The sequence below is a fragment of the Camellia sinensis genome, chromosome 2 (assembly GCF_055761805.1).
Source record: "Camellia sinensis isolate YWXY chromosome 2, ASM5576180v1, whole genome shotgun sequence".
Taxonomy (NCBI): Eukaryota; Viridiplantae; Streptophyta; class Magnoliopsida; order Ericales; family Theaceae; genus Camellia; species Camellia sinensis.
Genome location: NC_138962.1, coordinates 167,861,461 through 167,933,549, shown reverse-complemented (window position 1 = coordinate 167,933,549; position 72,089 = coordinate 167,861,461). Strand labels below are relative to the sequence as shown.

Here is a 72,089-nt window from a genome sequence, read left to right as displayed (position 1 = left end):
TGATTCTCACATCACTCGGCCCTCAAGCTCGGTTTTTCTCTCAAAACCCTTTGGCTCGCTTTTTCTCTCAACTTACACCTCTCTATTCTTTATTCTCCCATTTTTATCCCTCCCCGGGGTGTTTAATGGATGAATAGGAAGTTGTGGGTTCACGCCCGGCATGGTTAGCTCACGGCTGTTTCTTCAGGTGGCATTTGGTCGATGCCCCAGGTAAGGGAACGGAGTACCTTGATCCCTTCGGATTTGTGCTTCGCACTTGGTTCGATACCTCATTGCTCGGAGGTTGAGAGAGCTTTCAGCCCTTTAATGACAGCTTGAGTTGTGCCCTTCTTGGCAAGTATGCTGGCGATGGGGGAAAGACAGGAAGCCTGACTCAACCGTGCCCATAGTTCATCATTTTGACCATTTTTTCTGTTTTGGTTTCTACAAAAACAATTTTGACCAATATGAGAGTTAGATTAACATGCTTGTTCAATTTTTTGATTTGAAAACCATGCAAGTCAGGCTATGAGCACTAAAAATTTTCGTTTTTGGGTCCAAGAAAATGGTCCAGTTTTGAAAAATGAAATAATTTTCGAGAAAATGGTCAACCTCAGTAAAAATTCTCAAAAACTATTTTTTTTTGGCAAACGGCCGCCGCCCAACGAGTGCAGAACTCATTCTCGAGATGCACAACCTCGGATCGGAGGCAATGGAAAATTACCCCTTGTTTGAAGGACGCTGCACGGCAACGGAAAGTTGCCCCTGGTTTGAATGGCGACTCATGGCAACGGAAAGTTGCCCCTTGTCTGGATGATGCCGCAACATATTGTAAACAGTCCTTACCAGTGATGATCACGACCGAACTTTCTCGGATACAGAGAAGACGAAGATGGTCAAAACCAATATATGGACACAGTCACTTTGAAGGTGTTGAGGGCTGGACTTCAGGACGAAGTTGCCTATGTATCCGGTTGTCACAACCGAACTATCAGATTCGGGGAGGGCAAGAATAATCAAAACCATTGCATGGACTGAGGCGCTATGAAAGCGTTGAGGGCTGGACTTCAGGATGAAGTTGCCTACGTATCCCAAACATGGGAATCAAGCCTTACGTAGTTCCGGTTAAGGTACACTCGGCTATTTTAACCTTCACTTTTTAGGCTCTAACTTTTGCCGAGGCGCCCGACGCGGGTTTTCGACCTTGCGAGCTTTTCTCTCTTTTTTATATATATATATATATTTTCTTTTTTTTTGTATTTTGCTTATATATATATTTTTTCTTTTTTTTTTTGTATTTTTCTTTTTCTTTTTTTTCTGTATTTTTCTCTATATGTATATTTTTTCTTTTTTTTTGTATTTTTCTTTTTCTTTTTTTTCTGTATTTTTCTCTTGCTCTAACTTTTGCCTGGGTCGCCCTTCCGGATTTTCGGCCCAGCGAGCCTCTCAAAGGGTAAAAGTGTAACAAGTCCATGCCAAATGGTTTTGAGATCCTGAAATCATCTAAATCCAGGAGAATGGCTGTTGCGTTGGTTCGCAGAAGGATCCATCACGGTTGCTTCACACGCTTCTTCCAGTGAGATCTGATCTTCTTGATCTGATTTTGGTGCCTCTTGTTCGAGGGCTGCTTCTAATCTGGCCACACAAACCTTACATGGCGGTTGACCGTTGAACTTTCTGAACGGGTTCAAGGTTCGAAAATGAACGGGTTGAATCTTGAGGCTGAGAGCGATCCTAGGCTGCACAATCTCAAGAGCGATTCCACACAGGTCTTCACAGGGCCGCGCAAAACATTTGTTTTTGAAAGTTTATAAGAAAGCGACAAATCGCTCGCGCTGAAGATAGTGTGGAACCAATCTGGATCAAGCCAGGGTCCTTCTCAGTACTCACCCTAACAAACATGGTTTCATTCATTAAAGGCTTAGCATGCCTCTCATTTTCTTAAATTGATCAAAGTTTTGCAAAACTCGAGGAATTCCTTCCTCTTTGTTTTCACCGCAGTGTTAAAGAGGTTTTGAAAAACATAGGTCAATGCAATGATTTTCAGGGCACAAGAGAACAGGTGGAATGCACGGCCGTTTGATTCAAATCCTTTGGCACATCTAGCTCAAAATTAGCAATAAGTATGGAAACATGGTAGCCGCAGCTGCTCTATTCAAATTCCCTGATTGTAACTGGCTCCATGACAGAGACAGAGTTAAAACAAAAGGGTATTTACAAAACCAAAACGGTGTTCAAGGCAACAACCCTAGAATCACCTGACACCCTATACAACGAGACTGACTCGGTACCACAAGACAGACCCAAAAACAAAAAGACTGACTCAAAGCAAAGGGGCAGACTCAAAAACAAAACAGAGAACTGACTCAAAACCCAAGCCAGAAGCTACAAAACTGCATTTACAAATGCTCAAAAGTGCGTGCCAGACGCCATATCTGAAATACAGCGAGCGCTGCCCGTAGGTCGTCCAACCCCTGATCACACACTCGCAGTATCCTCAAAGTCCAACAGCTCGGTGGTAACAGAGTTCGCCGAGGTAGGTGGATGAATGACCTCATTATCGATCAGATCCTACACTTCATGGCGAAGGCGGAAACAGTTGTCGGTGGCGTGACCGGTCTGTTGGTGCTACGCGCAGTACAAAGCAGCATCATGTGTGAGAGAGAGATTCTTCGGGAGTGGCTGAGGTTCAAGGGGTTTAAGGTGCCCCCTTTTGGCAAGAATCTGAAGTGCCTTAGACAGAGGCATGTAGAGAGCATGAAAGATCCTGCGCCCTCGGGGCAGGTACTTTGAAGTTTGAGTATTCTTACTAGACGCACTAGCAAAAGGGTCGGCATGCATTGCCTTGCTTTTTTGATCTTTCCCAGGTGCAGGGTTGGGAATAGGAGGAACTGTTCTGGCATGACGGGGCCTATCCCGATTTTCTAACTGACTTGAACTACCCTCAGGTGGAGTGGAGAAAGCATCCTCCACAGTTTTTGCCACAACTGCAGATATCTGTTGCTTGTTCATCCCCCCGGCTTTCAAAGCCTTGACTGCCCGCAGCAGTTGTTCAATGGGATCGGCATCTGCCTTCATTTTGCTCTTGCCTCTGGCCTCAGCCTGATCAAGGGTTTGGGTTACTACATCAGAGCGAAGCCCGGTTGTTGCTGACACGTCGTTGCTGTAGCTGGAGGCAACCTCTGGTTGGCTGAGCTCTATCACAATCCGCCCCAGTAGTGGGGCTCATGTGGTATGAAATTCCCGGCATACAGTGCCGCTGGTGGCGAAGCCGGCATTCTGTAGGCGAGATCCGCCACAGACCTCTAGAGGTCACCAATCATTCCCATCAGCTCGAATGTAGTGGGCTCGCGAGCCTGATACAACTGGGGGGTCCAGACCGGGTATGCGACAGGCGACCTGGGTGGATGCGGTTCATCGACATTGGTTTCATCCCGCAGGGTGATCCCTTGATCTAGCGTAGCTGTCATAACCACAATCTCTTCTGAATTCTGCGTCATCATAAGTCCTGCCTTAGCAAGGGGGAACACTAGCTATTCTGTATCAATTCTTTGGACACTCTGACCTGAAAGGAAAAACAAACAGCATTTTAACCCAAACAGATCAAACACAGGTGTAGCTGAACGACTGCACTCTGCTACTGATCACTATTCCCCAGAATTACTGTTCCCAAAACTGAACTTGATACCTGCAGATAACTGATTTCTCAATAACACTGATACTGGTGCCCTCAGACCTGATACCTAAACTTGCAAACTGATATGTACGTTCCTGTAGAGATGCATTCTAAAAGCACATAGCAAGTAAAGAGAGCCAAAACACCCCTAAGTTGGGGTAGGGTTTCCCTGTCCTATTTTTGTCAGGAGCTAGGGTTTCACTATGCACGCAGCAGTTTTCAAACAACCTATAATCGGGTAAGTAACCTGTCCTAGCTTGGAATGGTCACTATGGATTTCGATATGCACTAGGTCGAATGGTCAAAAAGGGTGCCCCGGTAAAACCGGGGTTTGTGTTCCCATACTGTCAGAGCCCACAACCGGCCAGCCTTATGGTCATGCCTTGACAAGACAAGCCTATGACAAACCGTTCAGGAATGGCAGATGGCAAACACGGTGTCTTAGGCGCACCAATGCACATGCAATGCAAAGAAACACATAAATGAAATCAAAACAGGATATCACGAGTTCGAGTCAAGCTCTCTAAATTCCCCAGCAAAGTCACCAGAAACTGTAGACGCGCCTGTGGGCCTCGCTACAGTTCGGACTCAATTTGTGTCACGGTTCTTAATCTGAACCAAAGAGTCCAAATCCGGCAAATCGTTTTGAGAAAACAGATTTTTAGAAAAGAAGTGCCAAACATGGACTGCTTTTCCAGATACAGAGTGGCCACCTAAATATTTTTTATGGGGAATTTAGGAAACCCTGACTCGATGGCAAAGGCCACGTGTCCGTCATCACCAAAGTTGCCTCGGCTCGGGTGCTAGGGTACGATTGGGGAAGGTCAACTATGAGCACCCCCTCTTGCCCGATCCGAAGATCGGCCTCTACTAACCGTGATATCCGTTTTTGAAAACGTTATGTGTTCTTATTCCATTTATTTAGCCTAGAGTTACTATGTTATGCGCGCAGCAAACAAGTATAGACCAAATCGCCTAAATTGGAACAAAACATTGCATGTTCGTTTTGAAGATGGTTTGCTACTCGCAAGTAGGCTAAAATGCAGGTTTTGCCACCCTCAAGTGGGCTTTAGAAAAGATGATTTTTGCCACTATCTAGTGGGCTTAAAACTCACAGTTTAGTGCATTATTCCAATTTAGGCAGTTCAACCTCCATCCACAGGCATTCAAGCAGTTATATCACATAAGCAGCTAGCCTCATGGTAATCATGCTGTTATGGCAACACTCACATGCATGCGGTATGCTAAAGCATAAATACTTACAATGTACTCTGAGCCAAAACAAGGAACTCGTTAGCAAATCAATGTATGATCCAAGTCCATGTTAAGTGCCTAATGCAATGCATACAAAATGTCACTAGAATGGGCTCGGCTAGTCTATGAATGACATGTGAAAATGCACAAGTAGCATGTATTCAAGTAAGATTTGAAATACTAATGCAGTTAGCATGATGCGCCGAGCCCGGTGCATGCAATACTGATGAATGATGCACGCATGCATAGCATAAGGTATGCTAAATTAAACATGACCTATTACTAACCATCAAAGCAGGTAAGTAAAAGGGCGAAAGAAGTCGGGGTTGGAAGACATGCACACACTCACCCACACTTATTACAGATTCGCCCTCGCTCAGAGGGACAAAAAGAATAATACAATTCAAATAATGAATTAACTATCCTAGCTAATTAATTATTACAGACCAACTAAATTAATTAAACAAATTAATTAATTTAAGAAAGCTAGAAAAAGGGCCTCGGGAACAGCGCTCAATGCACGCGTGCTCGGGTCTTGCTCGGAAGTCCACTACCATGCGTAGGCTACCTCTGTTTTCCCTGCTCTGCCCCTCTGAAAACTACCAAAGTCTCAGAATTGTTTCCCTAGACATTGGGAGACACCACCGGCTGAGGAGAATGGCCACCGGCAGTAAGATGTGATCATCGGCTGTTGATGAAGCTATCGACCACGGATTTATGGTCGGTCGGCATTGAACACTGTCGGTCGGCCAAGAATGTCTGCAGAACCTGCAATTGACAGTAGTAGAGGGCAAGGCACAGCATGGCAATGCATTTCAAGTAATGTATGCACCGACCATATCCCTTATCATGTTTATGACTCAAAGGGACATGGTCCTTGGTTCTCGGACCATCAAGCGCGCATTTCAATGTGTGATAGTCCAAGAGACCAGGTTATGATTTTTCATTTGAAATGTAATGCAATGCACATAGTCAAACCAAGGGGCTTCTACCTCTATCATGACTCATTTCAAGAGGTGAGGCAATGCATGCACAATGCAATGCAACCTAGGCATGCGAGCTAAGGATGCAACATGGCAATGCAATGTGTACATGCAAGTATGCAAGCAACCATTCGAGGTGAGCATGCAAACAAGCAAAGAGATGGACTTAAACATGATTAGGCAATTCTCAAACAAGCCTAAATCAGTGGCCAAAGTGCTCAAACATGGAGGCCAACACACGCACACACATGCACATGTTAAAGGGCTAATACTTAAGCACAAAAGGGAAACTCTCAAGCACACTTGAAAGAGGCATAACATGGACAATTAGCATGTAAATTAAGCTTTGAAAATCATGCAAGAACATGGTGCCAAACCAACCCAAACAATGCAATCAAGGTATGCAAGCAAAGTCCAAGATTCAAAGCAAGCTAAAGGGGTATTGAACCACACTTAACAAGACCAAACATGGCATGAATTCAATGACCCAAAATAGAGTTTTAGCACATAAAACAAAGCCCAAAAGATTACTTAGATGGCATCTAAATGACTTGAATTCAAAAGCATGCACAATGACCAAAACTTGGAGCATGCAACAAAAGCCTTTGACACATCAAAGGGACCATGAAATGCAAGCATACAAGCATACTAAGTGGACTGAAATGACATGGAAAATGGTCCCAACCCACTAAATCAAAGCAAGTAATGCATGCTATACACTCACACCCTTAAGGCCAACAAGCCAAAAAAGCAAAGGGGCAATACAATGCATGCCAAAGTCGACCCAAACAACTAAGGACAGACCTTAATTATGGCAAAATAAACATGAAAGCTTCACAAAGCCAAGCCTAAAACATGCTAGAACAATGGTTTACGACCTAAGGCACGTTAAGGCGACAAAATGGCATTACAAGGCATGTATGCTAAGCAAGCATGGTGTACCAAAACCAACTTAAAACAATGCTATTTCATGGAAAAATAAGCATAAATAATAGCTAAGGCATGGTCAACAAGAGCCAAAGCTAGGTGCTCCCTCAAGAGGCAAAAATGGTCATTTTCAAGGACAACAAGGAGAGGGGGTGGCCCTCTCCTTCTTGGGACCTCAAGGCACCATCTTTACCACTGAAATGCCTCAAGATTTCAATGGTGAGGAGGCGCAAACACCAAAGTCCCGGAGCTCACACAAAATAGCACAAAACAAGGGCCAAACAAGGCTTAAGAGGGGTCAAACAACCCCAAAGCTTCAAACACTCTTAACAAACTATTTAGAGGCCTTAAAAACAGAACTTTTATGTATTATACGCAAAGCCAAAAAACAGTTGCAAGATAGGTAAAAGTAATGTGCAAAAATGGGGTAAAAAGGGACTAGTTTCTTACCCTTGAAGTCCTCCTTCACAAATGATGATCTTGTTGCCTCCTTGAGCTCAAATCCAGTCAAGAACACCAAGAACAACCCTCTGGTCCCTCAACAACCAAGAGAAGGTGTTACACTATGTGTTTGTGTGCAATAATATGGACAAACACACTCTAGACACACACAAGAGAGAGATATAGAGATAGGAAATACGTATCAACCCTAACCCTAATCCAGAGCTCCCTCTAAAATTTTTGTAACCCTAATGCCAAGAAAGGAAGCCTCTTCTTATAGGCAACTCCCTCTCGTAAGGCTTCCAAAACAAGCCATCCAAGAGGTAAATCCCTCCATGTGTATGGAGGGGAACAGAGTGGGTGCCAGCTATCACAGCTGGCACAAAATATCTATTAAAAGTAGATGAACAGGGATTGGCCATCCAAAATTGCCACTTTGACAAAATAAATGGCCGATCGGCAACAAAGAATGCCGACCGGCAATATATATTGCCGATGGCATAAAATCACTGGCCGGGGGCCTCGAGCCATGGCCAGTGATGTATGGGGATCCCTCACAAGGCATTCCCTGCCCCTTCAAGGCAAAACACAAGTGTTTGGTGCAAAACTAGACACAAAACAGTCGAGTCGAGAGATCCTGAGGCAAGGCGCGTAGCCGAGACCTCCGGGAACTCAAGACGAACACAAACATGGATGATCACCGAGTGTTCAAGCGGTGACATCCAAGTCTTGAGGACGATCAAAAATGGGGTGTCTATAGCACCCACTCTGTTCCCCTCCATAGACGTGTATGGAGGGATTTCCCTCTTGGATGGCTTGTTTTGGAAGCCTTATAAGAGGGAGTTGCCTATAAGAAGAGGTCTCCTCTCTTGGCATTAGGGTTAGAAAAAATTGTTAGAGGAGCTCTGGTTCTAGGTTTAGGCTTTTATATCTATCCTATATCTATATCTCTCCTTCTCTTGTATTGTGTGTGTTTATGCCTTAGTTTTGTACACAAACACACACTACCACACCTTTCCTTGGAGATGAGGCCCTTGAGGGTTGTTTTTAGATTTTTGAAGTTGATTTCAACCTCAAGAAGCTGCTGGAGCTCCATTGTTGAAGAAGGTCTACAAGGGTAATCACTTTTCCCTTTTATCCCCCCATTTTGCACACTACTTTTACCTATCTTGCAACTATTTTTTGGCTTTGCATATAATACATAAAAGTTCTGTTTTTGAGGCCTCTAAATAGTTTGTTAAGGTTGTGTCAAGCTTTGGGGTTGTTTGACCCCTCTTAAGCCTTGTAAGGCTCCATTTTGTGCCATTTTGTGTGAGCTCCGGGACCATAGTGTTTGGGCCTCCTCACCACTGAAATTTTGAGGGATTTTAGAGGTGAGGATGGTGCCTTGAGGTCCTAAGAAGGAGAGGGCCACCCCCTCTCCTTGTTGTCCTTGAAAAGGGCACTTTTTGCCTCTTGAGGGAGCACCTAGCTTAGGCTCATGTTGACCATGCCTTGGCTATTTTTTTTATGCTTTTATGTCATAATATAGCATTGTTGTATGTTGGTTTTGGTACACCATGCTTGCTTAGCATACATGCCTTGTAATGCCATTTTGTTGCCTTAACATGCATCTAGGTTTTAACCCTTGTTCAAGCGTACTTTAGGCCTAGCTTTGTGAAGCTTTCATGTTTATTTTGCCATGTTTAAGGTCTGTCCTTGGCTGTTTTGGTCGACCATAGCTTGCATTGCATGCCCCCTTTGCATTTTGGGCTTGTTGGCCTTAAGTATATAAGTGTGTATCATGCCTTGTTTGTATCATTTCAATGGTTTGGAACCGCTTAACATGTTATCTCAGTCCTTATGACATGCTTATATGCTTGCATTTAATCCTCCTTCAATGTGTTTAAAGGTTGTTACCTTATGCCCCTTTGTTTAGGCCTCGGAGTATGGTTGCACTTTTAGACCACTTAGATGCCATCTAAGTGCACCCTTGGCTTTGTTTAAGTCTGCATTTGACTTGTTTTAAGTCCCCTTAGCCTTGTGAGGTTTGGTGGACTTGACCTTGGTTTAAGCCTCCTTGGCTTGTCTTAAGCACTTGGGCCATTGTGGCATGTTTTGCTTGCTTTGTTTAGTTGGTTTGGCACCCCCTATAGCATGATTTTCAGAACTTCATTTGCATGTTAATTGTTCATGCTATGCCTCTTTTAAAGTGCGCTTAAAAGTTGCCTTTATGTGCTTAAATGTTGGTCCATGTTGTCATGTATGCTTGCATGTGCATTTGGCCTCATTTCCTTGGTTGATGGCCATTGTTTTGGGCTTCCTTAAGGGCTGCCCAAACGAGCTTAAGTCCATCCTTTGCTTGTTTGCATGCTTACCTTGCATGTTTGCTTGCATACTTGCATAAATGCATTGTATGCCCATGTTGCATGCTAGTTCACATGCCTAGGTTGCACTCCATCTAGCATGCATGCCTTGTTCCTTGATTTAGTGATGGGAGTTGGGCCTTTGTTTGTTGGTTTGCATTGCATTTGAAATCAACATGCATAACTTGGTCTCTTGGACCATCACGCATTGAAATACGCGATTGATGGTCCGAGAACCAAGGACCATGTCCCTTTGAGTCATAAACATGATAAGGGATATGGTTGGTGCATACATTGCTTGAATTACATTGCCATGCAAAGCTCTGTCCTCTGCTGCTGTCAAACAGATTCTGCAGGAACTTTTTGCCGATCGGCTGCACTGAGTGCCGACCGGCAATCCATCTGTGGCTGATGGATTCATTTTTGGCCGATCGACACCAAATCACAGCCGATGATGATTCCCTCCAGCCGGTGGCATTCCCCAACATCCAGTGAGCACATCCTGAGACTTTGGCAGTCTTCAAAGAAGCAGAGCAGGGAAAACAGAGGCGGCTTGTGCATGGCACTGGACTTCCGAGCAAGACCCGAGCATGCGTGCATTGGACCCTCTTCCCGAGGCCCCTTTTTTTATTGCTTTTCTTAGCTTAGTTAATTTGTTAATTAATTAGGTAATTTGTAATAATTAATTAGCTTGCGAGTTAGTTAATTTGTATTATTCTTTCGGTCCCTCCGAGCGAGGGCGAATTTGTAATAAGCGTGGGTGAGTGTGTGCATGTCTTCCAACCCCCACTTCTTTCTGCCTTTTACTTACCTACTTTGATGGTTAGTAATAGGTCATGTTTAATTTAGCATACCTTATGCTATGCATGCGTGCATCATTCATCAGTATTGCATGAACCGGGCTCGGCGCATCATGCTAACAGCATTAGTGTCTCAAATCTAACTTGAATACATGCTACCTGTGCATTTTCACATGTCATTCATAAACTAGCCGACCTGCTCTAGTGACATTCCGTATGCGTTGCATTAGGCATTTAAACATGGACTTGGATCATGCATTGATTGCTAACGAGTTCTTTGTTTTGGCATGGAGTACGATGTAAGTATTTATGCTTTAGCATCTCGCATGAGTGTAAATGTTAACATGACAGTATGCTTGCCATGCGGCTATATGTTTACATGATATTACTGCTTGAATGCCTGTGGGTGAAGCTTGGATTGTTTGAGTTGGAACAACTCATTGAAATCCGTGTTTTTTTAGCCTACTTACGAGTAGCAAATTTCAAATTGTTTTCCGAACAAACGGATATGCAATGTTTCGTTCCAACCTAGGCGATTTGGTCTATACTTGTTTGCTGTGCGCATGACATAGTAATTCTAGGCTAATAACCGGAATAAGAACGCATAACGTTTTCAAAAACGGATATCACGGTTAGTAGAGGCCGATCTTCGGATCGGGCGAGAAGGGGTGCTCATAGCTGACCTTCCCCAATCGTACCCAAGCTCCCGAGCCAAGGCAACTTTGGTGATGACAGACACGTGGCCTTTGGCATCGAGTCAGGGTTTCCTAAATTCCCCCCATACAAAATATTTAGGTGGCGACTCTGTATCTGGCAAAGCAGTCCATGTTTGGCACTTCTTTTTCAAAATCTGTTTTCTCAAAATGATTTGCTGGATTTGGGCTTTTTGGTTCAGATTAAGGACCGTGACAAATCGAGTCCGAACTGTAGCACGAAGGCCTCACGCGGGCGCGTCTACAGTTTCTGGTGACTCCGCTGGGGATTTTAAGAGAGCTTGACTCGAACTCGTGATATCCTGTTTTGATTTCATTTATGTGTTGCTTTGCATTACATGTGCATTGGTGCGCCTAGGACACCGTGTTTGCCATTTGCCATTCCTGAACGGTTTGCCAGAGGCTTGTCTTGTCAAGGCATGACCCTAAGGCTGACCAGTTATGGGCTCTGACAGTATGGGAACACAAACCCTAGTTTTACCGGGGCACCCTTTTCGACCATTTGACCTAGTGCATATCGAAATCCATAGTGACCATTCCAAATTAGGACAGGTTGCTTACCTGATGTTAGGTTGTTTGAAAACTGCTGCGTGCATAGTGAAACCCTAGCTCCTGACAAAATAGGACAGGGAAACCCTACCCCTCTATAGGGGTGTTTTGGCTCTCTTTACTTGCTATATGTTTTAGAGTGTATCTATGCAGGGGAACACACATATCAGTTCGCAAGTTTGAGTTCAGACCTGAGGGCATCAGTGTTAGTTTATGAGAATCAGTTATCTGGGGGTATCAAGTTCAGTTTTGGGAAGAGTGATTCTGGGGAACAGTGATCAGTAGTAGAATGTAGTTGTTCGGCTACACCTGTGTTTGATCTGTTTGGGCTGAAATGCTGTTTGTTTTTCCTTTCAGTTCAAAGTGTCCAGAGAATTGATACAGAATAGCTAGTGTTCCCCCTTGCTGAGGCAGGACTTATGATGACACAAAATCCGGAAGAGATTGTGGTTATGACAGCTACGCTAGATCAAGGGATCACCCTGCGGGATGAAACCAATGTTGATGTATCGCATCCGCCTAGGTCGCCTGTCGCGCACCCGGTCTGGACCCCCCCAGTTGTATCAGGCTCGCGAGCCCACTATATTCGAGCTGATAGGAATGATTGGTGACCTCCAGAGATCCGTGGCCGATCTGGCCAATGGAATGTCGGCTTCGCCGCCAGCGGCACCGTATGCCGGGAATTTCATACCACAGGAGCCCCCGCTACTGGGGCGGATTGTGATAGAGCTCAGCCAACCAGAGGTTGCCTCCAACTACAACAACAACGTGTCAGCAACAACCGGGCTTCGCTCTGATGTAGTAACCCAAACCCCCGATCAGGCTGAGGCCAGAGGCAAGAACAAAATGAAGGTAAATGCCGATCCAATTGAACAACTGCTGCGGGCAGTCGAGGCTTTGAAAGCCAGGGGGATGAACAAGCAACAGATATCCGCAGTTGTGGCAAAAACTATGGAGGATGCTTTCCCCACTCCACCTGAGGGTAGTTCAAGTCAGTCAGAAAATCGGGATAGGCCCCGTCATACCAGAACAGTTCCTCCTATTCCCGACCCTGTACTTGGGAAAGATCAGAAAACCAAGGCAGTGCCTGCCGACCCTTTTGCTAGTACGTCTAGTAAGAATACTCAGATTTCAAAGTACCTGCCCCGAGGGCGCAGGATCTTTCATGCTCTCTACATGCCTCTGTCTAAGGCAATTCAGATTCTTGCCGAAAGAGGGCACCTTAAACCCCTTGAACCTCGGCCTCTCTCGAAGAATCTCCCTCTCACACATGATGCTGCTTTGTACTACATGTACCACCAACAGACCGGTCACGCCACCGACAACTGTTTCCGCCTTCGCCATGAAGTGCAGGATCTGATCGATAATGAGGTCATTCTTCCACCTACCTCAGCGAAGTCTGTTACCACCGAGCTGTTGGATTTTGAGGATACTGCGAGTATGTGATCAGGGGTTGGACCACCTGCGGGCGGTGCTCGGTGTATTTCAGATGTGGCGTCTGGCATGCACTTTTTGAGCATTTGTAAATGCAGTTTTGTAGCTTCTGGCTTGGGTTTTGAGTCAGTTCTCTGTTTTGTTTTTGAGTCTGCCTCTTTGCTTTGAGTCAGTCTTTTTGTTTTTGGGTCTGTCTTGTGGTACCGAGTCAGTCCCGTTGTATAGGATGTCAGGTGATTCTAGGGTTGTTGCCTTGAACACCGTTTTGGTTTTTGTAGATACCCTTTTTTTTTTAGACTGTCTCTGTTGTGGAGCCAGTTACAATCAGGGAATTTGAATGGAGCAGCTGCGGCTATCATGTTTCCATGCTTATTGCTAATTTTGAGCTAGTTGTGCCAAAGGATTTGAACCGAACGGCCGTGCATTCCACCTGCTCTCTTGTGCCCTGAAAATCATTGCATTGACCTATGTTTTTCAAAACCTCTTTAACACTGCGGTGAAAATGAAGAGGAAGGAATTCCTCGAGTTTTGCAAAACTTTGATCAATTTGAGAAAAAGAGAGGCATGCTAAGCCTTTAATGAATGAAACCATGCTTGTTAGCGTGAGTACTGAGAAGGACCCTGGCTTGATCCAGATTGGTTCCACACTATCTTCGGCGTGAGCGATTTGTCGCTTTCTTAAAAACTTTCAAAAACAAATGTTTTGTGCGGCCCTGTGAAGACCTGTGTGGAATCGCTCTTGAGATTGTGCAACCTAGGATCGCTCTCAGCCTCAAGATTCAACCCGTTCGTTTTCGAACCTTGAACCTGTTTAGAAAGTTCAACGATCAACCGCCCTATGAGGTCTGTGTGGCGAGATTAGAAGCAGCCCTCGAACAAGAGGCACCAAAATCAGATCAAGAAGATCAGATCTCACCGGAAGAAGCGTGTGAAGCAACCGTGATGGATCTTTCTGCAAATCAACGCAACAGCCATTCTCCTGGATTCAGATGATTTCGGGATCTCAAAACCATTTGGCATGGACTTGTTACACTTTTACCCTTTAAGAGGCTCGCTGGCCGAAAACCCGGAAGGGCGACCCAGGCAAAAGTTAGAGCAAGAGAAAAATACAAAAAAAAAGAAAATACAAAAAAAAGGGAGAAAAAAAAAAGAAAAAAAATACAAAAAAAGAAAAAATATATATACAAGAAAAAAACAAAAATATATATATATATATATACAGAAAAGCTCACAAGGTCGAAAACCCGCAACGGGCACCTTGTCAAAAGTTAGAGCCTAAAAAGTGAAGGTTAAAATACCCGAGTGTACCTTGACCGGAACTACGTAAGGCTTGATTCCCATGTGTGGGATACGTAGGCAACTTCATTCTGAATTCCAGCCCCTAACGCTTTCATAGCGCCACAGTCTATGTAATGGTTTTGATCATCCTTGCCCTCCCCGAATCCGATAGTTCGGTTGTGACAACCAGATACATAGGCAACTTCGTCCTGAAGTCCAGCCCTCAACACCTTCAAAGTGACTGTGTCCATATATTGGTTTTGACCATCTTCGTCTTCTCTGTATCCGAGGTAGTTCGGTCGTGATCATCACTGGTAAGGACTGTTTACAATATGCTGCGGCATCATCCAGACAAGGGGCAACTTTCCGTTGCCATGAGTCGCCGTTCAAACCAGGGGCAACTTTCCGTTGCCGTGCAGCGTCCTTCAAACAAGGGGCAATTTTCCATTGCCTCCGATCCGAGGTTGTGCATCTCGAGAATGAGTTCTGCGCTCGTTGGGCGGCGGCCGTTTACAAAAATAGTTTTTAAGAATTTTTACTAAGGTTGACCATTTTCTCGAAAATTATTTCATTTTCCAAAACTAGACCATTTTCTTGGACCCAAAAAGGAAAATTTTCAGTGCTCATAGCCTGACTTGCATGATTTTCAAACCAAAAATCACACAAGCATGTTAATCTAACTCTCATATTGGTCAAAATTGTTTTCGTAGAAACCAAAACAAAAAATGGTCAAAATGATGAACTAGGGGCACAGTTGAGTCAGGCGTTCTGTCTTTCCCCCATCGTCAACATACTTGCCAGGAGGGCACTCTACTCGCCAGAAGAAATAGCTGTGAGCTAACGACGTTGGGCATGAACTCGCAACTTCCTATTCTTTCATCAATCACCTTGGGGAGGGACGAAAAATGAGAGAATAAAGAATAGAGAGGTGTAAGTTGAGAGAAAAGTAAGAAAAGGGTTTTGAAAAAAAAAACGAGCCTAAGGGCCGAGTGATGTGAGGATCACAAATAAGAAATGGTGGGAAACACTACCCGGAGAAACTGGCTCCTCACGAACTGAGAGGTCCCTTGTCTTTGTAACACCTCTGTGTGTCGTGTCTTTTGTTTTGTTTACCTCAACTCTTGTTTTGAGTCTTTTTCAAGTGTTACTCGATGTGTTTAGGTCGTGTACCTTTTGTTGAGTCATAGTATGCTGTGTTTAGTTGTAGGCTCAATACCCGGTTAAGAACCCTTTTTTTTTCAATTTCAAAAATTAATCGTTTTGTGCTCAGAATGCTGTGCCATTCTCCACATTTGTGCAAAAACATGATTTGGTTCTTTCATACAAACTGCAGGGTCCACCCCCGATAAGTGTGAACAGGAAAACCTAGGCCTCCTTGAAGCTTCTGGGTTTCAGATCACATCTGAGTGTGCTTCAACTTCAGTGGATTCAACCTTCATAGTCCGTCTTGTTAGATTTGGGCTGTTTGTTCCGGATCCGCTGTGTGCAAAATGAGCCAAGCGCTGTGTTATGGGTTGTATGCAGATTAATCCCCAGTAGAGTATCAGCCGAATGTTCAGAATGTGCAGTGGTTGGTATGGGTTGTTTTGCTATTGGCTGGTTCGTTATCTAATTATTACAATGCAAGTGTTCAATTTTTAGACAACAGATCAATTTCATCTACATTGAGGTGCAACATGATGCAATGCGTTGCAATATATAAAATGTACAAATACAACACTTTTTCAGACAAAAGGTTTGTTTCATTTCATCACCTTTTTCAAGTACATAGTTTTGGAAATAAAAATATGCCTGCGGCAGTACAAGGTACTCTAACTACCAGTAAAAAGTACAAAAAAAAAAAGAAAAACCAACAAAAGTCTGGATCAATGACAAAAGGCCGTGGGTCTAGGGGTCCATCCTCGTCCTCTTCCTGGATGAAGGTCCAGGAACATCATCAACGCTATCATCCGAGTCTGAGTCCGAGCTGTCTCCGGTCTCCTCCTCCGACGACTCCGCCTCCGCCTCCGCCTCCGACTCCTTATCATCATCATCAGGGACGGCTGCCCGTGAGCTACTCCCAACGTGAGCGCGCCCCGCCTTGGTGCGGGGGTATGCTCTGCCATCTCCTCCGGTAGGAATAGAAGGTCCAGCTGGAACACCTCCCACAGTGGGAATCGGGAAAGGAGGCTGAAAAGTATAAGAGGCAAACGAATCAGTATGCCGTGAGCAGTTTATCAGTGCAAAATGCAATGCAACGTGGGAATGTCGTGAGCAGTTTATCAGTACAGAATGCAATGTATGCAGTACAGTGTGCAAATGCTGTGAGCAGTTTATCAGTGCAGAATATAGTGTATGAGTACAGTGTGCAAATGCCGTGAGTAGTTTATCAGTGCAGAATACAGTGTATGAGTACAGTGTGCAAATGCCGTGAGTAGTTTATCAGTGCAGAATGCAGTATATGAGTACTGTGTATGAATGATGTGAGCAGCTTATCAAGTGTTGTGTTGTGCACCAGATTATGTGATGCAGCTTACGAGTATGGTTTGAGGCCGTGATCAGAAGAACATACCGGAATACTATAGAGGGCCAGGAGGTCGAAGGTCCGCTGTAGCATCCCCATCATGGAGGCATTCAACTCTAGGGACTGCCGGGTGTACTCGGAGGACGCCTACAAAAGTATCAAAGGCATCAGTATTCTGCGGAATATCGAAATAAACTGAAATAAAATGACAATGCAAGATGCAAGATGAAGTAGTACATACCGGAGGTAAGTCATAGAACCCGACCAACTCATGGTCAGCCGGAGGAGGAGCAAAGGGAATCTGGTACGTCGCCCTACCCTGCCCTCGGTATGTCAGTATAGTGGGCAGAGCAGGCCAGTCGGTCCCCCGCCCTCTCTGAACTCCGCCCCTGCCGCGGACTCGAGCTCCCCTCGATGCTCCTGCTCTAACCCCCGCTCCCGCTCCCGCTCCCGCTCCAGCTGCCGGCGCCACTGGCCTCTCCCTCTCAGCCCGACGACCACCGCTCAAGGGTCGCATAATGTAGGTTTGGACGTACTCTGCGTAGTCGCCCTCGCCTCTGCGACGCTCTGCACCCCAGCCGACGGTGTAGTCCCTCATGTGCTCAAAAGAGGACCCCTCTGTATGCCTCATATGTGTAGGAGGCAGACCCGGAACTATCTGCTCCGGTAAACCCATGGTCTGACGCAAGAAACGCTCGCCCAGGTACCAAGCCCGACAGATTGTGCCCTCCAACAGAATCCGGTAATGGGCAGTCTCCTCTGCGCCCTCGTAGTGATCTCTCACCACGGCCGGCAACGGAGCCCCGGGCTGCCAGGTGTTCTGCAGGTAAATATGCAGTTTGTTATCTACTGTTATTGAAAACATACAGTGCTAAGCGAAGCCTAAGCAAATTCTAAAGTTGAACATACCTCCGCGGCGGTGATGGTGTCGAAGTAGCGGCGGAAGAAAATAAAAGACTCACGTGGTCTCCGCACGCATCGCACATCAAAGCGATGAGAAAAGGGGACGCCGAGTGGGGTCTCCACATCAGGTACTGGGGTAAGCCTGGGAAAGTAGGCATACACCCACAACTGCAGAACAGATATAAGTATGACTATCAGATAAAGCAAAATACAGAATAAAGTAGAGATGGCAAAGCCGTGTGTTGTGCAATGTATTTTACAGAGTATACAGTGTGTGCAGTATACAGTCAAAGTAAAGCAGAGTATATGTGTGCCGCGTATGCAGTATATAGTTAGTGAAAGGCAGACCATGGTGTGTGCAGTGTACAGAATACAGAAAACGTGAAGCAGAAATGTAAAAGGGGAAGAAGATGTACCTCCCAAGCTTGCCAGTAGCCGCCAAGAAGCTGTCCGCTAAGGTGGGAAGAAGAGCTCATGTAACCATACAATGTGGCCAAGCCTGCGCCACCCCAGTCATAACGGAGGAACCGCCTGACATCCACCCGTGCGCTCAACAGACATAGAGGCACGGTGTTCGTCCGGTCGGCGAAAAGGGTCGTTCCGAACAGAAACATGATGAAACCCTATGCGTACTGATCCACCTCCTCCGGGGTCATCTGCGCCTCCTCCGCCAAGGCTGGCTGAATCCGGAAGTGGCTCTCTAACCACGAGTACCTGACAAACCCTGCCCGGGCAAGGGGTGGCTGAGTGCCGAGCAGGTACAGCTGGGCGGCGTCCCACTCATCCATATCGGTATCGAAGGGATCGGATCACCCCCTACCCTGATGCCGGTGAGCATCGAGAAATTGTAGGGAGTCATCGTCATGTCCCCTGCAGCAGAGAAGTGTAAGGAGTTGGTGGTATCCCACCACCTCTCCACTAAAGTAGCAAGCAAGGGCCTGCAGGTCGTAAGCCGGGAGAGCCCCCTGTAGAAGATGCCAAAACCGGCCTCGTCAATGATATGGTGAACCGCGTCTGGCAGCTCTATGTACCAGTCCCGAGCAACGACGTTTCCATACCCGTGGATGGTATGAGAATCCCCCTGTAATCAAAAACAATAATTGCGAGGCAATATTCAAAATGCAGTTTTTAGAAACATACAGATATACAGCATGTGTGCATGTTTTCAGATTCAAGCAGATACCGAGTACCAGTGTGTATGTCGTGAAATACAGTGTGCGCCGTGCGTTTGGGTGATTCAGGGTCAGTGCAGTGTGTGTGCACGTGTAAGTTTCAAACAGATACCGGTTATAAGTTTGTTTGCGATCAACTACAGTGTACAGTGCATCAGTGTATCAGAATTAAGCAGTTATAGAATATGACCAGCTACGGCAGTTTTATATTTTACATTGCGGAAAGTAAAGCAGAGGAAAGAATGTTACCTCAGAAGCGCCGAAAGACAGATGAGAGGTAGGCTCACGTAGTAATAGCTCGGGTGCCACGCCCCTCTCAAAGCCCCTGAACTGGCGCAGTCCATCAGGGAGCATCACATGAACCACTGGCCTGTATGTCTCCGGATCGAACGGCCGGATGTGAAGTGGCAAGGGCTCAGCCTCGGGATCCATCTCGTGCTCTGGAGGGGTCCCACCCTGTGGAAGATCATCCGCCGTCTCAAAGAGAACGTGAAAATGGCCGGAAGACGAAAAATCTGGCGAGAATGTGAAGAGTCAACAAAAACTCAACCCGAGAGGGCCGGAAAAGGCCGAAAAAGCTGAAGTGCAGAAAAGGCACAGATATCGAGAAAAACTCGAGGGAAACAAGCCTCGAGTGGCGGAAATCAAAAACGAGACACCGAAACGAAGTTTCGTTCGGTTCAAAACGTTCGAAACGCGAAGGTATTCGCGAATCGGACGACGAAATGGAGGCTAGAACGCAAGAAAACGAGGAAATCAAAGGAGGAAAATGATCTAGAGAGAGAGAGGGAGAAATTTCGAGCAAGAGGAAGTGAAGAAAATAGGGCTAGAAGCCCTATTTTAAAAGACCCGTGGCCAAATTACTGAACTGCCCCGATACAGGAACATTTTGCCGGTCGGCCACACTATTGGCCGGCCGGCAAAATATTGTGCCGATGGAATTTTGTGATGGCCGATGGACGGCCGGTGATGCATTTTGATGGCCGGTGGGTATCCGGTGGTCTCTTACAGTGGTTTTGGAGCCTCCTACATCCTTTTTTGGGTTATATGTGTGGTTCAGGGCCTTCATTGCTCAAGACGGTGCAAGAAACATGCATCTCTGACGCATAACCGGCCTCCGTTTTGACCTCGGATCATGTCTTCTGTGCGTGACACTCGAATTCGTGCAAGGTGTATCCTTTTCGTATCCTTTTGGCTTTTACAAAACTCAAAAGTCGCCCCATGTGCATCGCATGTCAATCGCACTGTCTTCTGCATTTCAAATCAATCGCACTGTCTTCTGCATTTCAAATCAATCGCACTGTCTTGTGCATTTCAAATCAATTGCACTGTCTTGTGCACTCGCATTGTTTAACGCATCGCGCTATTTTGCGCATCTCATTGCATTTTTCATGCATTCGATCGCGCTATTTTGCGCATCTTATTGCATTTTGCATGCATTCCATCGCGCTATCTTGCGCACCGCACTGTCTTATGCACTCGCATTGTCTAACGTATCGCGCTATTTTGCGCATCTTATTGCATCTTGCATGCATTCCATCACGCTATCTTGCGCATCGCACTGTCTTGTGCACTTGCATTGTCTTGCGCATCCCCTTGCATTTTGCATGCATTCCATCGCGCTATTTTGCGCATCACACCGTCCTGTGCATACGATGGTCTAGGAGACCCTAAATCCTCTGAAGGTGCAAGTCCTTCGGTGTTTGTCGTGCCTAAACAACTTTTGATAAGTTGCATTATACATGTATTTCAAGCGACTCGCGTCGTCGCATATTCAAGTTCACGTGCATCTCAAAAGCCGCACGTTGTCGCGCACTTCAAAATCATGCATCATCATGCATTTGCATTTCAAAAACAAAAAAAAAAAACAAAAAAACAAAAACATGCATATGTCATGCATCATTGTAAATAGTGCATATGTCATGCATCATTGTAAATAATGCATATGTCATGCATCTTACTGCAAATATTACATTTACGCCCATCCATTGCATATTGTAGATATTGCATTATAGCTTGCATGCATTCATTGCATCACTTCCATCTAGAGCCTGCGCCTTTCCTTGTTAAGCTTGGTCTGGTATGTGCTCATACTTTTCACGTCTATACACTCATAGTTCTGTATGACCGTTCTATGTTAGACGTGATTTGTTCGTGTCCATGCCTTTCCTAGGCAAGATACGGCTTGGCCGTAGGCCTTATTCCACTGTATCCATTCCATTGCATATTTGTAAATAGTGCATTGTAGTTTGCATGCATCGACTGCATCACCTCCATCTAGGGCTTGCGCCTTTCCATGTTGAGCTTGGTCTGGTATATGCCCATACCTTTTACGTCTATACACTCATAGTTCTGTATGACCGTTCTATGTTAGACGTGGTTTGTGTGTGTCCATGCCTTTCCTCGGCAAGATTTGGTTTGGCTGCTTGCCATATCCATTATATATATTACATTGTAGTGTAATTTTTGCATCCAACATTAGGATCATTGGTCTTTCTTCAGCGGGTCATTTCCCCACCTATGTCATTCCACCCGATTACTTGTTCTTGTGTCCGTCTACATCACTCATAGTTCTGCATGTGTACGCGCCTATTCCACGTTGGTATGTTGGTTTGAGGGTTGCGGCACCTTTTCTATGGTAGACGGACTTTGCATCTCCATCAATCTATTTGACATTTGTGTGGTTTTGAACCTCCCATGATTGGATCATGATTCAATTGCATTGCATATCGTTTGCATTGTTTCAATTGCATTGCATTTTCATTTGCATTGTTTGTACATAGTTTTGTATATATTGCATATCATTTTGCATTCATTTTGCATGTTATGCATGTTGCTAACGATATTGTGCCTGTTAAGTTTGCTTTTTTTTTTAGGCATGATATTGTATGTACGGTTCATTTGAGGCTGGTGCAACGAGACGAACCGGACAGGTATTGTATCCTCTGCGTGAGACGTATCAAGAATTACATAATTCTCTTACATCCTTTCTGCATTGTAGTGTAGTTTGGTGTATGCTAGCTTAAAATTGTCGCATGTTATGCTTCGTTACAGCTTTCTTTGCATGATCATAAGTTATGTTCGGCTTTGTGCATTGTCTTGCATTTTGCCCCTGCCTTCGGGCGCATATCTTGTTTGTTTTGCATGTTTGTCTTGTTTGTTTTGCATGTTTGTCTAAGTCTTCGGCCTTGTCAGAAATGGGTCGTCTCTGGGCTTTGACATTCACTCCCGTCATTGTTATGACTTTCGAGTTCTGTCAAAGAGGGGCAACTGTAGACACCCCATTTTTGACCGTCCTCAAGACTTGGACGTCACCGCTCGAACACTCGGTGATCATCCATGTTCGTGTTCGTCTTGAGTTCCCGGAGGTCTCGGCTACGCGCCTTGCCTCAGGACCTCTCGATTCGACTGTTTTGTGTCTAGTTTTGCACCAAACACTTGTGTTTTTCCTTGAAGGGGCAGGGAATGCCATGTGAGGCATCCCCACACATCACCGGCCATGGCTCGAGGCCACCGGCCAGTGATTTTATGCCATCGGCAATATATATTGCCGGTCGGCATTCTTTGTTGCCGATCGGCCATTTATTTTGTGAAAGTGGCAATTTTGGATGGCCGATCACTGTTCATCTACTTTTAGTAGATATTTTGTGCCAGCTATGATAGCTGGCACCCACTCTGTTCCCCTCCATACACGTGTATGGAGGGATTTCCCTCTTGGATGGCTTGTTTTTGAAGCCTTACAAGAGGGAGTTGCCTATAAGAAGAGGTCTCCTCTCTTGGCATTAGGGTTAGAAAAAATTGTTAGAGGAGCTCTGGTTCTAGGTTTAGGGTTTTATATCTATCCTATATCTATATCTCTCCTTCTCTTGTATTGTGGGTGTTTAAGCCTTAGTTTTGTACACAAACACACACTACCACACCTTTCCTTGGAGCTGAGGCCCTTGAGGGTTGTTTTTAGAGTTTTGAAGTTGATTTCAACCTCAAGAAGCTGCTGGAGCTCCATTGTTGAAGAAGGTCTACAAGGGTAATCACTTTTCCCTTTTATCTCCTATTTTTGCACACTACTTTTACCTGTCTTGCAACTATTTTTTGGCTTTCCATATAATACGTAAAAGTTCTGTTTTTGAGGCCTCTAAATAGTTTGTTAAGGTTGCGTCAAGCTTTGGGGTTGTTTGACCCCTCTTAAGCCTTGTAAGGCTCCATTTTGTGCCATTTTGTGTGAGCTCCGGGACCATAGTGTTTGGGCCTCCTCACCACTGAAATCTTGAGGGATTTCAGAGGTAATGATGGTGCCTTGAGGTCCTAAGAAGGAGAGGGCCACCCCCTCTCCTTGTTGTCCTTGAAAAGGGCACTTTTTGCCTTTTGAGGGAGCACCTAGCTTAGGCTCATGTTGACCATGCCTTGGCTATTTTTTTTATGCTTTTATGTCATAATATAGCATTGTTGTATGTTGGTTTTGGTACACCATGCTTGCTTAGCATACATGGCTTGTAATGCCATTTTGTTGCCTTAACATGCATCTAGGTTTTAATCCTTGTTCAAGCTTACTTTAGGCCTAGCTTTGTGAAGCTTTCATGTTTATTTTGCCATGTTTAAGGTCTGTCCTTGGCTGTTTTGGTCGACCATAGCTTGCATTGCATGCCCCCTTTGCATTTTGGGCTTGTTGGCCTTAAGTATATAAGTGTGTATCATGCCTTGTTTGTATCATTTCAATGGTTTGGAACCGCTTAACATGTTATCTCAGTCCTTATGACATGCTTATATGCTTGCATTTAATCCTCCTTCAATGTGTTTAAAGGTTGTTACCTTATGCCCCTTTGTTTAGGCCTCGGAGTATGGTTGCACTTTTAGACCACTTAGATGCCATCTAAGTGCACCCTTGGCTTTGTTTAAGTCTGCATTTGACTTGTTTTAAGTCCCCTTAGCCTTGTGAGGTTTGGTGGACTTGACCTTGGTTTAAGCCTCCTTGGCTTGTCTTAAGCACTTGGGCCATTGTGGCATGTTTTGCTTGCTTTGTTTAGTTGGTTTGGCACCCCCTATAGCATGATTTTCAGAACTTCATTTGCATGTTAATTGTCCATGCTATGCCTCTTTTAAAGTGCGCTTAAAAGTTGCCTTTATGTGCTTAAATGTTGGTCCATGTTGTCATGTATGCTTGCATGTGCATTTGGCCTCATTTCCTTGGTTGATGGCCATTGTTTTGGGCTTCCTTAAGGGCTGCCCAAACGAGCTTAAGTCCATCCTTTGCTTGTTTGCATGCTTACCTTGCATGTTTGCTTGCATACTTGCATAAATGCATTGTATGCCCATGTTGCATGCTAGTTCACATGCCTAGGTTGCACTCCATCTAGCATGCATGCCTTGTTCCTTGATTTAGTGATGGGAGTTGGGCCTTTGTTTGTTGGTTTGCATTTCATTTGAAATCAACATGCATAACTTGGTCTCTTGGGCCGTCACGCATTGAAATACGCGATTGATGGTCCGAGAACCAAGGACCATGTCCCTTTGAGTCATAAACATGGTAAGGGATATGGTTGGTGCATACATTGCTTGAATTGCATTGCCATGCAAAGCTCTGTCCTCTGCTGCTGTCAAACAGATTCTGCAGGAACGTTTTGCCGATCGACTGCACAGAGTGCCGACCGGCAATCCATCTGTGGCCGATGGATTCATTTTTGGCCGATCGACACCAAATCACAGCCGATGATGATTCCCTCCAGCCGGTGGCATTCCCCAACATCCAGTGAGCACATCCTGAGACTTTGGCAGTCTTCAGAGAAGCAGAGCAGGGAAAACAGAGGCGGCTTGTGCATGGCACTGGACTTCCGAGCAAGACCCGAGCATGCGTGCATTGGACCCTCTTCCCGAGGCCCCTTTTTTTATTGCTTTTCTTAGCTTAGTTAATTTGTTAATTAATTAGGTAATTTGTAATAATTAATTAGCTTGCGAGTTAGTTAATTTGTATTATTCTTTCGGTCCCTCCGAGCGAGGGCGAATTTGTAATAAGCGTGGGTGAGTGTGTGCATGTCTTCCAACCCCCACTTCTTTCTCCCTTTTACTTACCTACTTTGATGGTCAGTAATAGGTCATGCTTAATTTAGCATACCTTATGCTATGTATGCGTGCATCATTCATCAATATTGCATGAACCGGGCTCGGCGCATCATGCTAACAGCATTAGTATCTCAAATCTAACTTGAATACATGCTACCTGTGCATTTTCACATGTCATTGATAGACTAGCCGAGCCTGCTCTAGTGACATTCCGTATGCGTTGCATTAGGCATTTAAACATGGACTTGGATCATGCATTGATTGCTAACGAGTTCTTTGTTTTGGCACGGAGTACGATGTAAGTATTTATGCTTTAGCATCTCGCATGAGTGTAAATGTTAACATGACAGTATGCTTGCCATGCGGCTATATGTTTACATGATATTACTGCTTGAATGCCTGTGGGTGAAGGTTGGATTGTTTGAGTTAGAACAACTCATTGAAATTCGTGTTTTTTTAGCCTACTTACAGTAGCAAATTTCAAATTGTTTTCCGAACAAACGGATATGCAATGTTTCGTTCCAACCTAGGCGATTTGGTCTATACTTGTTTGTTGTGCGCATGACATAGTAATTCTAGGCTAATAACCGGAATAAGAACACATAACGTTTTCAAAAACGGATATCACGGTTAGTAGAGGCCGATCTTCGGATCGGGCGAGAGGGGGTGCTCATAGCTGACCTTCCCCAATCGTACCCAAGCTCCCGAGCCGAGGCAACTTTGGTGATGACGGGCACGTGGCCTTTGGCACCGAGTCAGGGTTTCCTAAGTTTCCCCCATACAAAATATTTAGGTGGCGACTCTGTATTTGGCAAAGCAGTCCATGTTTGGCACTTCTTTTTCAAAATCTGTTTTCTCAAAACGATTTGCCGAATTTGGACTCTTTGGTTCAGATTAAGGACCGTGACAAATCGAGTCCGAACTGTAGCACGAAGGCCTCACGCGGGCGCGTCTACAGTATTACTGGTCGGTTACGATGCTAAACCTATAGGGACAGGTTTGGGTCGTGACAATAGAGGTGGATGCACTCCCAGCAGGTAGGTCCAAGATGCCTCCCACTTCCCTATATCTATGTCAAAGGGGATTGGATCTCCGCAAACTCCGAAGCCTGTGATCATCAAGAAGTCGTAGGGAGTCATCGTCATCTCCCTAGTGAAAGAGAAGTGAAAAGAGTTAGTGGAATCTCACCGCCTCTCCACCAATCCTCTGAGTAGGGCCTGACTAGTCATATGTCTTGAGAGCCTGGTGCAAAATAAGCCAAAGCTAGCCTCATCAACAAGGTCGCGGACCTTGGACGGGAGGTCATGATAGCAATCTTTGGTTGTCACTGCCCCGTAGCCCCTGCAAGAACAGGAGTCCCCCTGTGGCAAAGAAAGCGTGAATCAGATGAAAGATAGTGATAAAAGAGCAGTAAGATGAAAGGCAGTGTAAGAAATACAGTCAAATGAAAGGCACAAAAGTATGAAAATACAGTTTGTACCTCTGTAGCGCCGTAGGAAATGTGGGAGTCCGGCTCTCTCAACAAGATATCGTCCAGCACGCCATCAACAAAATCCTCAAAGCGCATCATACCTCCATGCGCCATCATGTACATGCGAGGGTGATAAGTGACTGCATCAAAGGGCCTCACCCATAATAGTAGTGGCTCAAGCTCGAGCCCTGGAGTGAACTCTGCCTCAAAATCAGCAATAATGTCCTTTGTCGCCTCGCCGGCCTCAGCGACCACCGGCTCCTCAACCTCAACAGGGGGTGAAAGTGCAGGTGTAACCACAGGAGGTGCATCATCATGAGGAATGTCGTCTGCCATCTGAAAATTGGGTGAAGACTAATGAAAATGTGAGGAAAATGTGAAAAATAGGGAAAACTTTGAAAAAGTCAACCCTAAGAGAGAGAAAATGGGAGAAAAAGTCAAAACCCGAGAGAAACTCGAAGGAAACAAGCCCAAAGTATTGAAAACTCGAGAAAATCAATGAAAACAAAAAACTGATTGGTTCAAAGTGTAGAGGATTAAAGGGGTTTTGCGAATAAAGCTTACTTAGGGCATTGGAAAATGCGTACAAAGCACAAATCTAGAGAAATGAAGCACCTAGAGAGAGGGGGAGAGTGATTTTGGACATAGGTGTGTGAGGAAATGAGGTGTGGTGGTGTATGTAAGAAGACCTACGACTAAAAAGACAAATCTGCCCCGATTTTGAATTAGTGGCCGGCAGCCCTCTTTTGTGGCTTAGTGCTAGTTTTATTCCTCTTTTGCCATAACAATGTATGGGAGGTTCTCTTTTGGGTCCAGATTGATTTTTGAAGAGCTCAAAACTATGTTCCGGTTGCGCCGTTCCAATACCGGCTGTGCTCCGGCGCGTGAATGTGCCCAATTGCAAATATGAACAAGATGTATCCTTTTTGAGCATTTTGTAAAGTCCCCGAAGGATAAGTTGGAGGTTGTTGTCGAACATCACTTTTGTTCATTTTGTTAATTTACATATCTGTTACTTTCTTTGGCATAGAACGTGCATTCTCATATGCTCTCAATTGGTTTGCATAGAACGTGATTGCGTAGAATGTGATTGCATAGAACATTGTTTTGTTTTTCAACATGCTTAATGTCATCTTTTGGTTGTCTAATAATCTTGCATAGAACATGTATTGCCACTCTATTGATTTTCAGTCTTATTCATTTTGTGCATCTATGGCACATGTTCACTTTGTGCATCTATCGCACTTATTCACTTTGCGCATCTATGGCACCTGCTCATTTTGTGCATCTATCTCACCCACTAACTTTGTGCATCTATCGTACCCACTCACTTTGTGCATCTATCTCACTTATTCACTTTGTGCATCTATTGCACCTGTTCGCTTTGTGTATCTATCGCCCTTGTCATTTATCGCATAATCTCATACTTTTTGCATATATCTTAGGATGCGTGAAACTTGACCCTGTGCGGTTGTTCTCCTCTTCTCATGATTTCAACATTGGTAGAGGTATCTTAGGATGCGTAAAACGTGACCTTAAGCGGTTTTTCTCCTCTTCTCACAATTTCAACATGATTAGAGTATCTTAGAAAGCGTGAAACGTGACCCTGCACGATTTCAGCTTGATTAGAGCATCTCAGGACGCGTGAAATACGATCTTGAGCGATTTTTCTCTTCTTTTCTCACGACTTCGGCGTGATTAGAGTGTGTGTTTTTAGTTCTTGCTGTGTGAAACCCTTTTCGATTTAAGCTTGAAGCTTATTCATATGTTGTTATCTGGTTATTGCTTATTATAGGTGTTATTGCTTATTACATCATCTTGTATTATCATGGATTTTCAAAATAGCTGGCTTCGTGAGGCGTGTGAGTCCAGCTTTCAAAGTATTCTTTGTGTGTATCATTTACATCTTGCCCCAGAACTATGTTGGTTTGATTCCCTGCAAAGGGATATGCAGGCAGCTTGCGAGCTCAACCAATTTAATTTATGTCTTGATTGTTTGCCTAAGTCTTATAGCCTTGTCAAAATGAGTCATCTTCGGGTTTTGACATTCACTTACGTCATTTCATGACTTCGAGCTCTGTCAAAGAGGGGCAACTATAGACACCGCAATTTTGGTTGCACTTAAGACTTGGGCGCCACTGATTGATCACTCAATGACGAATGTGTACGCTTGTCAAATGCTTGGTTTCCTCGGCAGGAAACCCCAGTTTTGAACCTACAAACCTTGTGCCTTATTTTGGACCAAAACAGTGATTTTTCAGGCTTGAGCATCCACGAACCTACGGACCCACTAGTGTGGCCTACCGGCCACTAGTGCAAAAACTAGATATTTTCTACCAGCTGTCTCCACAGATGCATGCACCATTCCAGTTGTGTTTGTATAGATATTTCCGTGGGTCTCTCATATTTTTTTATATATAGATGACCCTCTCTTATGTTGTGAGGGTTTGAAAAATTTTGGATTAGAAAATTTTTGAAGAGCAAAAGTTTGAAAATAATTTCTCTCTCTCTACGTTTCTCTCTCTCCCTTGCAACTTCCATAACCTTTGCCTAGACACTATAAACCATAGCTTGAGAGTTCTTTGCTGAGGTGATTTGAGCTTGCATTTTAGCTCTTGAGGCTCTTGAGGGTGTGAAATTAGTGGTTTATGATTCAAATGATCATTCTTCTTCAAGAGGTATACATTCTAGTTCTTTTGTTCCATCTCTTTTCCATCTTTTCTTGCTGGTTTTTGAGATATTTCTCACTTGTATTTTTCAGCTGAAACTTGCGGTTTAAGACCATTAAAGGTAGAGGGGTTGACCACCTTTTTTTGAACCTTGCTTCTTAGGCCTTTGCCCTTGTGTTTCCCATCTTCTCATCAATTGTTTTTGAGCTTTTTCACCCCTGAGCTTCAGAGTTTTTCAGAGGCTAAAATCATGCTTTAAAGTCCAAAAAATGGAGGGGTTAGCCTCCCCTCCTTGTGCTTATGTGCTAGTTTTAATCCCTTAATATTTTAGCTTGTTGTTGTGGCTGTTTTTGTCTTCATTCCAGCACTTTTTTTTGACTGTTTTAAAACTATTTTTATGTGTTAGTTTCATTCATGCTTTGTATAATGTGCTTGTAGTGTAATGGTCCTCATAGGCTTGGTGGTTTAGGCCTTTAGCAAACAATCTATTTGAGTTGATAGCATTTATTTCTGGCTTTCCATTCTTGTGTTCACCTCTAAGCATCTCTGCAATCTCCCTCCTTGCTTGGCTTTTCCTCTTTGTTTTGAGAGTTGCTTCAAAAGGAGTGTTGTTTAAGCTTGAAGGGTGATATTGTACTTAATTGTTTAATCCCTTTGGGGGTTCATTACCAACGGCATGATCTCCCTTTCATGCGTAAAACAACATTTGGTTTGACACTTCTCTCTAATAGCGAACTTAAAGCAAATTATTGGACTTAATTGACTAATGAATGGAAGGTAATTAAAATGAATTAATAAAATTTGGACTAAAATGAAACAAGATAATAAAAATCAATTTTGGGATTCAATCGGACATTAATTGGACCTATTGAATCTTGAGTTGTTTCATACTTGTTAGTGATGAAAACCGTTCAAGAGTCAATGTCAATCCCTTCCCTTGATCAATCCATGATAGGGAGGAGGTTTTTTTGGTCTTTCCTTACCATTTATTGAAATAGTATCCCTTGATTAAGAAGTCATCACGCAATGAAATTGTGTTGATTGATGGCTTGCGAATTGAGCATAGCCCTTCTTTGACCTTTTTGATGATAAGGGGAGGCAGAGTGGACAGACATCCCCTGAGAACGCTCTATTTGTGCACTGTTTGTTATTTATTGTAGCAGGAGAAACCTAACATTAGTGGGCGGCAGGCCACTATTAGTAGCCGACCGGCCACCACTTGGTTTAATCTATATTTTTGTCATTGAAGAATTTTGTTTTGTGCTCATTTTAGTGACGAATTTTTTTGTCACCTTAATCTATATCATTGGTGAGGATAAATTTCGTCACTAAAACCTCTATCTTCATATTTGGTGGCACTACAAGAAATTGCATTTTTTTGCAACGTAACAAAATATGTTGCTAAAAGGAAAAACTCGTCGGCAAAAAGTTTCTCCAATGCATAGAACTACGTTGGCAACCTGTAGCTATAAGTGAGTCGGCAAAAGATTTTGCTAACGAAATTATCATTGCATTGGTAAAAGTAATGCCTTTAGCGACAAATATAGTCGTCGATAAAAGCCTTCATCCATCGTTGGCAATTTACCTTGCGTCGGTAAAAGTAGTTCACCTATGATGATTGTGTGTCACTTTTCCCTACAGAAATTTGCATGGGAAAAAAATATGCTTTTAGCAACAAAATATGAGTCAGCAAAAGTAAACTTTGGGCCATACATTTGTTTCAGTAAATGTTGCCATTTGCCGACGATTTGTTTGTCGATAAAGCTTTACTTTTGACAACGATAAATTGGCATTAGCAAAAAATACACTTCTAGCAACACAATATGAGTGGGAAAAAATAAACTTTTGGCAACACATTTACCAACAAATTGTTTGTCAAGAAAGCTTTACTTTTTAACAACGACAAATTTGCAGCAACAAAAATAATTGAAAATCATTTATATATATATTTTTTTTATAAGATTTACAAATTTACTAGAGGTATCCCTTAGGCACCACTATTACAAAATAATAACATTGATATGAAATTACCTAAAGTTGATGTGTAGGCAAAAAAATACTGCTGATGCTGCTTTCAAAAGCAGTGTGTAAAACCTAAAAGGCTAAACTCACTAAAATACCCAAATGCATCCAAAATGTGAACCCACAAGAGAAACAACATCTAACAAAATGAAAACATGAAACTAACAAAGACAGGCAAAACGACACGACAATCACCCACAAACTTACAAGAACCCAAATGTCTATTGCAGATTGACTACCTCGGCTTCCCTAAGCCCTTTTTCTTGTCTTTCAATGGTCCTCTTGGAATTTTACTAAGAACCTTGGCATCAAACACTGCATACTGTTTCTTGATCTCGATCATTGCTTTCTCTGAAAGCGAATCAACCCCGTCCTCGTATATCTCATACAGTATAGGCATCGTGTGTAGCAATACGAAAGTTGTTTCATCAAAATCATAATAATTAAGACTAGGTATAGTCTATAAACAAAAACCTACATTTGATATATCAAAAAAAACTAAAACAAAATTCTTGTCATTACATATGTAGAGCAATGTCAAGAAATTGCCCCCAACTTCCCAAAATTGAAGATATCCACAAGCCAACAATCACCTATTCACCAAAACATTCTTAGAAGACAATAATTAAAAACACACATCCAAGGATTGAGCATCACCCTTGGCATACAAAATTCAGCAATTGGTTTAGACCAACTAATGAATTCCAACATCAACAGGCACTAGGAATCAAATTCATTTGGCAAATAGGCCAAATAAAAGGGCTAGCAAAGAAGCACAGACACTTTAAAAAAGTTAAAATAACTTAGAATCCAATAATAAAATGAATACAATGTAAATTTATATTGTGGAAATATGCAAGGCACACCAAAGCAAAAAATTACTTGAAAAATCAATCTCAAACACCATCCAAGTCTCTAGTCTCTAGTCTCTAGTGTCAGCATCATACATGCTTTACCACTTCAAGGGAATGAATATCGTCTTAAGAAATCTTTATTTTAAATCTGGTGCAGGTTTACTGTTGTCAAAATAATCATGGCAAATGTTGTAAAATATTCATCCTTTATTTATATTCAATAGGTTATAACTTCTAATTAATTTAAATTGAAAGACGAGGCTTTTCCAAACTAGTTATTTCTTCCTTTGTTCTCTTAAAAGGCCATAAAATGCAATACCCTCCAGGACAATGAGAGTAAGCATAGATACCTAATGGGGATTGCACACCCCTTCGAAGCAGCTGGTAACTCCTAAAACTTTCGTTTCTGTAGACGCCGTTCCTCCTCATAAGGCAAGGTCTCGCTAGAATTCGCTACTGTGCTTGATGCTGTTGTTGCAGGAGCAACTGTTGAATTGACAAGAGAAGGTAACTTTCTAAGGGCTAAGGCAACTTGCTGCAAAGGGGTGGCTTGAGGATATATCCGACCATATCCACTATAGCTCGTTCCACTAGATAACGAAGGATGGGGATAACAAACCATGTTTGGTTAAGAATGGCTGTAGCTCAATCCTATGGATTGTGCCAAAGTCCCTTGAAGAAGGGTAGTCGTGATGCCAGAATGTGTAGCTAAGGAAATTGGTGGAATTGCTATAGAGTTCACAGGTACTGATGTCAAACTAGCAGCTGAACTATTATTTGCCACCACTTCATTCCCAGAACTCTGAACTCCATTCAGCAACCGATGTGGTGGTGGAACAGCACCATACACCTTGCTTGATAAGACCCTGTGACAATGAATAATCACCACGATTTATTCTCCTTGAAAGCGGAAAAGAATATATTGGCATAAATGCGATGCAACCATAACATGCCAGTTAGTCCATCCAAACAACACATTCATGCAAAAGCACAGATGGAACAGATGCTAAACTCAACACCCAAAAAAAAAAAAAATATCAACAACAAAAAAAATAATGTTGCAAAGAAAAGGAGTATTCAATACTACAAGCTCAATGAAACACAAATATTTCTAAATTGTAAATATTATTAAAAAAAACCAAACAAAACAAAAAACAAAAAGTTTATCTATCTTTTAAGAGCTCAGCCTGTTTAGTACAGCTTATAGGGACTGCTAATTTCTTTTTTAATTTTAGGAGTTTGTACCGATGTGTTTGGTGCAGTGCAGCTTTTTGCTTACAACTAATGAGGCAAAAATAGGTTGATTATTGGGATGGGTGCTTTTAGTTTCCGCTTTCTAATTATTAGCTTTTAGTCGCACCAAACAGGCCATCATATGAACTCTCAAAAGAGGATAAAAAAAGTTATGCCAACATATTACCCAAAATGCTTACATTCTCCAAGTACCTATCAATTAAGAAAAGAAAAAAATCTAAGTTACCCTAACCCAATTTTAGAGGATAGAATTCTCCTATTGAGACTAATATAAACATAAGCAGAAATTAAACCTAATTACCTAGAGGCACGACACTCTATGCTGATTGTATCCAAAGGTTTTTCAGCCAAAAGCTTTGCACTTTCAATACTTTTTGGATTGTTACTCGACAAGTATAAATGCAGTTGTTGTTGTCCTTCTGCAAGAATAGAAAGTAACAGTAATAATATGGTCAGTGCTTTGAAGAACAATATGCTACACAATCCATATTGTCCAAATTGCAAAACTGCTGCATGGCACCACAAGTACAACCTTCGCCAAATGCACTTTCAGAATTTCATGAACCACGTCCTCTTAGTAAGACAGCTGCTCCTGTTTCATTCATAATGTGATTTACATACTAGTCATGCATGTTCAAAAACCAACCACCACCAACACAAGAAAAAAAAAAAAAAAAAAAACTCTCCCAATTGCATGAAGATGTCAGAGAAAGCTTCAAACATTAGAATCTCTCATCTTCATCATGAACAATATAAAGTTTGAACTAAATTCATCAAACAGCATAACACGGAACAAACAAAAATGACAGAAAGAAAGAAAGGGGAAAAAGAAGAAGCAACTGCAAAAATGGGTATCAACGCCAGATGAATGCATAAAAAATTCATGTACAAAGAAATTAAAGCAAAACATCCATATATGACCATACAATACCCCTTATAAAAAAACAAGCACAAGCTAAGCAACACAATAAAAAATGCACAATTGCATGAGAGAGGGTGAGGCTCACATTTGGCCCACGAATACAAGCAATATAGCGACCCCAGTCTTTTCCCATTTGATTATTGTATCCGGACTTAGGTTCCGTAGACTCTGTCATTGTATAATTGTTGTTGTTGTCCTTTATTTTCTCTTTTGGAGTTATAGGATGTGTTGGGCAGGTTTGTTTCAGGTTGGTTGGGTTTAGAAATCCAGTGTTGCTGCCCAGAATTTTGACTCTTCGCTCGAGCGAGAAGTTCTTCGCTCGAGCGATCTCTTTGTTTTGGTCCTTCGCTCGAGCCAGGGTAGCTTCGATCGAGCGAGGGTTGCGTTTTGAGTTAGACCTGAGAGCTGAGGTTTTTGGCTCGAGCGAGCTTTTCTTCGCTCGAGCGAGTTAGTTCGTTCTTCGCTCGAGCGATAGTTCCTTAGCTCGAGCGTGTGTCTGATTGTAGACCTGAGGGTTTGAGTTCTTCGCTCGATCGAGTTTTCTTTCGCTCGAGCGAGCTTTTGTGTTGTTGGCTCGAGCAAGGCTCCCTTGGCTCGAGCGTAGATTTTCTGTGTCTGATCGCTCGAGCGACCAAGTCTTCGCTCGAGCGAGCCTGTCCAGCTTATATACGCAGCAGCGGGTTTTGATCAGTCTTTTTCATCTTCTTTTTGATCCCAAACCCTAGGTCCGACTTCTCTCTCTCCATACTCACCTTCTCTCTTAGATTTGATCCACTTAGGGTGTGTTTCTACCATAGATCCTTCATTAAAAAGATAGAGTGAGTCGAGGGCTTCCATTTAATCTGAACATTTGGCGATTTGGAGCACTTTGGTTTTTGGGTATTCATCTCTGTCTTCTCCATTTGGGTTGTTCTCTTCGAGGTAGGGATTTCCTACTCCATTTTATAAGTTTTGATCTAAGTTATGGTATTTTGATATGTTGGGGATACTTTGGTAATTTTGGAAAAAACCCTAGTTGTAATATTAAATTAATTAGTATAATTAATTCATGGAATTGGGAAAAGAAGGTTAAATTCATGAAATTGGGGAATTCATTGATTAAATAGTGTAATTGGTTAATTTGAATCATTTGTCGATTGAATTGTTGACATAGTTATTTTCAGTTTAGAAATAACTGTTTTGGGCTATCGGTGGAGGATAGTCGTGATTGTTGTAGACATTGCATGTGGATTAGGAATAACTGAAACTAATCACATTGGTTAAGTCATTAATTTTGATTATTGCATTGATACAGAAAATACGTGTATTGATTGAGCATTGCATTTGCATATATTGTTTTGTGTGGGAGGAGATAGGGGATGTACTCCACGGTTTAGGGGAAGATAGGGGATGGACCTCTAAACCGGATTTTGTTTGGGAGGAGATAGGGGATGGACTCCATTAGCATCACTTTTAAGTGTGCTTATTTATATAGAAGTGTTTTTTTATTGATACAGCACTAAAATGTGTATCAAACTGGAAGTATGAAGTGTTTTGATTTGAGCTTGAGTCTCATTTGTTTGTTGATATTGGAGGAATGTGAATCTGATATACATAATTCTTTGTGGTAAGTTTGGCCAGGTTCTGAGCCATGTTGATAAAGTTGGAAAGTAAAACGTGTCTTAGACAATAGTGTCATGAGACTGTAAAACGGAGTAATTGATTATCTTGGTTAACCATCTGTTGAATGCTATTGCTTTATTCATTGCTTATATGTGGTTTAGTATATTTCTACTGGGTTGTGGCTCACCCTAGATGGGAACATCATTTTTAGGTTCAGGTGATAAGCTACCTCCAAGGACTTAGCTTGGAAGGGACTTGGATTTTGAAGACTATCTTTAGTTAATTGTCTTTATTTATTAGTACATGTAAACATCCAAACCTAGGGCTTTTCTTGTATTGAGTTAGAACTCATCTTTTTGTATCCAAGTGTTGGCTTGGAAAGATGTAAGCCTGTAGGGCATTTTATTCGATGTTACATGTAAAGCTTTTATTTAGTAATACTCTGATGAATGAATTAATAAATTGTTTTCTTTAAATAATGCATGTCAATGATATATATATATATATATATAATGGGTTGATTTTGAGGACGTTACAAGCAACAATGTTCAAGGATAGGTCTGCTTCAAAACCCAGATACACACACGTGCTCAGACTATTACTTCATATACAATTATTAGTTATGATGATCCTGTACATTGATTATTATTTAAACTCTGAAACTATTCTCCATACCACTATTTCATTATGAGGAGGTTTTAATTCAAGATAATACCATTTAATTATTAATCTTCTCAAACTAATAAAATTACCAATAATTTTAATCATATTTATAAGATAATATATAATGATATATAAATTTAACAATGCAAAACCTATCCTAAATTATGTAAATTCATCATTGTACATAGAAATATGATTAATCTTCAACTCATTTGCATTAAAATTTCATTTAACTTCAAGATCAACGCATCAAGGACTCAACATCTTCAAATAGCATTAATTAAGTAAATCAAAATTTATGAGAAATTAATTATATCAAGGTTTTCAAATTCAAACTCAAAATGATTATTTCCCAAGTTAATTTCTGGATTCCATAACCTATTCCAAATTCCCCATCCCCTCATTATTCCTTCCTAATTATATGAAATTCATCTCATCATCTTTCCTCTTTCTCTTCCAAATCCACAATCGAGATTATAAAATTCCTAGAAAAGATATTCGCATGTGTAATTAAAATTAAAACTAACTAATTTTATATATATTCCAAAATCAAATCATACTTAAATTCCTAATTTAATTCGTAATTGCCCTAACTTAGATTTATATCAATTTTTCTTCATATACCTCTCAAAACTTAGATCATGATCATAGCGGTTCCAAGAAAATTGAATAAAATAAAAACTCTCAAATTAGAATTACATGCATGAATTAAGAACCAAAATCAAACCAATCTTCAATTCCTTTAATTTTTGTTTTTAAACCTTACTCAATTTCTTCATCCTCTTTCTACTTTATCTATATAACGTGCAAATTAAACCTAATTTCTTTCCAATTACATGATATTAAACCTAATTATTCCTTGAATCATTGCAAGAAAATCGGGAGTTTGCGGCGTTTTTAAAACGCCGCAATAGGCCAGAAAAATGCCGCAAAAAGAAAATACGACGTTTATAAAATTCGTCGATGATACAGCCGTCGCTGTATCTTCGTGACGTTTTAAAAACGCCACTAAAGACCTTTAACGATGCTTTTTAAAACGCCTTTAATTCTCTTAACAGCTGTTAACTATGCACGTTAGAGGAGTTATCTCTGACGTAATCATGATGACATTTTGCGACGTTTTTAAGAAAAACGCCACAGTTTCTGTCATTTTAAAAAAATAAAAAAATAAAAATCATAATTAATGATCTGTTTACTTTTGTTCAAACCAAACCTATATTATCCATCACCAATCTCAAAATATATACATGGATGAGCATTAATTTTTCAATTTTTCATAAAAAAATAAAATAAAAAATAAAACTCTGTAAAACGCAATCTCCAAATTCTCTGAAAATAACTTCATCCACAGCTCTCTTCAGCTTCATCAAGTCATCCATCATCTTCACCAAAATGATGATTATATACCTGAATCATCCAATTCCATTAACACAACTTCAATAAACTTGAATGATTGGAAAATCTACGTACTCTTGCATACCATGTCAAGAAGGCTAGAAAGATAAAAAATTATGAAATTTCCAAGTGCATGTAGAATGAAAACTTTTTTATTTACACATTGTATTCACAATATGCAATATAGATTGTGCACAAAATAAATAAAATAAAATAAAATAAAAACAGAAGAAAAGATGAGAGCTGCAATAACCCTTGAAATGCAATTCAAACTATATGGTAAATTGATTTGTAAGTAGGTATAATACAGAATGATCATCATCATTGAGCACTTGATATATGATGGAACTACGCAATGAGGACTGAGAAATTGCAAAGGGAAATACAAGTAAAAACTACGAAGAGATTTAATTACCTAAAAATAGTCTTCTTGGCCTTTTCAAATAACAGTCTTCTAGCAGGAACTCTTATCTACTGCATGACCTCTGTGTCATTCCTTAAATCAATCTCACACACTACTTTTCATTCTCCCAAAACCATTGAATCGATAGGAAACCTCTCTAAGAACCTGGGAAAAACACAGTATGCTAAATATAATAGAAGGTTGGGATTAAACCAAGTTATAGAGGGATACACATTCAAAACAGTAATCATTATATTTTTGTGACACATTCTATATTTTAATTCAATAATAGAATGAGTGAAGAAACGACACAGCCACAGGTTGGGCTACCCACCATCTCAATATAATCATTGACCCAACTATGGATCAAAAGATAAAAAATTACGTCGATGGTTGTATGTAGTGTTGTTGAAGGCAAGATTGTGGTGATTCTGAAGCCTGAGGACTCGTTCCTGGAAAGCACTGAACCCTTCCCATTTGTAGCCGGATTTTTATATCCTTATAAGGAGATAGGTTGTTGAGTGACCAACCAAGGCCTGAAAATTAGTGTTTCAGTGTAGGCAAGATTGGAAATGGAATATGTGATGATGAACAAAGGGAAAATGATTTCGTTGAATTCGTGGAATAGGTTTTAGACACCAGATGAGAAGGCTAGGGCTGAGACATTGTGGTTACAATGACAATCTAGAGGTGATGTTTGGGGAGATTTTTTATTTACACAAATTTCAATTCTCAGTTTATACACTCGAAATTTTTCACCCTTTGTCTGAAAACCTAGTACCAAACGAAAACTCATGATTAGATATGAACTACTGAACCAATAGAAATGTGGTGTGTACTAACGTCGTTGATCATTTTGCTTGATCTTATGTGTCAACAAAAAGAGAATGATGTTTGAAAATAGAATGATTTATTTCCCCGAAATATCCTTTGTACTGGTAAAAAAATTTAAAAATTTTAAAAAAATTATTAACAAATCCAAACTAAACATCTATATACAGAGGATTATGGCAAAGCATTCAACTTGCTCTAAGAACTCATATATGTTCTTAAAATATATGTTTTCTCAATCATTGTAATATTAACATTCTAACTCTATCAGTCTAATCACTCAACAAACAGAAATGATGACACTATCAAACTATCAGAAAGTACAGAGATAGGGAACTTCTGGGGTTTCCAAATCAATTTTTAAATACCAAACACTGCATAAATTTGATAAGCCTTGAAAATCAATTTATACACAGAAAAGCAAAGGAAGCAATAGTTGCAACCAAGACTAGAATATAGCACCTGCTGTTACCACAATTGAAAAGCTCGAAAGCCTCTTGAAGATTTGGTAATTGAGAAGCAATAACTGCACCATCCCTTAACTGGAGCGTTTCATGAGGTATGCTACTATACATCCTAATATAGCACCTGCTGTTACCTGCAACAATTTCGATGAAGAAAAAAAAACAGTTTTCATACGGACATGAAGAAATTCTTAGAGGATTTTCATTTTTGTAAAAAGAAGAAAAATTCAGCCACGGACACAATAAATAATGATCATCATAATTATTCTTTTGTATGCAAACCACTATTATCAAGTGTATAATCTAACGATATAATCTAACTGCACTCACTCAAAAAAGAGTGTTCTTATCCCAACAGATTAATTTTGTTTGGTTTGTTTTTCTTGTTTTCAGAATAAAACAATAATAAAAAGTTTGAAAACATCCATCGTTTCCTTCATTTGTGCGAAAACAGCTTTCGAAAATTTAAAAACTATTTTTTAGTGTTTCTTTACTAAAAACAAGTTTTCTATATTTTTCGAAATATGAAAACAGAAAAATGAAAATGATGCCAAACAGATTTAAAGTTTATTCCATAGAAAATGTACTAGTAGAATTGCAATATTTTCTCTCATGCATACAACAAATTTCAAAAGTACCACCAAGAATACATAAACTGGTACATCCCACTGATATTGCAAATGCACGAGTGTCTCTACTTACAGAAAATAAATGAAAGGCAGCATGGAAAAATACCCAATGACGAACTTTATAATGAAGATGCTGAGAATACTAGTCAGGGTGCTAACCGATCAATTTTCCATACTCTTTTTCCGTCAATCATTTCAGGGGAATATCATATCCTGTCAAAGGAATGAAATTGTATATTACTAGTGGTATTCACCATCATGTACAGAAACAATAGTTACCTGAATCAAATAAAAAACTTACAAAGAAATGGTTGATTATGCAAAATGTGCTTATATATTTTGTTTGTAACATCTTTCCAACACCAAACATCATTTGCAATTAACACGCATTAAAATATGATCTGAAAATGAATGAAAAGATAAACTTAAATAATGGGACAGAATAAGGAACTTTTCAAGCTAGATTCCAAAATGCTAAATTTCATCAAAAAGTGTGTGAAAACCAAATAGGCTAAATTCCTGTCTATCCTGAGCTTGTACAACTTCGAAGGCAGCACAAATTCGTGCCCAATCATATGCAATCATAGGTCACAAATCATGAGCTTCAGGAGGAAAGTCCTCACTTCTCTCTCTCCTCCCCTGCTTCTTGTTTTCTCACTCTTGAATCTCAAATAAAAGAAAATTGAAGTACCAAGAAACCCGGAGGTCCTGTGCCACTACCACCATTGCTGCCATCAACTCCAGCTACACCGGCAAAACCACATAAATTAACCAACACTTTCTAATATACACAAATAAATATATGTATCTATAAATATATATGTGGGGTGTATTTGCAAAGCATGACTGTAATATCGGAAAAATTCTTCAATTTGGCCCTCAGAATATGGTTGGTTTTATAGTCTTCATCACATCAACAATCAAAATCTCTCTTTGAAGCATGGATTTAAAGATTAGAAGAGGTATTGTCAAAAGAATTAACATGACATGATATGCATTAGAGTATGAACCATTTTTTCTCCCAGATGAAGAATGTGGCTCATACATCATAACTTTTTCAAGTAAATGAATAAACTACTCATCTTTGTGATATCATATGTTTCATAAATTGGCAAATGAGGGTATGATGTCAATACGGCTTCATTAATTCATAGACAATTTTAAAATTATAGTTTTTTTTAACAATTCTCTAGTTTGAATACTTTTAGTTACTCATAATATTGGAAGGTATGCACATAAAAGTAGTAATACTTTGACCGTAAAGGATGATATTCTCCTGCTTTGCGCCATAGCTTTCCTCAAGACATTTATATACAGCCTCAATATCTGCGTAGGTATTCTGCTCACTTGGCTGCAATACAGGGAAGGTATGAGCTGTAGATGACACTTTTAGGCACTACAAGTCGCACCATATAACTTAATTAACAAGAAACTGTTATGTAGAAAAAAAATTCAATTGTCACACACCTTCCTGGAAGACTGTCCGTACCCGGAATAGTCATACCTGCACAAAGTTAAATGCTTAAATAAACTTCTTTATATCAGCAGATGTATATGACTAAAATTAGCAAATCTTTCATATGCAATAAGAAATCCCAACCATCAGTTAATCAAACATTCACATTTATTAGTCCTTTTATGTAACGCCCTCAAAAATATACCCATTATATATATCATTAACATGCATTATCTAAAGAAAACACTTTAATAATTCATTATAATATCCATCAGAGTCTTACTAAACAAAAGCATTACATGTAACATCAAAGTAAATGCCCTACTGGCTTACATCTTTCCAAGCCAACACTTGGACACAAAGTATGAGTTCTAACTCAAATATAAATAAAGCCCTAGGCTTGAGTGTTTACATGTACTAACAATAAAAAAAAACAAATAACTAAAAATAGTCTTCAAAATCCAAGTCCTTCCAAGCTAAGTCCTTGGAGGTAGCTTATCACCTGAACCTGAAAATGATGTTCCCATAAAGGGTGAGCCACAGCCCAGTAGAAATATACTAAACCACATATAAGCAATGAATAAAGCAATAGCATTCAACAGATGGTTAACCAAGATAATTAATAACTTCATTTTACAGTCTCATGACACTATTGTCTAAGACACGTTTTACTTTCCAATTTTATCAACATGGCTCAGAACCTGACCAAACTTACAACAGTGAATTACATATATCATATTCACATCCTTCCAATATCAACAAACAAATGAGACTCAAGCTCAAATCAAAACACTTCATACTTCCAGATTAATACACATTTCAGTGCTGTATCAATAAAACACTTCTATACAAATAAGCACACATAAAAGTGATGCTAATGGAGTCCATCCCCTATCTCCTCCCAAACAAAATCCGGTTTAGAGGTCCATCCCCTATCTTCCCCTAAACCGTGGAGTACATCCCATATCTCCTCCCACACAAAACAATGTATGCAAATGCAATGCTCAATCAATACACGTATTTTCTGTATCAATGCAATAGTCAAAATTAATGACTTAACCAATGTGATTAGTTTCAGTTATTCCTAATCCACATGCAATGTCTACAACAATCACGACTATCCTCCACCGATAGCCCAAAACAGTTATTTCTAAACTGAAAATAACTATGTCAACAATTCAATAGACAAATGATTCAAATTATCCAATTACGCCATTTAATCAATGAATTCCCCAATTCCATGAATTTAACCATCTTTTCCCAATTCCATGAATTAATTATACAAATTAATTTAATAATACAAAAGTATCCCCAACATATCAAAATACCAAAGCTTAGAACAAAACCTATAAAATGGAGTAGGAAATCCCTACCTCGAAGAAAACAACCCAAGTGGTGAAGACAGAGATGAGTGCCCAAATACCAATGTGCTCCAAATCGCCAAATGTTCAGATTAAATGAAAGCCCTCGACTCCCTCTATATTTTTAATAAAGCAACTAGGGTAGAAACACCCTCTAAATAGATCAAATCTAAGAAAGAAGGTGAGTAGGGAGAGAGAGAAGTCGGACCTAGGGTTTGGAATCAAAAGAAGATGAAAAAGACTGATCAAAACCCGCTGCTGTGTATATAAACTGGACAGGCTCGCTCGAGCGACGACTTGGTCGCTCGAGCGACCAGACACAGAGAAGCTACGCTCGAGCCAAGGAAGCCTTGCTCGAGCCAACAACCCAAAAGCTCGCTCGAGCGAAAGAAAACTCGATCGAGCGAAGAACTCAAACCCTCAGGTCTGTAACCAGACACACGCTCGAGCGAAGGAACTATCGCTCAAGCGAAGAACGAACTAACTCGCTCGAGCGAAGAAAAGCTCGCTCGAGCCAAGAATGCACAGCTACAGGTCCAAATCAGACGCAACCTCTCGCTCGAGCTACCAAACCCCGGCTCGAGCGAAGAACCAAAAATAACAGCTCGCTCGAGCGAAGATCCAAAATTCTGGACAGCAACACTTGGTTTCTAAACCCAACCAACCTGAAATAAACTTGCCCAACACATCCTATAGGTCCAAATGAGAAAATAAGGGACAACAACAACAATTATACAATGACAGAATCTACGGAACCTAAGTCCGGATACAATAATCAAATGGGAGAAGACCGGGGTCGCTATAACCTCCCCCCCTTCAAAGAATTTCGTCCCCGAAATTAAGCATAAGTTTTTGAAAACAGATTCTTTTTTTTTTTACAATTCATTAGTAAACATCTTGACCCAAAACTGGTCATTTCATCTCTTTATCAAGAGGCATCTCACATTAAACATATAACACAACATATATCTCAACCTGTATCATTATTATGCATTATTCCTTTCAATGTTAACAATTTCCATATCATATTCAATCGCATGATATATACAACCCATTCAACAATGTACTCAACAGATGCAATATTACACTAAACTTCTATAATGAAGCAAGTTTCATGATACACCCATTTACCAATACAAACTCAATGTTTTACAGCTTAAGACATATATAAAGCTCTTAAGTTCAACAATATAACAGAATCTAATTATAAGATTACAAATCAACAAACATGTCCGGATATTTCTGGCGGACTTCCAACTCACGTTCCCAAGTGGCTTCCTCCACTCCGTGGTGTTTCCACAAAACTTTGACCAAAGGGATGGTTTTGCCTCGCAAAACTTGATCCCGCCTATCCATGACCCGAACCGGTCTCTCCTCATACGAAACATCCTCATCAACCACTAAATCAGTCCAATCCAACACATGTGATGGATCCGGCTCATACTTCCGAAGCATACTCACATGAAACACGTCATGTACTCTGGACAACTGCGGTGGTAAAGCTAAACGATAAGCAGCCTCGCCAATCCTCTCAAGGATCTCAAACGGACCAATGAACTGAGGGGACAACTTCCCGCTCTTCCCAAATCTCATCAAACCCCGTCTAGGTGATATCTTCAGAAAGACATGATCACCCACCTCAAACACCAAAGATCTCCTCCTACGGTCGGCATAAGATTTCTGACGACTCTGTGCTGTAACAAGTCTCTTATGGATAAGCTCAACTTTCTCCGTTGTTTCCCTCACCAACTCCGGACCCAACAGAGGTGCATCACCCACCTCGGCCCAACAAACAGGAGATCTACACGGTCGGCCATACAAGGCCTCAAATGGTGCCATACCGATACTAGACTGAAAGCTGTTGTTGTAGGCAAACTCCACCAACGGCAAGTGCCTCTCCCACGACCCACTAAAGTCTAGAACACAACCCCGCAGCATATCCTCAAGGATCTGAATAGTACGCTTGGACTGCCCGTCAGTCTGAGGATGGTAAGCCGTGCTAAAGGTCAACTTAGTGCCTAAGGCACTCTGCAAACTCTGCCACAACCTGGCAGTAAAACGAGGATCTCTATCTGAGACAATCGTCACTGGAACCCCGTGTAACCTCACTATGTCCTGAATGTACAAGTTGGCAAGATGATCTACCGAATCTCTCACGCGCATAGGAATGAAGTGCGCCGACTTAGTCAACCGGTCTACAACCACCCAAATAGCATCACTACCCCGCTGAGTCCTCGGAAGACCCATAACGAAGTCCATAGTGATGTGTTCCCACTTCCACTCGGCAATAGGCAAGGGTTGCAACAAACCCGCTGGCCTCTGATGTTCGGCCTTCACTTGCTGACAAGTAAGGCACTTAGATACGAAAGCTGCCACATCTCTCTTCATACCCCGTCACCAGAACTGGCGACCCAAATCCCGATACATCTTAGTGCCTCCCGGATGCACCGCAAGGCGTGAATGATGAAAATCTCGGAGTACCTCCTCACGACAAGACTCCGGCACAAATAGACGGTCTCGGTATCTCACACTGAGGTCGGGACACACTGCCAAACCCTTCTCAACCTTCCCACCAGAAATCTTCTCACGGAGGGTTTCTACCTCAAGGTCACCCCTCTGAGCCACTAACACTCGAGTCACGAGTGTAGGCTGTACAACAACAGAAAACAAGGCCGCAGCCTCTACGGATTCGCCCAGAAGTAAGTCAAACTCCCCAAGTGTACCCAACATCTCCCATTCTCGGATGGCTATACTAGCTATGACACCAACTGGTTTTCTGCTAAGGGCATCGGCCACCACATTGGCCTTTCCCGGATGATAATGCAACTCAAAGTCATAATCCTCTATAAATTCCATCCACCTCCTCTGCCTCAAGTTCAAATCTTTCTGTGTAAACAAATATTTCAGACTCTTATGATCCGAGAACACCTCGAACCTCTCACCATAAAGATAATGCCTCCAAATCTTCAAGGCAAATATCACAGCTGCTAACTCTAGATCATGCGTAGGGTAATTCTGCTCGTGAATTTTCAACTGACGTGAGCCATAGGTAACTACTTTCCCTTCTTGCATTAACACACAACCCAGACCCTCTCGTGAGGCATCACAATAGACTGCATAACCCAACCCTCTCTCTGGAATAATCAATACTGGAGCGGTGGTCAGTCTAACTTTTAACTCCTGGAACGACTTTTCACAAGTCTCACCCCATACAAATTTGACTCCCTTCCGAGTCAGTCTAGTCAACGGTGATGCTAACCTGGAGAAATCTTTCACAAACCGACGGTAATACCCAGCTAATCCCAGAAAACTGCGGATCTCAAACACACTCTTAGGCTGTGCCCAATCCTGCACTACCTCAACCTTGGATGCATCAACAGACACCCCTTCCCCGGATACCACGTGGCCTAAGAATTTGACTTCCCTCAGCCAGAACTCACACTTCCCAAACTTGGCATACAGCCTATGGGCTCTAAGTAACTCAAGCACCACTCTCAAGTGTTCCTCGTGCTCCTCCTCAGAAGGTGAATAGATAAGGATATCATCCACAAAAACGACTACAAACCGATCCAAGAATTTCCAGAAGATCCGGTTCATCAAATCCGTAAAAACTGCCGGTGCATTGGTGAGCCCAAATGGCATCACCAGAAACTCATAGTGGCCATACCGTGTACGGAATGCCGTCCTCGGAATATCCTCCTCCCTGACCCTCAACTGGTGGTAACCCGATCTCAAGTCTATTTTAGAGAAACAACGGGAACCCTTCAACTGGTCAAACAGATCATCTATACGAGGCATAGGGTACTTATTCTTAACCGTAGCCCGATTCAATTTCCGGTAATCTATACAAAGTCTCAAAGCACCACCTTTCTTTTTAACAAAGAGGGCCGGTGCTCCCCACGGCGAAACACTAGGACGTATAAAGCCCTTATCTAGCAACTCCTGGAGCTGAATCTTCAACTCAACTAACTCGGCTGGGGCAAAACGATAAGGTGCCATAGAAATCGGCGCCGTGCCGGGCACTAGGTCAATAGAGAACTCAATCTCTCGATGCGGTGGCAAACCAACAAGATCCTCGGGAAAGACGTCCGAGTACTCACAAACCACCCTTGGCAACACAATCTGAGACTCATCATCCTCACTAATCGAAAGGTTAGCAAGTAGACCACTAAGCTCACTCCGTCCTCGCGGAACATACCCCGGTGGCAACACATTACCCACCCGGTCCCCCAGAAAATGAAAATACTCTTCGCTCACGGTACAACAAGTGACCCTCTGGCGGTAGCAATCAATAACTGCCCGGTATGACGATAACCAGTCCATACCCAAAATAACATCGAAACCTCTCATAGGCATAACTACAAAGGAAAATGGGATTCTATGGTAATCAACCTCTATATCACAACCCCTAACACCGTGTTTCAAAATCAATTCACCCCCAAGAGGTGACACTACACAAATAGGAGATGCTAACTGTGCTAACTCCAACTCCAAAACAGATGCAAATGCAGCAGACACAAAGGAATGAGATGCACCCGTATCAATCAAAACATTAGCAACCGAGTTGCAAAACAAGAAGGTACCTCTCACAACTGATGGTGCCGGTACAAGATCCTGCGCGGTAACAGCGTACACGCGCCCAGACGACCTCTGATCAACCTGCTCACCCCTAGGAGCATAAGATTGCTGCACTGACTGGGACGATGAAGCCCCCTGATTAGCCCTCGAGGCCTGACCCGACTGAGCTGGTTGCTGACCCTGAATCTGCCTCAAACCAGATGCACCAGGTGTGCCACCCAACTGCGGGCAATACCTCCTCATATGCCCTGGCAGACCACATTGATAACACGAGAGTGGCTGGCCTCTACCCTGACTCTGGCTCTGAGATCGAGCCGAAGATGATGCTGCTCTCTGCACTCCTCCCCTCTGAGGACAAACTGGAGACTTGTGGCCCAGCTGGCCACACTTGAAACAGGTAATGTCTCCCTGACTGCCTTTTCCCGAACTGGCACTCGGTACAGGAAAAGTCGATCTAGAAAAGCTACCCTGAGACTGTTGAGGACTAAAACCCTTCTGTCTCCTACCATCACTCTGACCATCCTGACTCCTTTTGGAGCCCTTCTGTCCTTCCTCCTCCTCCTGCATCATAATTTCCATGTGGGCTGCAGCATCAACCATACGCCCATAATCCCGAATCATAGTTCCCCAAACTCTCAATTTGAGGCCACGCCTCAACTTCTTCTCAAGCTCAATACAACGGCGTTCCTCAGACGCCACCAACTCAGGTGCAAACCTGGACAAACTAGTAAATGCAGCCTCAAACTCGGCCACTGAAGAACTCGACTGGTTAAGCTGACAAAACCGGTCTCTCAGCTTCTCCCTGACTGCTGGAGATAAGAACTTCTCCTGGAAAGCATTCACAAAAGCCTCCCATGTACCTCCTATACGAACCTTAGTAAACTTCCACCACTGACCCGCATCCCCCTTCAACTGGAAAGATGCCAAGGTCACTTTCAACCCCTTGTCTTCGATGCCAAGCATCTCAAACGTCTTCGTTGTCTGTTCGAGCCATTCATCTGCCTTAAGCGGCTCTTTAGGATCACCCACAAATTCATCCGAGTTAGACCGGAAGAACTCCCTCTTCAGAAAGGAGGGCCCTGCATCCGCAACAACAACCTGAGCTTGATTCTCAGCTCTGAGAATGCCTACTGACTCCCTGAATGCCCCTGCTATCTCTCGGGCTAGAGCGCCCATAGCCTGCTGGCCTACTGGCTCGGCCACATTGGCCTGGCCAATTCCCTCCTGAACTGCCGGAATCTCCTCTGGCACAGGCACCTCCTGCCTACCCGGCCTACCACGCCTACCGCGTCCTCGTCCTCGTCCTGACATCCTAATAAACGAAACAAAGACATTAGCACATTAATAAATGTGCTGAAGCTAAACACTCACGTCCTAATGCATTGGACAACAATAATTCATTCCACGTAAGCACATAATCACATAAGCACCTACGAATTTCATTCCCGGATAATGATAGTCCCAATGCGTTACTATAGTTCCGGTTGGAAGCAGCAGTGATCAAGTGCCTTTCCAACAAGACTACTAGAAACTCAAGGGTCCAATCAACATCCCAGAAACTACATTCCATACCCACATAATCACATAAACATGTTATCACATAAGCATATAACGTTACACTAAGTCTCTATCAAACGAGACGAACCCATTGTGATACTAATCACTTCCCACGTACCCAAAGTATTCAAACCCGGTACGCTCTGATACCAAGTTGTAACGCCCTCAAAAATATACCCATTATATATATCATTAACATGCATTATCTAAAGAAAACACTTTAATAATTCATTATAATATCCATCAGAGTCTTACTAAACAAAAGCATTACATGTAACATCAAAGTAAATGCCCTACTGGCTTACATCTTTCCAAGCCAACACTTGGACACAAAGTATGAGTTCTAACTCAAATATAAATAAAGCCCTAGGCTTGAGTGTTTACATGTACTAACAATAAAAAAAACAAATAACTAAAAATAGTCTTCAAAATCCAAGTCCTTCCAAGCTAAGTCCTTGGAGGTAGATTATCACCTGAACCTGAAAATGATGTTCCCATAAAGGGTGAGCCACAGCCCAGTAGAAATATACTAAACCACATATAAGCAATGAATAAAGCAATAGCATTCAACAGATGGTTAACCAAGATAATTAATTACTTCATTTTACAGTCTCATGACACTATTGTCTAAGACACGTTTTACTTTCCAATTTTATCAACATGGCTCAGAACCTGACCAAACTTACAACAGTGAATTACATATATCATATTCACATCCTTCCAATATCAACAAACAAATGAGACTCAAGCTCAAATCAAAACACTTCATGCTTCCAGATTGATACACATTTTAGTGTTGTATCAATAAAACACTTCTATATAAATAAGCACACATAAAAGTGATGCTAATGGAGTCCATCCCCTATCTCCTCCCAAACAAAATCCGGTTTAGAGGTCCATCCCCTATCTTCCCCTAAACCGTGGAGTACATCCCCTATCTCCTCCCACACAAAACAATGTATGCAAATGCAATGCTCAATCAATACACGTATTTTCTGTATCAATGCAATAGTCAAAATTAATGACTTAACCAATGTGATTAGTTTCAGTTATTCCTAATCCACATGCAATGTCTACAACAATCACGACTATCCTCCACCGATAGCCCAAAACAGTTATTTCTAAACTGAAAATAACTATGTCAACAATTCAATAGACAAATGATTCAAATTATCCAATTACGCCATTTAATCAATGAATTCCCCAATTCCATGAATTTAACCATCTTTTCCCAATTCCATGAATTAATTATAAAAATTAATTTAATAATACAACTAGGATTTTTCCCAAAATTTACCAAAGTATCCCCAACATATCAAAATACCAAAGCTTAGAACAAAACCTATAAAATGGAGTAGGAAATCCCTACCTCGAAGAAAACAACCCAAGTGGTGAAGACAGAGATGAGTGCCCAAATACCAATGTGCTCCAAATCGCCAAATGTTCAGATTAAATGAAAGCCCTCGACTCCCTCTATGTTTTTAATAAAGCAACTAGGGTAGAAACACCCTCTAAATAGATCAAATCTAAGAAAGAAGGTGAGTAGGGAGAGAGAGAAGTCGGACCTAGGGTTTGGAATCAAAAGAAGATGAAAAAGACTGATCAAAACCCGCTGCTGTGTATATAAACTGGACAGGCTCGCTCGAGCGACGACTTGGTCGCTCGAGCGACTAGACACAGAGAAGCTACGCTCGAGCCAAGGAAGCCTTGCTCGAGCCAACAACCCAAAAGCTCGCTCGAGCGAAAGAAAACTCGATCGAGCGAAGAACTCAAACCCTCAGGTCTGTAACCAGACACACGCTCGAGCGAAGGAACTATCGCTCGAGCGAAGAACGAACTAACTCGCTCGAGCGAAGAAAAGCTCGCTCGAGCCAAGAATGCACAGCTACAGGTCCAAATCAGACGCAACCTCTCGCTCGAGCTACCAAACCCCGGCTCGAGCGAAGAACCAAAAATAACAGCTCGCTCGAGCGACAAACTCCTCGCTCGAGCGAAGATCCAAAATTCTGGACAGCAACACTTGGTTTCTAAACCCAACCAACCTGAAATAAACCTGCCCAACACATCCTATAGGTCCAAATGAGAAAATAAGAGACAACAACAACAATTATACAATGACAGAATCTACGGAACCTAAGTCCGGATACAATAATCAAATGGGAGAAGACCGGGGTCGCTATAACCTCCCCCCCTTCAAAGAATTTCGTCCCTGAAATTAGGCATAAGTTTTTGAAAATAGATTCTTTTTTTTTTTACAATTCATTAGTAAACATCTTGACCCAAAACTGGTCATTTCATCTCTTTATCAAGAGGCATCTCACATTAAACATATAACACAACATATATCTCAACCTGTATCATTATTATGCATTATTCCTTTCAATGTTAACAATTTCCATATCATATTCAATCGCATGATATATACAACCCATTCAACAATGTACTCAACAGATGCAATATTACACTAAACTTCTATAATGAAGCAAGTTTCAAGATACACCCATTTACCAATACAAACTCAATGTTTTACAGCTTAAGACATATATAAAGCTCTTAAGTTCAACAATATAACAGAATCTAATTATAAGATTACAAATCAACAAACATGTCCAGATATTTCTGGCGGACTTCCAACTCACGTTCCCAAGTGGCTTCCTCCACTCCGTGGTGTTTCCACAAAACGTTGACCAAAGGGATGGTTTTGCCTCGTAAAACTTGATCCCGCCTATCCATGACCCGAACCGGTCTCTCCTCATACGAAACATCCTCATCAACCACTAAATCAGTCCAATCCAACACATGTGATGGATCCGGCTCATACTTCCGAAGCATACTCACATGAAATACATCATGTACTCCGGACAACTGCGGTGGTAAAGCTAAACGATAAGCAGCCTCGCCAATCCTCTCAAGGATCTCAAACGGACCAATGAACCGAGGGGACAACTTCCCGCTCTTCCCAAATCTCATCAAACCCCGTCTAGGTGATATCTTCAGAAAGACATGATCACCCACCTCAAACACCAAAGATCTCCTCCTACGGTCGGCATAAGATTTCTGACGACTCTGTGCTGTAACAAGCCTCTTACGGATAAGCTCAACTTTCTCCGTTGTTTCCCTCACCAACTCCGGACCCAACAGAGGTGCATCACCCACCTCGGCCCAACAAACAGGAGATCTACACGGTCGGCCATACAAGGCCTCAAATGGTGCCATACCGATACTAGACTGAAAGCTGTTGTTGTAGGCAAACTCCACCAACGGCAAGTGCCTCTCCCACGACCCACTAAAGTCTAGAACACAACCCCGCAGCATATCCTCAAGGATCTGAATAGTACGCTCGGACTGCCCGTCAGTCTAAGGATGGTAAGCCGTGCTAAAGGTCAACTTAGTGCCTAAGGCACTCTTCAAACTCTGCCACAACCTGGCAGTAAAACGAGGATCTCTATCTGAGACGATCGTCACTGGAACCCCGTGTAACCTCACTATGTCCCGAATGTACAAGTCGGCAAGATGATCTACCGAATCTCTCACGCGCATAGGAATGAAGTGCGCCGACTTAGTCAACCGGTCTACAACCACCCAAATAGCATCACTACCCCGCTGAGTCCTCGGAAGACCCATAACGAAGTCCATAGTGACGTGTTCCCACTTCCACTCGGCAATAGGCAAGGGTTGCAACAAACCCGCTGGCCTCTGATGTTCGGCCTTCACTTGTTGACAAGTAAGGCACTTAGATACGAAAGCTGCCACATCTCTCTTCATACCCCGCCACCAGAACTGGCGACCCAAATCCCGATACATCTTAGTGCCTCCCGGATGCACCGCAAGGCGTGAATGATGAAAATCTCGGAGTACCTCCTCTCGACAAGACTCCGGCACAAACAGACGGTCTCGGTATCTCACACTGAGGTCGGGACACACTGCCAAACCCTTCTCAACCTTCCCACCAGAAATCTTCTCACGGAGGGTTTATACCTCAAGGTCACCCCTCTGAGCCTCTAACACTCGAGTCACGAGTGTAGGCTATACAACAACAGAAAACAAGGCCGCAACCTCTACGGATTCGCCCAGAAGTAAGTCAAACTCCCCAAGTGTACCCAACATCTCCCATTCTCGAATGGCTATACTAGCTATGACACCAACAGGTTTTCTGCTAAGGGCATCGGCCACCACATTGGCCTTTCCCGGATGATAATGCAACTCAAAGTCATAATCCTCTATAAATTCCATCCACCTCCTCTGCCTCAAGTTCAAATCTTTCTGTGTAAACAAATATTTCAGACTCTTATGATCCGAGAACACCTCGAACCTCTCACCATAAAGATAATGCCTCCAAATCTTCAAGGCAAATATCACAGCTGCTAACTCTAGATCATGCGTAGGGTAATTCTGCTCGTGAATTTTCAACTGACGTGAGCCATAGGCAACTACTTTCCCTTCTTGCATTAACACACAGCCCAGACCCTCTCGTGAGGCATCACAATAGACTGCATAACCCAACCCTCTCTCTGGAATAATCAATACTGGAGCGGTGGTCAGTCTAACTTTTAACTCCTGGAACGACTTTTCACAAGTCTCACCCCATACAAATTTGACTCCCTTCCGAGTCAGTCTAGTCAACGGTGACGCTAACCTGGAGAAATCTTTCACAAACCAACGGTAATACCCAGCTAATCCCAGAAAACTGCGGATCTCAAACACACTCTTAGGCTGTGCCCAATCCTGCACTGCCTCAACCTTGGATGCATCAACAGACACCCCTTCCCCGGATACCACGTGGCCTAAGAATTTGACTTCCCTCAGCCAGAACTCACACTTCCCAAACTTGGCATACAGCCTATGGGCTCTAAGTAACTCAAGCACCACTCTCAAGTGTTCCTCGTGCTACTCCTCAGAAGGCGAATAGATAAGGATATCATCCACAAAAACGACTACAAACCGATCCAAGAATTTCCAGAAGATCCGGTTCATCAAATCCATAAAAACTGCCGGTGCATTGGTGAGCCCAAATGGCATCACCAGAAACTCATAGTGGCCATACCGTGTACGGAATGCCGTCCTCGGAATATCCTCCTCCCTGACCCTCAACTGGTGGTAACCCGATCTCAAGTCTATCTTAGAGAAACAACGGGAACCCTTCAACTGGTCAAACAGATCATCTATACGAGGCATAGGGTACTTATTCTTAACCGTAGCCCGATTCAATTTCCGGTAATCTATACAAAGTCGCAAAGCACCACCTTTCTTTTTAACAAAGAGGGCCGGTGCTCCCCACGGCGAAACACTAGGACGTATAAAGCCCTTATCTAGCAACTCCTAGAGCTAAATCTTCAACTCAACTAACTCGGCTGGGGCAAAACGATAAGGTGCCATAGAAATCGGCGCCGTGCCGGGCACTAGGTCAATAGAGAACTCAATCTCTCGATGTGGTGGCAAACCAACAAGATCCTCGGGAAAGACGTCCGAGTACTCACAAACCACCCTTGGCAACACAATCTGATACTCATCATCCTCACTAATCGAAAGGTTAGCAAGTAGACCACTAAGCTCACTCCGTCCTCGCGGAACATACCCCGGTGGCAACACATTACCCACCCGGTCCCCCAGAAAATGAAAATACTCTTCGCTCACGGTACAACAAGTGACCCTCTGGCGGTAGCAATCAATAACTGCCCGGTATGACGATAACCAGTCCATACCCAAAATAACATCGAAACCTCTCATAGGCATAACTACAAAGGAAAATGGGATTCTATGGTAATCAACCTCTATATCACAACCCCTAACACCGTGTTTCAAAATCAATTCACCCCCAAGAGGTGACACTACACAAATAGGAGATGCTAACTGTGCTAACTCCAACTCCAAAACAGATGCAAATGCAGCAGACACAAAGGAATGAGATGCACCCGTATCAATCAAAACATTAGCAACCGAGTTGCAAAACAAGAAGGTACCTCTCACAACTGATGGTGCCGGTACAAGATCCTGCGCGGTAACAGCGTACACGCGCCCAGACGACCTCTGGTCAACCTGCTCACCCCTAGGAGCATAAGATTGCTGCACTGACTGGGACGATGAAGCCCCCTGATTGGCCCTCGAGGCCTGACCCGACTGAGCTGGCTGCTGACCCTGAATCTGCCTCAAACCAGATGCACCAGGTGTGCCACCCAACTGCGGGCAATACCTCCTCATATGCCCTGGCTGACCACATTGATAACACGAGAGTGGTTGGCCTCTACCCTGACTCTGGCTCTGAGATCGAGCCGAAGATGATGCTGCTCTCTGCACTCCTCCCCTCTGAGGACAAACTGGAGACTTGTGGCCCAGCTGGCCACACTTGAAACAGGTAATGTCTCCCTGACTGCCTTTTCCCGAACTGGCACTCGGCACAGGAAAAGTCAATCTAGAAAAGCTACCCTAAGACTGCTGAGGACTAAAACCCTTCCGTCTCCTACCATCACTCTGACCATCCTGACTCCTTTTGGAGCCCTTCTGTCCTTCCTCCTCCTCCTGCATCATAATTTCCATGTGGGCTGCAGCATCAACCATACGCCCATAATCCCGAATCATAGTTCCCCCAACTCTCAATTTGAGGCCACGCCTCAACTTCTTCTCAAACTCAATACAACGGCGTTCCTCAGACGCCACCATCTCAGGTGCAAACCTGGACAAACTAGTAAATGCAGCCTCAAACTCGGCCACTGAAGAACTCGACTGGTTAAGCTGACAAAACCGATCTCTCAGCTTCTCCCTGACTGCTGGAGATAAGAACTTCTCCTGGAAAGCATTCACAAAAGCCTCCCATGTACCTCCTATACGACCCTTAGTAAACTTCCACCACTAACCCGCATCCCCCTTCAACTGGAAAGATGCCAAGGTCACTTTCAACCCCTCGTCTTCGATGCCAAGCATCTCAAACGTCTTCGTTGTCTGTTCGAGCCATTCATCTGCCTTAAGCGGCTCTTTAGGATCACCCACAAATTCATCCGAGTTAGACCGGAAGAACTCCCTCTTCAGAAAGGAGGGCCCTGCATCCGCAACAACAACCTGAGCTTGATTCTCAGCTCTGAGAATGCCTACTGACTCCCTGAATGCCCCTGCTATCTCTTGGGCTAGAGCGCCCATAGCCTGCTGGCCTACTGGCTCGGCCACATTGGCCTGGCCAATTCCCTCCTGAACTGCCGGAATCTCCTCTGGCACAGGCACCTCCTGCCTACCCGGCCTACCACGCCTACCGCGTCCTCGTCCTCGTCCTGACATCCTAATAAACGAAACAAAGACATTAGCACATTAATAAATGTGCTGAAGCTAAACACTCACGTCCTAATGCATTGGACAACAATAATTCATTCCACGTAAGCACATAATCATATAAGCACCTACGAATTTCATTCCCGGATAATGATAGTCCCAATGCGTTACTATAGTTCCGGTTGGAAGCAGCAGTGATCAAGTGCCTTTCCAACAAGACTACTAGAAACTCAAGGGTCCAATCAACATCCCAGAAACTACATTCCATACCCACATAATCACATAAACATGTTATCACATAAGCATATAACGTTACACTAAGTCTCTATCAAACGAGACGAACCCATTGTGATACTAATCACTTCCCACGTACCCAAAGTATTCAAACCCGGTACGCTCTGATACCAAGTTGTAACGCCCTCAAAAATATACCCATTATATATATCATTAACATGCATTATCTAAAGAAAACACTTTAATAATTCATTATAATATCCATCAGAGTCTTACTAAACAAAAGCATTACATGTAACATCAAAGTAAATGCCCTACTGGCTTACATCTTTCCAAGCCAACACTTGGACACAAAGTATGAGTTCTAACTCAAATATAAATAAAGCCCTAGGCTTGAGTGTTTACATGTACTAACAATAAAAAAAACAAATAACTAAAAATAGTCTTCAAAATCCAAGTCCTTCCAAGCTAAGTCCTTGGAGGTAGATTATCACCGAACCTGAAAATGATGTTCCCATAAAGGGTGAGCCACAGCCCAGTAGAAATATACTAAACCACATATAAGCAATGAATAAAGCAATAGCATTCAACAGATGGTTAACCAAGATAATTAATTACTTCATTTTACAGTCTCATGACACTATTGTCTAAGACACGTTTTACTTTCCAATTTTATCAACATGGCTCAGAACCTGACCAAACTTACAACAGTGAATTACATATATCATATTCACATCCTTCCAATATCAACAAACAAATGAGACTCAAGCTCAAATCAAAACACTTCATACTTCCAGATTGATACACATTTTAGTGCTGTATCAATAAAACACTTCTATATAAATAAGCACACATAAAAGTGATGCTAATGGAGTCCATCCCCTATCTCCTCCCAAACAAAATCCGGTTTAGAGGTCCATCCCCTATCTTCCCCTAAACCGTGGAGTACATCCCCTATCTCCTCCCACACAAAACAATGTATGCAAATGCAATGCTCAATCAATACACGTATTTTCTATATCAATGCAATAGTCAAAATTAATGACTTAACCAATGTGATTAGTTTCAGTTATTCCTAATCCACATGCAATGTCTACAACAATCACGACTATCCTCCACCGATAGCCCAAAACAGTTATTTCTAAACTGAAAATAACTATGTCAACAATTCAATAGACAAATGATTCAAATTATCCAATTACGCCATTTAATCAATGAATTTCCCAATTCCATGAATTTAACCATCTTTTCCCAATTCCATGAATTAATTATACAAATTAATTTAATAATACAACTAGGGTTTTTCTCAAAATTTACCAAAGTATCCCCAACATATCAAAATACCAAAGCTTAGAACAAAACCTATAAAATGGAGTAGGAAATCCCTACCTCGAAGAAAACAACCCAAGTGGTGAAGACAGAGATGAGTGCCCAAATACCAATGTGCTCCAAATCGCCAAATGTTCAGATTAAATGAAAGCCCTCGACTCCCTCTATATTTTTAATAAAGCAACTAGGGTAGAAACACCCTCTAAATAGATCAAATCTAAGAAAGAAGGTGAGTAGGGAGAGAGAGAAGTCGAACCTAGGGTTTGGAATCAAAAGAAGATGAAAAAGACTGATCAAAACCCGCTGCTGTGTATATAAACTGGACAGGCTCGCTCGAGCGACGACTTGGTCGCTCGAGCGACTACACACAGAGAAGCTACGCTCGAGCCAAGGAAGCCTTGCTCGAGCCAACAACCCAAAAGCTCGCTCAAGCGAAAGAAAACTCGATCGAGCGAAGAACTCAAACCCTCAGGTCTGTAACCAGACACACGCTCGAGCGAAGGAACTATCGCTCGAGCGAAGAACGAACTAACTCGCTCGAGCGAAGAAAAGCTCGCTCGAGCCAAGAATGCACAGCTACAGGTCCAAATCAGACGCAACCTCTCGCTCGAGCTACCAAACCCCGGCTCGAGCGAAGAACCAAAAATAACAGCTCGCTCGAGCGACAAACTCCTCGCTCGAGCGAAGATCCAAAATTCTGGACAGCAACACTTGGTTTCTAAACCCAACCAACCTGAAATAAACCTACCCAACACATCCTATAGGTCCAAATGAGAAAATAAGGGACAACAACAACAATTATACAATGACAGAATCTACGGAACCTAAGTCCGGATACAATAATCAAATGGGAGAAGACCGGGGTCGCTATATTTTAACATATAAGGCTTTGTCTCAACAAAGAAATCCCAAGCATTAAAGGTATCCCTTAAACAAAGATTAATTCCTTTTCGATAATCATGCAATCCAAAAAAAAAAATAAAAGAACAACAAAAATCTGTAGGAAAAGGTCATCATAACAATCCACCAAATCAGGTATTAAACTTAAGAAAACCCAATATATAAAGAAAATATACCAAAGCATCGATTTTTATTATTTGATGAGCATAACCCTCTACCAAACCCAATAAAATAAATAGTTTAATTAACAAAATTACAAGAAATCCCAAGAACACTCAATTGATTTCGTTGCTCATAGAAAAAGAAAAAAAAAATCAGATTAAAACAGAAGCACCAATAGAATCGAAATCACCATCAAAAGACAGAGTAGCAGAAAGAGAATCGGAGTCGAAAAGCAAAATAAAAAGATAGAGGAAGCGTGTACCGATCTGGAAGATTGATTCAAAACTAGAAAATCGAAAATCTGATTCCGGATTCTCTCTCTCTCTCTTGAAGCGATTGAGAGAGTGTGAATTACGCTTTTATAGCTTGAAGGAGTAGCCATGACAAGTCTCAAGGGGCTCTAAAACCCTAGAGCTCCAATCAAACCCTAGATCGGCAATGCAGTGGCGACTCCATCGTCATCGTCCTCCTTATCATTCACGCTCTCCTCTGAACTGTCCTCACCATCATCTTCTCTATTACTCCTGTGAATCAACCTATCTCCTCTCTTGCTCCGACTCGACCGATCTCGGTCCCCGTCGCTGTCTCGATCTTGATGATCTCGAATTAGATCTGAACAAGTAATGGAAATCGAACCTGGTGAATCTCTCAAGGAGAATGAGGAGAGACAGAGAAAACCCTAGATCTAGATCTTGGACGGTGAGAGAAAACGAGAAGAGAAAGAAATGAAGACTGAAGGAGACAGAGCTCTGTTATAAAGTGGAAGTGTGTTTAACGCGTGTCTTTTAATTTAACTTTAGGTCTTTCACAGCGTTTTTCAAAAAACGTTGTCTAAGAAACGTGGTTATAGGCAATTTTTGTTGTAGTGAATTCAATTATTTCATGAATTTCTTGCAAGAATTAGGCTTAGATTTCGTATCTACAATCTTCCCATGTTGAATTTCTAAAGTCTCCTTACAATTTCTAGGAAAAAGGAATCCTCTTCTTCAAAGAAATTGAGCCATCTCCCTCTTTCTCTCTCTCCCACAGTGTTTCGTCTCTCTCTCTCTCTCACGGTGTTCTCTCGCCCTCTCAGACTCTCGGTGCTCTCAGAATCTATCTAATTCTCCCAGAATTCTTTCCGCACCTCACCTCTCTTTTCTTTTGATTTCAATTCTCCAGCAAAATAAAAGTAAAGGAATAAAGCTTTCTTTCTCTTGCAACTTTCTAGAATATACTCCAACCCTATCCATTACTCATATTTAATTATTTAGGATTAGTCTATTTACTAATTATGTTTTAGGTTAATTAATCACCACTTAATCCTAGTTAATTGTTATTCACACTTGATTTAGGTAATTCAATTAAATCTAATTAAGTCTTAATTTAATCATTCTTAACTTTACTAATCTAAGTCAAATTTTTAATTAAGCTCAAGATTCTATATATCAAACAGATTCAATTAAGCTCATCACTTATGGCTTCTTAATTCATTTCAGTTTTTAATTTCTGATTCAAACAGATAAAATTGAATTTATCCTATTAAACCTTTATCTATCATTCAAATGACTCAAATTAGATTAACATGCCTATTATCTCTTAATTTAATTAATCACTTGTTAATCTTACTTAATTAATTATATATAATTCTCATATTAATTAATCTATTGAATCCCAATTAAGTCTTAGTTTATTTTAACTTTAATTAAATTTAATTAAGTTCCCACAAGCTTTACACATTAGGCTAACAAAAATGTTAGAGATTCCAAAAACTCAACCAAAAATTCTACTAAATGTTTCATATGGATGTGGAACCCACATGGAATAGAATTTCTAGCATTACTCTTAGACCAAACTTATTAAACTTCTCACTTATGGTTTTTGAATTAGATAATCACTCAACTTTTGATTTAAAGCAGATCCTCCATTCTAATTTAATTCTTTTCATCAACTCACTAATCTTGATTCAGTTTAATTAATCAGTTTAAATTTTTAAATTTTCATTATCTATTTAATTCCAATTAAATTAAATTAGACTCGTCTAATTTCTGTTAACTTGATTAATTTTTCAACAATTTCTACAAAATATTCTAAATATCAAATTAAGCTACTAAGCTCTTCAATTAGAGTTTCTAAGATGTTCTAATAGACCCAATTTCTAATTTGAAGTTACCATCCAGCTCAATTTTATCCATTAAATTTTAATACACATACTTTCCTATAAATTGAAGTCTTATAATTTTAATCACGTATAATTCTTTTAAGCTATTTGCCATTATGTTTGTATTTAAACATTCCATCACATTAATTCATATTTCCATTTCCAAATATTATTTAGTCAAATAATTCTCATTTATTTGTTTTTATTATATAATGTTTTATTCGATGTGTCATTTATTTGTTTTGACATGATGAAATATTTCGTGGCCAAAACAATTAAAATAAAATATTATTTAATTCTAATGACGGAATTGATGTTATATAGGACAAAAAATGCAACATTTAGAGATAAAAATTGTCGCCAAAAATGAAAAATAGGCGACAAAATGATTTTTCGTCACAGCTACTTTCAGCGATAACGTATAGGTGACGAACGTGGTGAAAAAATTATTTCGTTGCAAATCACTTTGGTAATGAAAATATTATTGAAAATTATTTCTTGCCGAAAGAGCACAAAAAGAGGCCAAAAGAGGCCTAAGAGGGGGAGGTCGACCCCAAACACCAAAACAACCTTAATGAAGAATTTTAAGCATGAAAATACAAGATTTTTTTCAGTTATACACAAAACTTAAATCAACATGCAAGACAGGTCAGAAGCCAAAGCAAGATTGGGGAAACTAAAGTAAAGTAGTTACCCTTGAAGAACCCTTGATGAATAGCAAATGCAGCCCTCTTCTTTTGATCAAAATTAGCCCAAAAGCTCAAGAACAAACCCTCCAAGCCCCTAAAGGTCAGAGTTAGGTGTGATGGTGTGTGTGTTAGTGCAAAACTAAGGTAAAAATACACTTTTAGGCCACAAAACACACACAAGGAAGGAGAGAGAGGGAAATATATAGAGAGAGAGAGGATATATATATATATATATTAGAATATATGTATAAGCTCTGTGTCTTTTTTGTTTTTTGCTAACCTCCAACAATGGAAGAGGAGAGGTCCTTATATAGGCAAAGGAAATGGTTCTAAGCTTCTCACAGAAACTAAGTAAAAAGGGGCAAAGGGGACAAGGAGGTCAAGGCTTCTTGAGGAAGCTAGGACAGCTGGCTAAGCTTCTTGAGGAAGTTTTGACAAAGGCTCAAGCTTCCTCAAGAAGCTTTGACCAAAAGGGGCAAAAAGGGAAAAACAACCACATGTATGCCCCGGGGGAGGTTTAGTGCATTCCAGCTGGCACAGCTGGTATGCACCATGCCTGAAAAAGGTAAAAAAGTGCTACCGGCCAGAAAAGGAGGTCATCGGCCAAATAGATGGCCGGCCGGTCAAACTGAGTGCCGACCGGCCAATGGTATAATTCACCAATGGCCGGTAGCCTCAAAACATGGCCGGTGGCCTCAAACCAAGGCCGGTGGGTGTTAGGGGTAGCTAAAAAGCTACTTTCTTCCCTCAGAAGCAAAAACACAAGTGTTTGGTGCAAAACCAAACATAGAACAGTCGAGTTGAGAGATCCTGAGGCAAGGCGCGTAGCCGAGACCTCCGGGAACTCAAAATGAAACACAAACATGAGTAATCACCGAGTGTTCGAGCGGTGACGTCCAAGTCTTGAGGACGGTCAAAAATGGGGTGTCTACAGTTATTATGTGAAAATATGTGGTTTTGAATTTCTACCTATTTGATTATCTGCTTTGGAAATTAAATTGAAGGGCTTAACGGCCACCGAAACCAAAATTGATTGCGCCATTGTGATTGGCATAATTTTTAGAGCCTACGGTGAAGTTTAATTGAAAATTGATTCAGATCAAATTAAATTGATTTAATTAGTGAATTAGTGCTCTATTATTTGATATTGTAATAATATCACAAGAGGGACTTTTATATGAGCACTACACACACACTCAATTCCTTTTTCTTACTCATTGGAGCTGAATTGCTCTAAGGAAAAGGGGAGGGTCGGCTAGAGAGAGAGAGAGGGAGAAGGAAATTGGGGTTTTGGTCTTGAAATTTAGTGATTTCAAAGATTATTCAAGAATTTGCTAGTGATTGGAATAAATTGAGCCTCTAGGTAAGCAATTGACTCTTAAATTCATGAGTGTAATGTGTAATCTTGTGTGTTTAAATTTGATGAATGGTCAAGAACAAGAATTGAAATGAAATTAAGTTGACCATGTTGAATTGAGGGTCCATATTAGCATGCATGTATGTAGTTGCTTTGAATTTGCATATTTGAGTACCAAATGCATGATCTATGTGAGTTTTTAGTTGAAGATCATGTTCTTGACCACCTTTTCATCATATAAGTTGAGAATCAGAAGAATATACCACATGCATGTGCAAATTATAAGGGTGTAAATGTTGAATGCATGAAATTGTTATATTGGTAGTGAGTTTGGTGGGAAATGAGCCATGCATGTGTTTGATTCATGATATTGAGCTCCATGATGATGTGTTTTAGTGTTTATACCATGTTAGTACAAGAATATATGAGGTTGGAGCCATAAAATGTGAGAAATGTTGGTTTAAATGTTGAGAGGGAGCTCAAGAACACATTTTGGATTTTCCAGAATTTTGAGGTCTGCTCGAGCAGGAGAACCTACGCTCAAGCGTAAATTACGTGCTCCCAGTACTTTTTGTAGACTTGGTGTCTGCTCGAGCGGGAATTTCACGCTCGAGCGTGGAGCTTTGAAGACAGGTCTTCCGCTCGAGCTTCCTATTTCACGCTCGAGCTTATTTTTCATACAACCAGTATTTTTGCAGGCCTTAAGGGTCTACTCGAGCGGGGTATTCCACGCTCGAGCGGGGACCCTATTTTCTAAAATTTTATTTTCGCATCCTGTGTTTTGTTTTCCGTTCTTTTTCACTTGCAAGCACTCTTAGGCATGTGTTAAACATTGTGAATGAGTTAAAGAGATAAGAATAAAGCCTAAAGAGGAAAATGTGAATTTTGAACGGATTGAATTGTACTGACCCTTTTGTGTTCATGGAATGTGTGGGGTCGAGCTCTAGGGAAAATCCATAAACCGATCACTGTGAGTAATATCTTATTAAGATATTTGAAATATACTGTTGTCCAATTGTTTACTTATATGTAAGTTTTGTAACTTTATTAATCTGAATGGAGGACAACGATTGATATGAATGATTGGGCCGAAGGCCGATTGATATGAATGATTGGGCCGAAGGCCGATTAATACGAATGATTGGGCCAAAGGCCGATTGATACGAATGATTGGGCCAAAGGGCGATTGACAAGAATGATTAGGCCAAAGGCCGATTGACATGATTGGTTGGGCCGAAGGCGATTGACATGAATAATTGGGCCAAAGGCCGATTGACATAAATGTTTGGGCCAAGGGCCGATAGATATAAATGATTGGGCCAAAGGCCGATAGATATAAACGATTGGGCCAAAGGCCGTTTACTGTAACTGTTTCAATGATTGCTTATGTATCTTCCTCATTTGATATTATTCACTGGGCATTCGCTCACACTCATTTATGTACATGTAGGTGAGCCAAGGGACGTCCAAAACCAGCCCCGGTGAAATTGTGAGAAACAGTCGAAGTCTTGAGGAGTCAACCCAAACGACTCACGCACGAGACTGTCTTCGCTTTTGTCCTTGTTTATAGTTTTTGTTATGTTGGCGAAAGCATTGGACTACTTTTGTATATAAGTCTTGGGTTCGACTGACTTAATCTTGTATGATCCTGTATGCACATTGTTCTGTGTTAGTATATATATATTTTGATGTGAGTTATTAACACATAAATGTTTAGAATGTGATGGTGTGCATATAAGCACAGCTCTATGGACAAAGTTTTAAATTTGCTTCCGATTGGCCCCCTTTACTCTGATGAGTTTTGTTTTATTGGATTGAGGCCGTAGGTAATCTCGTGATTACTGGCCGGTTATGGCCTTAACCCATAGGGGCGGGTTCGGGTCATGACAATTTTGGTCGCTAAATTTCACCTTTCGCGACTAAGATATAATTTAGTCGGGAAAAAGCAATATTACAGATTAAATTTATTTTTTTCACCTAAAATGTACACTAACAGCGACTAATCTTCTATTTAGTCGCTAAAAAATTAAATTTTGCCGACTAAATTGAAATTTGGTTGCCAATTATAAATATTTAATGGCTAAAATATTTTAGTAGCTATATATTTGAACTAATGTCGACAAATTAATTTCTAGTCGCCAAATATTATACTTTTGGCGACTAAAAATGTTTTAGTCGCCAAAATTAGTCGACAAAGGTGCATTTTTTTGTAGTGTGATTAAGACCAGGATAGCTCCGTGGTTGAATCCACACTTGAAGGATTTTCATTTTACAACCAATGATTTCATTTGTAATTTGAGTCAAAATAGGCTGTGCTTCAAAGGAGCTATGTTGTACTGAGTTGGGAGGAGCTTTGTTATATTGAGGCAGAGAAGCTCTGTTTTGCTTCTGTTTGGTGTTGTCCTGTTTTCTTGTTGGTCTCTCACTAACTTGGAGCTGCGCTAGCATATGATCAGTTAGGCATCGTGGTACCAACATAGTTGGAATGGTGAAGGTCTATCGTGATGCTCTTTGCACTTCTTCATATCTGTTGATGTAATCCTTATTGTTGTACATTTATTCATCAATGTAGTTATTTTTGGCTAATCAAAAAAAATAAAATTAAATGTATAAGAAGATGACATGCATCAAGAGAGATTCAGAAAGTACAAATTATCCTTACTACTGCTACTCACATCCATACAACTAACTCCTTGGTCTCACCATTTTTTCTTAAACAAAATAAAAGACACACTCAAAAACTAAGAAAGTTAAGAAGGGCTTAACTAAAAAATAAAATACATGAATCCCCATAAAATTAACCCACACAATACAAAACAAAAACACTCATGCTGCTTTGCACTCCTCTTTTCTACAAATCAAAATTTTCTTTTCAACAAACCATACTCTACTTTTCAACCCAAATCACTATTCCTTTCACCAACCCACACTCTTTTATTCCACCGAAAGCTACAACACTAGGGCGTTGGTAACAAGCTAGTGCGTTGCTTGAGAAAATGTAAACAAATTTTACATTTTTTGCTTGTTTAGTTTTGTCATTTTTTTTTTTTTTTTGATCAGCAAAGAAAATCTTTATTGATGAAAGCATGCAAATAAGATACAGAACATCAATAAAGAGGAGCTTGGAGCTAAATGAACCTCCAAGCTCCAAGCTCTAGTTGGTGAGAAACCAACAAACAAAAAAAGAATAAGAGAGCAACTCAGACTACACCCTGGTTCCAGCACAACTCAGCACCAAAACTGAACAAAACCAATCCAAACCATCACAAACTTGAGAGCAACACACACAGAAGCATCCAAATGAAGCATTCAGAGCCATGAATCAGCCAATGAAGTAGCCAAAAACTAAAAATGAGCTTAACCAGAAAGAACCCCAGAAACAAATAGGAAGCAGCATCACTGTACTGAGAGTATCAACCCTTCATCACCAACCTTAGCACCACTGAACTTCACTGAGAAGCACCCAAACAGCAGAGGTATAGTTCTACAAATCTATATGTAATAGTTGGTTACTATAGTTGAAATCAACCTCTAAAACGCATTTAGACTATTTGGATCTCAGAGCAACAGACTTCCACCCAACCTATACTAGAGCTGAGAACTAAACTACAGAACAGATAACAAAACATAGTAACAGCAAAACAGCTGACTATCTTCAGCACTAGTAGTAGAGCAATTTAGTTGCAGACCAGCAAGAACATACACTTCCACTGATGGCAATCCAATGTTACATAGCAGCAAAAGCCAGGGCAAAACAAAAGGCATAGCAGAACCAATGCCAACCACAAGCAGACCCATATCATAACAGAGTAAACCAAAACCAGTCCAATTATTGATTAGGAAACCCATCTTTGATATGTCTCCAATTGAAGATTAAGTCAGCAACTGAGTAGGGAAGGTCCTTAATAGATACTTTTAGCCAGAGAGCTGATTTCATTTTGATAGAATCACTTGTTTCAGAAAAGTTGGGTAGAGCCTCTGTAAAAATACATTTGTTCCTATGTTTCCAAAGCGACCAAAGGACAGCGTGTGGGATAGCTCTCCAAATTAACCTATCAAAATGCTTAAATTTGACACTCATCCACCATTGGAGAAGGCCATCTACTGAATCCTGAATGCACCAAGAGAGCCCCCAATCATGAATTATAGAAGACCAAATTTGCCAAGAAAAAGGGCAATGGAGCAATAGATGGGTAGCAGATTCAGATTCAAAGCTACAGAAGGTGCAACTGATGGAGATAGAAGGTTCTAAAATACCAATCCTGCGCATAAATTCTGCTGACTTGATTTTATTCTTCCAGGCCAACCAACAGAAAAAAGATTAGAATATGTGGGATAGCCCTATTCCAAATATGTTTACAGATTGGAATATGTGGACCAAGGAGGGAATTACTGAAAGAGTAGAGGGAAGAAACAGAGAACTCACCAGAGCTTGTAGAAGCATTTGCCCAAATAAAACAGTCAGCCCTATGGAGAGTTAGAGAAGGGGCTGAAGCTAGGACTCCGAGCAATCTAGATTTTTCATCCAATTCCCAAGTAAACTGCTCTCTTCTAATGGGAAAATTCCAATTATTTGGACTGGTCTTCCTTGCAAAGAATTGATGAAGAGTGCCCTCTTTATCAGTTGAAAGATTAAACAGTAGGGGAAAATCAATCTTAAGGCAGGAGTTGCCGCACCATCTGTCATGCCAAAATTTAATTATATTTCCATCTCCCACTTTAATTTGGCAGTTATCCACATAAAAATTGTAAATAATGTTGTTTTGATTTCCAAAAGATAAGATGTCTTTCCAAACTCTAGAATGTTTGTAAGACAATCTTACTGGTGGATTCCAATAAGCCTCATCTATCTTGTATTTGCTACATATAGCCCTCCTCCAAAGTGAATTAATTTGAGTTCCAAATTTCCACCACCATTTGAGCAATAGACAAGCATTTACGTCTTTGATTCTTCTAATGCCTAGACCCCCTTGTTCAATGCTTTTTGTTGCCTCCCCCCATTTTACTAAATGAACTTTCCTTTTTAGGCCATTTCCATCCCATAAAAAGGCTGCTTCAATCCTCTCAAATTCTCTGGCCACACCTTCTGGCATCTTAATTAAGAGAAAAAATATACTGGTAGACTAGATAAGGTAGACTTGATTAGAGTTAGTCTACCAACAAAGGACAGCAATTTTCTTTTCCACCCTGAAAGTCTGAATCTAATCTTGTCAAGCACAAGTTTCCATGAAGATTTTTTCCCAGGGTTGGCTTTAAGAGGCAGACCCAGAAATCTTAGAGGTAAGCTATGAACATGACAGTTGAGAAGCTTCGCAAAAGAGAGCAAAAGAGCATCTTCCACACCAACACCACACACCATACTTTTATGGTAATTTATTCTAAGACCAGCTAATACTTCGAAGCTTCGTAGAGTTCTTTTAATAAGCACCAACTAATCCCAATTTGCTTCAGAGAAGAGAATTGAGTCATCTGCAAATTGCAGATGAGACAAAAGAACATCCTTAGCCCCAACATGCACTCCTTTAAGTAATCCAAGATGAATTGCTCTGCCCAAAAGTATGTTTAAACCTTCAGAAACTATATTGAATAGAAAATGTGAGAGCAGGTCACCCTGCCCAAGACCTCTTTGTGGAGAGAATTCGCTAGTTGGTGAACCATTCACAAGAATGGAGATTTTGACTGTAGATACACAAGTTTTCATCCAAGAAATCCATTTAATCCCAATCCCAAAGTTGGACCTCAGAGAGAATAGGAATTCCCAGTTAACTTAATCAAAGGCTTTCTCGAAGTCTAGTTTTAAAATCAGACCATGCTTCTTGGATTTCTTCCATCCATCCACCACTTCATTGGCAATGAACACCCCATCTAAGATGTTCCTCCCTCCAATGAAAGCAGTTTGAGTTTCACCAATGATTGAGGGTAGAGCTGGCTTCAGCCTATGTGTTAATACCTTGGCCAGAATTTTTTAGAGAGAGCCTACAAGGCTGATAGGCCTAAATTCAGATAGGCCAGTGGGATTTTCCACTTTGGGAATTAGACTAATAAAAGTGCTATTAATGCCATAGGTCAGCTTGCTGTTCCTGTGGAAGTCTGCAAAAAATTACATGATCTCAGGTTTCATGACCTTCCAAAATTTTTGATAGCACAGCAAGTTAAACCCATCAGGGCCAGGAGCTTTGTTGCTATTACAATCTTTAATTGCAGCCAATATCTCAACTTCACTGAATTCTGAGACCAGGTGGTGAGAAACACAATCTGTCTCAATGGTCTTGAATACCCTTCCCAAGACAGGTCTTTTAGCCCAATCCTCAACAAACTGTTTCTTGAAGTGTTCATTGACCTCAAATTTAACCCTGCTAGGATCCTCATAAGACACCCCATTAACTTCAATAGAGTTTATCATATTCCTGTTCTGTCTGGCATTGGCAAAAACATGAAAAAATCTAGTATTCTTATCCCCATTTATAGTCCAATTCAGTTTGGATTTTTGCTGCCAGATCCATTCCACCATTCTGTGTAGCTTCCACATCTCTCCTCTGACCACACCTCTTCTTGCCCTTTCGGCTTCAACCAGAGGTCTTCTTTCTGCCAAGATGTCTAATGCATGTAATTCCTCTTCTAAAACTTTGAGTTTGAATGAGATATTACCAAACACCTCAACATTCCATTTCTTTAATTCTAGCTTTAAATGCTTTAGTTTTTGTACAAGTATGAAGCCAGCCCATCTAGTAACAGAAATGCTGCTCCAGGTATCCACAAAGAACTTGGAAAAGCTTGGATGAAGAAACCAGGCATTTAGGAATCTGAAAGGTCTGGGCCCCCAATCTCTTTCATCCTCCATCATCAACAAAGGACAGTGATCTGAAATTAATCTAGGCAGCCCCCATAGCTTCATTTTGAAATTAATCAACCATTCTGGACCAAGCAGTACTCTATCTATACTGCTCCATTTCTCAGACTCCTGAGCATTGCACCAAGTGTATGTCCTTCCATGAAGAGGCAGATCATTAAGCTCACATTTTTCAATAAATTCATTAAGATGTTTCATCCCCCTATCCCTCCTAGAGCAGCCCATCCTTTCACCTATATGTTTGATTTCATTGAAGTCCCCACCCATGCACCAAGGAGCAGGGAAATGGTCTTTGAGCTTAAGAATATCAACCCATAAAGTTGATCTAGCGCTGGTATCATTTGGTGCATATATGTTAATCAAAACACAATCAAAAGAGTTATACAGGGAGCCCGAAAGCAAGTTGTACCTTCTATTTCAACAACAGCTAGAGAGTTGGAAGACAGCAGGGTCCCAAATGCATAAAAGCCCACCAGCAGAGCCTTCAGGATCCACAGACATGTAATCCATATTTTTGCACCCCTAAAGCCTTCGAACAGCGTTATCCGAATCCTCTGCTTTCTTGATCTCTTGAAGGAAAACAATGTCTATATTCCTGTCCTTAATAAGACTTTTGACTCTGCCTATCGTCTCTGGTTTACCCAAACCCCTAATATTCCAAGATAGTAGCTTCATAAGTAAACAAAGCGATACACTTGATTCACCCATCTACAGAATTTTATTATTGAGCCTTCCCCTCTTTGTGGTGTGTTTGGTTGGGGGATTTGGGGAGGGATTTGGAAAGAGAAATGGAAAAGGTGTGTGAAACTATGTGAAATATATACATATTTTATTCACATTTCACCTACCTTTTCCATTTCTCTTTCCACATTCCTCCCCAAATCCCCAACCAAACACAGCATTAGTGATTCTCACTTTATCCTTGAGCTTTAGATCAATTATCTTGCTCAATACAACATCCTCATCCCCATTGTAGTTGACACCCAATGATTTCCCCAAATGTATAGTAGCTTTGGCTTCTTCAAAAAGATAATTGTTCGAAGATGAGCCACTTTCAGATAGATCAGACTTGGCTAAAGTAGATGCTGCTGGTCTGAAAATGATAGACTTAGAGGAGTGCTTATGAGCTACTGTAGATCTAAAGCTATGAAATCTAGCTAAGCTGTTGAATCCCTCGATATGAGTCTTCTTCTTTCCTTTTTTCCTCTCTGTTTGCAGGTAATCTGGGTTAGGAACAAGAGACTTGACCTGGGCTAGGGGGTTGAGATTTAGTAAACTAATTTCATTTGCTCTTGACTTGTCTGAAGGCCCAACAGATTGGAAGTGGGTCAAATGGCCAGATTCAATGGGCCTATTAGAAGAGCTACTGGCTAAGAACCTCTTTGCTGAATGAGCCAAGTTAACCTCGAAATTGATAGTAGGCCCAATGCCAGTCCCAAGAACTTCAGTAGGTTCGTTAGCTAAAAAGACTTCCAAATTTATACCAGGTCCAAATCCATCTCCATACGCACCAGGTGAAGTAGCTTGTTGAACACACCTTAACTTGCCATCATTATTTTTTGAATTTTGCTCTGACCCTTCCATCAAAGTCCCCTCAACGCATGCTCCCTTTGTTCTGTTTGAGCCTCCAACATAGCAGGTCTCTTCAACAACAGTACCTATTTCCTCGCCTATGTGACTGCCAATAGGCTCTTCCCGTTGCTCAAACTCGGTTGTGCAAGCCAGGTCAGCACCTAATATGGCTCTCATTTCTGCCACCTCATCACCATCTAGTTTGCTCTTGACAGCTGCCGCTGGGGTGTTTCTTACCGCCTCACTGTAGCTGGTTCCAGTGAAACTGGATTCATCCATTCCTGATAGTTTCAATCCACCAGAATCTGCTAAGTGTTCTTCGCATACAAGGATGGAATAAAAATTGCCCTTACACTCCAGAAGTATGGTTTTGTTGATGAGTTCCATACACGCAGTGGCCACTCTGATTCTAATGTGGGAGAAGGATTTAGGATGCCAAATACCACTATCTAGGCTT

The 72,089-nt window shown here is 41.5% G+C and overlaps 1 protein-coding gene and 1 non-coding gene across 2 annotated transcripts; both read right to left on the bottom strand.

The window, feature by feature from the left end:
* Nucleotides 1–32,048: 32,048 nt before the first annotated feature.
* On the bottom strand, nucleotides 32,049–33,886 carry LOC145819225 (protein RIK-like). The gene is made up of 4 exons (XM_082913188.1): nucleotides 33,847–33,886; nucleotides 33,583–33,700; nucleotides 32,667–32,893; nucleotides 32,049–32,624 (listed from the first exon to the last, which is right to left on the bottom strand). Exons 1-4 carry the CDS (start codon nucleotides 33,884–33,886, stop codon nucleotides 32,419–32,421), a joined length of 591 nt encoding a protein of 196 aa, XP_082769314.1. The 3' UTR covers nucleotides 32,049–32,418.
* A 3,778-nt stretch (nucleotides 33,887–37,664) lies between these two features.
* LOC114305021 (uncharacterized) lies at nucleotides 37,665–59,892 on the bottom strand. The gene is made up of 8 exons (XR_014362003.1): nucleotides 59,287–59,892; nucleotides 41,658–41,694; nucleotides 41,442–41,541; nucleotides 40,492–40,591; nucleotides 40,297–40,403; nucleotides 39,560–39,695; nucleotides 38,279–38,431; nucleotides 37,665–37,875 (listed from the first exon to the last, which is right to left on the bottom strand). It is a non-coding gene; the product is annotated as an uncharacterized LOC114305021 (transcript).
* Between the last annotated feature and the right edge of the window lie 12,197 nt (nucleotides 59,893–72,089).

Bases quoted from the DNA above. Each gene is read 5' to 3' on its own strand.
- LOC145819225 (XM_082913188.1), bottom strand. From the start codon at position 33,886: ATGAATGAAACAGGAGCAGCTGTCTTACTAAGAGGACGTG. The intron at 32,894-33,582 runs GTAATTAGGTTT...TCATTGTCACAG, and splicing joins ATAGAGTGTCGTGCCTCTAG to GGTCTTATCAAGCAAGGTGT. The intron at 32,625-32,666 runs GCCATTCTTAAC...CCCATCCTTCGT, and splicing joins ATCCATAGGATTGAGCTACA to TATCTAGTGGAACGAGCTAT.